We start from the raw sequence: 72089 nt of genomic DNA, 5'->3' as shown, positions 1-72089 counted from the left end.
ACTGAGCTCTCTGACGAGCAAACCCCGGCACCTGCTGAAGCCGGTGATGACCATGGCTACACGTTGGCGAGTATGGAGGCTGCTACAACCTCCTTCTTCACCAACCCATGAGGTACCAAATTCATCCAACCTTTGTAAATAACACTGCATTTAGTTTTATTTCATTTTGTGTGATTCTCCGATTCTTTTTCCAGCTTTTATTTACACAGAGACTATGTAATTTAAGTTTGGGGGAGGGTCCTAGAATGTATTTAACATTGTGTTTTATTTTCTTATTTTCTTATTTCAAATTTTTGCATGCTAGTTTTATTCATTTGAGTCTGCATCTATGTGCATTGAAAAAAACCTAAATTTTTTTTTTTGAAAAATTTACAAAAAAAAAGAGAATGTTCATGTAGTAGCATTTACATATTAGGATTGATTCTAGTTTGTTTCATATAGGACTGTTGCATATACATTTTAGGGGACAATGATTAAAACTACCTTGTTTAGAATCAAAACTTAGGATTGAAGCTACCTTAATCACAGTTCATTGTTGCTAGATCAATCTTTTGAAAAAAATGAAAAATCTTTGCTTAGAACCTTGTGTCTTTTGAATGCTTCCTCCACTTGCTTGAACATAGGAACATTTCTATATTATTGGACTTAATTTGAACTTAAAATTTCTTGCTTATGGAATTTGAATACTTGCTCATGGTAACTCTAAACTCGGGTTAGCACTCTATTTTTATTAATCTTTTCGTTTAACCCGATTTGGTTGTCCTAGCCATGATCCCAAGCCTTTCTTTCAAACCTTGTTGTGAATTGTTGAGTGAGGCCTTTTTCATTGTGCTATAGGTTGTGAAACCTTTAGAGTATTGATAACGACAAAGAACTGCCTCTTGATTTAGCTCAGTTAGAATTTGAACTAGCTGATAGATTTGGTTTTGAAAGATAGGTGGTTAGCATGTTTAATTGGGATTGGGTTAAGGAAAAAAAAAAGAGAAAAGAAGTCCCTAATGTTAGAATCAATTAGCTCTAAGTCTCTAAGTAAAAAAAAAAGGGACAAAAGAGAGAAAAAGATCTTGCTATAGTCTCCTAGAAAGAAAGAAAAAAATATATATATACATATTAGGAGTTTAGCAAAGAAAAAAAAAAAAAAAAAAAGAGAGCTAGATGTTTAAAGTTTAAACCTTAGGGATTACAAAAAAAAAGAGAGCTAAAGTCAAGGTTGTGGATAGTTTAATTCTTGGGGGGTTTTAAAAAAAAAAAAAGTGAATGAGAAAAGGGTAGATCATCAAGAGTTAAGCTTTGTATGCCCAAATTGTTCTCAATCTTAGATAGTTTTTACAACTGTCTAGCATTCCTTCTTTTGAGAGAAAACCACCCAAAGAATTTATTTGAAACCACCTTACCAAAGAACCTTACCAAAGAGCCTTACCCTTGAAACCGATTGAGCTTGATTTACCTTCCATTTGCAAGAATTCTCCAAATACTTAATTGAATGTGAAAGAGATGTTCTTTACTTTTAGTTGGAGGTTGAACTAGATCGATGCATGGTAATAATCATAGAAAAATATTTGTAAGTATGTTGATTGATCTTAGCACCATTAAAGTATCTTTAAGGACTATACCTTGAATCTTTCGCTTAGCAATACAAAGGTTATGAGTCCCCGTTTTTAAGCCGCACCCTCCTACTTCCTTGCTAGAGGACTAGCAAGATTTAAGTTTTGGGGTCTGATAACTCCCTAATTTACATGTTTTTAGCATCCTTTTTGTCCATATTTTGCATTGTTTATACCCTTAACTTAGCATTTTTAGGTCATTAACTGTAGGAATTCACTTTTAGTCCATTTAGGGTGTTGCATTTTTTGATTTGCATACTTTGGATGAAAACAGGTGCTTAAGAGCCTAAAATGGGGGAAAACAAGGACAAACTCGAGCATGTACCCGAAGGAGCCATCGAGCAGCAAGAACAGTCTGAACCCCAACACGATCGAGGAGGATACAAGAGCAGGAAGAACAACCCGAAGATCTACCCGAGGAGTAACCCAATCTTATCCTTGTGTACCCCATCGAGTAGACCCTCGGGCCGGACTGGGAAGCTAGGTCAAAAGGGTTTCCATATATAAACCCCTCCTCTCCTTCCTCGCAAACGAGCACGCCGCAAACACTCCAACCAGAGAGTGAGAGCTTCTGAGAGAGAACTGAGCGACCCAAAACTCTTTTCACTTTTTGTTAGGATTATTTTCATATCTTTTTATCATTTCTTTAGATTTCTATCTTGTATTCTTACTTCTCTACTCTATCGTTTATTATATTGCAATTTTCGTTCATATATGCTTTTATGTTTCTTGCTATGATTTCCGAGTAGTGTAGTAAAGTTTCTAGGGATGGGATAGATGATTTTGTGTTCTTGATCGGTTAGGATATCTTAGTTTGATTGTATATGTTTAATAGATTCCCTTCTAGATTGGTGTTCTTAATGCTGTCAACCAACCGAGAGGATGAGATTAGATCTAAGGTGTTTTACCACTGAGAGGTGTAGATGAGATGCTTGAATCAACCATTGCTAGAGGTTTACTTACTTAGCCTAAGAGATTAGATGAGTAAGGGATTTACTGACAATAATGAATCGGTTCTTATTGCCTGCTTGGTCATGTTTCTCCAACGAGAGTTGGGTAGGGGAGTGATCAAGGTTGATTGTTTCTATCACGAGAGTGTTTTAACGAGATTTTAGAGATTCATTGTCTAGGAAATATTTGCTTGAGGCATGTAAGACATGTATAGTCATGTGTAGTCATTGTCTAGGGAATATTTGCTTGAGGCATGTAAGACATGTGTAGTCATAAATGCTCATCAAGATCTCCTATGCTCTTCCTTTTTAGCGCCCACCTCCCTTTATTCAGTACAGTACATTAGTAGCATTGGAGTATACAGAAATAGTTATAACATGGACCGTTCAATTCTTGTCTATGCTATTAAATATATACACTACTTTAGTATTATAAAGTAGTGTATATGTTGCTAATTTTTTATTAAAACTGCTGTTTTCTCATGTTTTTGTCTAGACAACTCCAAAACATTTTATAATAAATGCTGTATTAGTCATAAATATTTCTAATAAATGCTGTATTAGAAATATTATTAGTATTAATTAAAAAGAATTTCTGGTTTTTGTCTCCTGTCGAAATAAACAAAACAAACGACAGCTTCATATACAAATACTCCAATGTAACTAATGTACTGTACTACATAAAGGGAGGTGGGCGCTAAAAAGGAAGAGCATAGGAGATCTTGATGAGCATTTTCCAAGTTTCATACTGCTGTTTGACCCGAGGTGTAGATGAGATGCTTGAATCAACCATTGCTAGAGGTTTACTTACTTAGCCTAAGAGATTAGATGAGTAAGGGGTTTACTGACAATAATGAATCGTTGAGGATTGTGAGGTTTAAGTATTCCTGATCGTACTGGTAAGGAATACTTAGGATTCGATTACCCCATCCTTAGAAGCTTTTTTATCTTAATTGCTTGCATTTTCATTCATCACTCGATCCTTTACCCAAACAGGTACACGATCACCTGCTTCGAGTAAGCCCTCGACTTGTTCATAGCTCATTTGCTTACTCGATCACCCCACCCGATCCTGTACTCGAATGCTTGCATCGAGTGTTTAGGTCGTGTGGTTCTTTGTTTATATTCTGTTCTTTTATTATTTTAGGACTGTTAGACAAAACCCTTAATTGCTTGGCTTGACTTGCATTGTTCTGATTGCATCCTTCCTGCTAGCATAAACAACCGTTTGGATTGATAACCCTTTGTACTACAACTGCATAGAGAATTGATACTCTGGGGTGAAAATCCGATTATCAGTATACAAGATGTTGTCCACAAAATTCTTCTCGGTATGCATCACATCAATATTATGTCGGAGATTGAGGTCTTTCCAATAAAGTAGCGACCATAATATGCTTTTTTGTGCCAATTATGTTCATTTCCATAGCCCGACATCTTCTTTTCATGACCGTTACCACCGACTTCCCTGGTTTTTGGTGGATTTACACATTTCAAACGCTCATAATAAACTTGCTCACTAGCTAAAGACTGCGGTGGATAGTCGTTAGAAGCGTCTCTTCCCTTCAGAAAATATTTTTTGTTTTTCCTTAATGGATGACCATGAGGCAGGAATCTTTGGTGACAATCAAACCAACATGTCTTCCTTTCTTTGGGTAGATAAAACGACTTTGTACTTTCCATGCAAATTGGATAAGACAATTTATCGTGGGTGGTCCATCACGATAACATGCTATATGCCGGAAAGTCACTTATCGTCCACATCAGCACTGCTTTTAGATTAAAGTTTTCATTCAAGGACACATCGTATGCATTGACTCCAGTAGACCACAACTCTTTTAACTCCTAATTAAGAGGTTGTAGGAAGATATCGAGGCTAGCTCGTCGATGATTTGGCCCAGAATTCAGAATTGTAAGAAACAAGTACTTCGTATTCATGCACATACCAGGGGGTAAATTATATGGAGTCAAGATCACAGGCCACAACGAATGATTACGAGACATGCCAAATGAATTGAACCCATTGGTACATAATCCAAGGTAGGCGTTACGGGGTCCTTCCACAAACCGAGGGTTAAGCTCTTGGAAATATCTCCACTCCGCCGCATCAGAAGGATGATTCATTTCTCCCTCTTTTGATTGGTGCTCCGCATGCCATCTCATTGTCGCTGTAGTCTTTTGGCTCTGATACATTCTCTTCAACCTATCAGCAATAGATAGATACCACATACGACTATATGGTACTCTTGTTCTCCGTATGTCCTCCTTAGGCTTCCATCTTGGTGAACCACATAATAGACATGTCTCTTCCTTTTCGTCTTCTTTCCAGAAAATCATACAATTGTTAATACAAACATCAATTGTATAATATGGGAGGCCTAAATTACGCATCAATTTCTCTGTCTCGTAATGTGAACCGGTAGACTGGTTGCCTTCTGGTAAACAATCCGTCAAAATTCTGCAAACCGAATCTACTAACTTTTCACTCATATTATACTCCGCCTTATTTTGCATGACTCGTCCAGCTAATGACAATTGCGAGTGACCTTCACGACAACCATCATATAAAGGAGTTTTTGCACTATCTAACAAGTCGTAAAAGTTCTGCGAATGGTTTTGTACCGGTTCTTTCACATTCTCATAACTATCATTTTGATGATAATTATCATCAAAACCCACATTATAACGAAATGCCTCATTCACAATATCCACATATGGATCTTTTACTACATTACCCATTTCTTCATGACTCCCATTATACGTCCTATCAGTGTAACTACTTCCTATATCCAAATTGATTTCTTCTCCATGGTTATACCAAACAAAATAATCAGGCATAAATCCATTACAAAACAGATGACTCATAACTCTTCTACCCGAGAGACATTTACTGTTCTTGCAAACACTACATGGACAGAGAAACTTACACCCATTAGTCTGAACTGTATCTTGGCTACTTGCAAATGATAAGAATTAGTTCACCGCCACTTCGAATTCAGATGAAAAATTTCTCGTCACTTCATCGAACCTTTTGTACATCCACTCCAGATAATTACCGCCATTACCACCATAATTGTAATATCCCGCCATTATATATATATATATATATATATATATATATATATATATATATATATTTTGGAAGAAAATATAAGATTATATAAAGCCAAACTTTTTTTTTTGATTTAGATTTTTTTTTTAGGAAAGGAAAGTGACTTGTCTTGGAATGAAGAGAACAAATGAGTGCAACTCGTTTTTATAGACTTTCCTAGGTGACTACCTTAATAAAAGTTGGTACACCAACCCTCACATGGAAAACATATTTTTTTAACTGTATTTTTGCGACTATTTTGCGACTACAAGATGACTATATAATGACTCGCCGTATGAGTCGCCATGCAGTCGCCAAATATACAACTACCTAATGTGGTCGGTACCGTAGTCGTTAATTTAGCAACTATTTTACGACCACGGTACGACTATCATATGACTCGCCGAATGAGTCGCAGATTAATCGCCAAAGTATACGACTATCTGTTGTGGTCGTATTGTAGTCGTTAATTTAGCGACTAAGTTGCGACGACATAATTCCATCAACAAAATAGTCGCCTTGTAGTCGTTAAAATATGACCACCGTACCGACTGTATCAATTAGTCGCTATAGAGTGACTCAATAGCGACTAATTATCTGTAGTCACAAAATAGTCGCTAATTAGTCACTAAGTAGTCGTTATGTTTGACGACTTCATATATAGTCGCTATTTATATTCGCTAATCACCTGTTTTCTTGTAGTGTCCATTAAACAAACATATCCAAAATAGTTGAAAGAAAGAAATCAATAAGAAGATGTTTACAAGCTATGGCTTCCGATAGTTTTATTCATAGTGGTTAAGCTATATCATTTGATCTATCAATGGAGCAATCCAAAGTGTAATGGAAAACTTCCTCCAGGGTCGATGGGTTTTCCAATCATAGGAGAAACTATTGAATTCATGAAGCCTCATAATGCTCTTCAGTGTTCAACGTTCCTAACGAAGAGAATCCTTAGGTTCGCTTTTTTATTTTTAGCATGGATGTTTAGAAAGGTTTTTTCTTACCTAAGTTACATTAGCATAAATTATTTTTTAATGCATATTAAGAAATAGTGTTTCTTAATATTTATTACTTAATTAACTTTAGTATTTCTTTGTTTTGTCATTATTTACGGAAATATAGACATGGACCAGTTTTTCGGACTAGCTTATTTGGAGGCAAAATTATTATCTCAATGGATAATGAATTGAATATGAAAATAGCAAAGACAAGTCGTATTCCTGGTGTCACGAGGAGCATAACACGACTATTTGGAGATAACAACTTTTTTACGCAGAGCACCCAATCCCATAAACATGTTCGGAACTTGACATTTCAATTGTTGGGTTCACAAGGTTTAAAATTGAGAATAATGGAAGACATCGATCTCGTGACTCGAACATACTTGGAGGAAGGATCTCGGAACAGCTGCCTTTGACGTTAAGGAAACAACAAGCAAGGTAACAGAAAAAGGTCATATATTAAATTCTAGAAAGAATATATTATACTCAACCAGATAAATTATTGGTAAAATTAAACGTTACAGATCTTAATTGAATGCCATGCAAAGAAAGTTATGGGTGAGATGGAACCAGAGGCGGCCAAAGAACTCGCATTATGTTGGATATATTTCCCAAGTCGTTGGTTTAAGTTCTCTTTTAACTATCCCGGGATAGGTTTCTATAATTTGATGAATGTAAGAATTTTAATAACCTTTATTAGCACTATATTTGCATAAGCTGTAGTGCAAAATGATGGAGGCTGTAATGGTGATGTTTTGTGGCAGGCGAGAAGTAGGATGATGAAGTTAATAAAGGAGGAAGTGTTGAAGAAGAGAGTATCAGGAGAGGAGTTAGGTGAATTCTCTAAGATCATATTTGGAGAAAAGGAAGAAGGAAAAGAATTGATAGGCATGGAGAACGCAATCAAGTACATAATCACTTTCTTCCTAATTGCTAATGAAACAACGCCGCGACTTCTTGCGGCTACAGTAAAGCTCATAAGCGAAAATCCTAAAGTCATGCAAGAGCTTCATAGAGAGCGTGCACGAATTTTTAGAGATAGGACTAAGGAAGAGTCCGGCCTAACATGGGAAGACTATAAAACCATGACTTTCACCGATATGGTTAGTATGTGCCAAAGTCATGTACAATATATATAATATTCTTTTTATTTTCTTTGATTTAGTTTAAATCCCAAGACTATTTTCATATATATTGTATTAGCTCACAAAAGCAATATTTTGTTTCAGGTGATCAATGAGTCTCTTAGGATTACATCCACAGTACCTGTAGTGCTTAGAAGAACTGATCATGATATCCAGATTGGTGATTATACAATTCCAGCGGGTTGGAATTTCATGGGATATGCTAGTTGTTAGAATTGCAGAATTAACTAAGGAAGAATCGAGAGAAACCGAGAGAATAAGAGATAAAAGAGAATGTGAATCAAAAGACTTAATTAGTATTTTCCTTATGTTGTTACATGACTATATATAGGTAGACATTGAGCATATAGCCGGTGGGGATACAAAAGGAAGGAGAGAGAGCTAATAGTACACAAGTCTTAATCGGCTTTAATGAGAGAAAGCGACATCTCCTTCCCTTGGTTGACTCCCTTACACTCGCTCCCAAGGTAGACATGTGACTTCATAGATATTTTTCTCTCCTCTCTTCTAGATCCTTCTCTCCATGGACTTCAATATTGATCAAGGCCCTTCTCTCTTACTCATCCAACCGAACCATGGCCTAAAGGCCTAATCGTACGGACGCTCGTACGGACACTCGTACGGCCGGTCTTGATCTCAAGCCCTCGATCAATACTAGGGTCCATTTCAATCCAAACACATACGAGGATCCTTTACTATTTAATCCATGGTGTTGGAAGGTCATTTAAAGTTGACACTCATCTTTAACGTATTTGCTCTATATTCTACTAATCATATACAATTTTTTATATATATTAAATCAAACACATACTTGGACGCGATAATATCCAAAAATTATGTTCCCTTTGGCGCTGGTTCAAGACTTTGTGTTGGGGCTTACTTTGCTAAGTTGCTGATGGCCGTTTTTATCCACCATTTGTTTAGATATAGGTTTATTTTTTGTCAGCTAATTGATTACTAATTATGCAATTTATTTATACTACAATCAAATTCTTGATATTGATTATATATATGTGCAGGTGGTCAATGAAGGTAGATGTAACTGTAACTCGAAGTTATATGCTTATGTTTCCTCATGGATGTGATGTGAAAATTTCAAAAGACACCCAATTACATGATTCGCCTTTATACTAGAGTGAATTCCATATATGGTTGTTGGTTCGAATACTACAACATATATAAAATTCCTTGTTGTTGTTGTGCACAAACTATCATGCAAGAAGAATTTGTAGTTATATTTTAGTTTAGTATTGAATAAAGAAATAAGCTAAGAACATATACTTTATATTTATATATATGTTTGAGTTTACATTTATGTTTTTCTATTGAGTATATAGTGTAAATCAGATAAGCAAAACCCGTTCCGTGGACCCTACTAGCCTCCAGCTAACTTGTCCCCATAGACCCTAAGCTGGTCCTGCAGGGTATCGATCCTAACCTCTCACCGTGGAAAGGAAATCACATCCAAATCCACCAGTAGGTTATTGGTGCGTGATAACACTCTAATTTACATGTTTTTAGCATCTTTTTTGTCCATCTTTTGCATTGTTCATACTTCTAACTTAGCATTTTTAGATCATTTACTTTAGGAATCAAGTTTTAGAGCATTTAGGGTGTTGCATTTCTACATTTGCATATATTGGATGAAAACAGGTGCTAAAGAGCCAAAAATGGGGAAAAACAAGGACAACTCGAGCATGTACCGGAAGGAGCCATCGAGCTACAAGAACAAGTCTGAACCCCAACACGATCGAAGAGGATCCAAGAGCGCGAAGAGCAACCCAAAGATCCACCCGAGGAGTTCCCCGACTCAACCCTCGTGTACCCCATCGAGTAGACCATCGGACAGGTCTGGGAAGCTAGGTCAAATGGGTTTCCATATATAAACCCCCTCTTTCCTTAGCTCGCAAACGAGCACGCCGCAGACCCTCAAACCAGAGAGCGAGAGCTTCTGTGAGAGAACTGAGCGACTCAACATTTTCTTCTTGTTTTTGTACTTTTATTTTGAAGTTTTCTTAGATTTTTATCCCATACTCTTTCTACTCTACTCTATCTTTTAATATAATGTCATTTTCGTTTATTTCTATTGCTTTGTCATTCGTTTCTATGTCCGAGTAGTGTAGAAAAGTTTCTAGGGATGGGATAGATGATTAGGTGTTCTTGATCGGTTAGGATGCTTTAGTTGATTGTTATGACTGATAGATTTCCTTCTAGGTTGATGTTCTTAATGCAGTCAACAGACCGACACCGACAGGTTGAGATTAGATCTAGGGCGTTTACAATGCTACAGGCCGAAAGGAGTAGATAAAATGCTTGATTAGGTCAATGCTAGAGGTATACTTAACTTTGAGTGACAAAATCAGATAAGTCTAAGTTTACTGACAAAAAATGAATTGTTGTTAATGCCTGCTTGTTCATATTGCTAGTGCGACAGTGTGGTAGTATGTTCAAGGTTGATTGTTGCTAGTGCGAAAGTGTGGTGACAAGGTTTTAGAGGTTCATTTTCTAGGAAATAATTGCTTGAGGCATGTAAGGCATCCGTACTGGTCTAGAACACTTAGGATTCGATTACCCCCATCCTTAGGAACTTTCGTATTTCATTTCTTGCATTTTCTTTACTTACTCGACCACTTACCCGATCAGGTACACGATAACCTGCATCGAGTAATACCTCGAGCTGTTCATAGTTTACTTGCATACTCGACCACCCCACTCGATCCTGCATTCGATTGCTTGCATCGAGATCTTAGGTCGTGTGGTTCACTTGTTTATAATCTTTTACTTTGTTTATATTAGCACTGTTAGAACCAAAACCTTATTTTCTTGGCTTGACTTGTATTGTGCTGATCATATCCTTCCTGCTAGAAATACACAACCATTTGGATTGATAACCCTTTGTACTACAACTACATAGGGAATTGGTACCCTGGGTGAAAACCTATCTATCAATTTGGCACCGTTGCCATTTGGTTGTTTTAATTTTGCTACGTTTAGGATTTCAGGACTTGCTAGATCAAGTCCGTTTGTTTATATTTGTTTCGGATACTGACTTGTTTGCTTTCGATTTTGTTTGTTTTGAATCTCAGGTACAACCCGAGCACCCACCCGACCCGTCACTCGATCACCTGGATCGAGTTGATCATTGTGTACACACTCGGATACTAGCCTGTACATGCAAACACGATCCAGAGGTAGCCAAAACCTGAGTCCTTTCATCGACAACATCGACAGACCTCGGCTACTCAGACAACAACAAGTTCAACCAAAACTAGAAACCATTGAGGAGACGATGAATAATCAGAACGGTCCACCAGCTCCTCAAGCAAGGACCAACATAGGAGCAGGAGATGCTCCGACTACTCACACTCAGAGGAATGGCATTGTGCCACCAGCTGTGCAGAACAACAATTTTGAGATCAAGAGTAGTCTCATCCAGATGATACAGAGCAACAAGTTTCATGGACTGCCAATGGAGGACCCATTGGATCATCTGGATGAATTTGATAGGCTTTGTAGCCTAACTAAGATAAATGGAGCGAGTGAAGATGGATTCAAGCTCAGGCTTTTCCCATTCTCTTTGGGAGATAAAGCACACATCTGGGAGAAATTGAGGAAAAACTTGAGGAAAAACTTGAAGATCCTGGCTCTTTCACATTGCCGTGTTCGATACGACTTTGGATCTTCAAAAGCTGTTTGTGTGATCTTGGAGCTTTGGTCAGCATTATGCCACTTTCAGTTGCTAACAAGTTGGGATTCACCGATTTCAAACCAAGTAAGCTGTATTTGGTTCTAGCTGATAGAACGGTGAGACATCCGATTGGCATTCTGGAGAATCTGCCTCTAAGGATTGGGAGACTGGAAGTGCGTACCGACTTCATGATCCTGTATATGGATAAGGAACCGGATGATCCACTGATTCTTGGAAGACCATTCTTGGCAACAGTTGGTGCTGTGATCGAAGTGAATAGGCAAGATCAAGATAGAGCATGGTGAGCACTTCAAGATGGAGTTTGATGTGAAGAAAGGGGTTAAGAGGCCAATCATAAATGGTCAAGCTTTCTCCACCAGGACCAAACAAAGGAAAATGCTACATCTTGAAGAGGTCAAAACCACATTTGCCATGGAACCTGGACAAAATCTGGAAGATGTTTTGAACCAGCCTACTATAGTGGAGAGGAACCCAGAACCTCTTCCACATGGATCCCATGCTTAAGGAGCATGAAGAGTCAAGCTTAATGACTTTAAACAAGCTCACTTGGGAGGAAGTCCCAAATGTATCTTTTAATTTTAGTCTATTTGCTTTATTTACTTTTATTTAATTTTTCTCTCTTTGCAATTTTTATAAATAAAAAAAAAATGGAAAATTGGGAAGAGGGAGGTCGATTCTGATGCTGGAGGAGAAGAACAAGGTGAAATCCAAACCTCTCGATCAAGGAGTAGAGCCGCAATTGCAAGGGGGAAAAGACCGGCTTCGGAGAAGGCTGAGAAGGTAGTTGAGAGAGCAGTTGAGGAAGAAGATCAACACGCCGAGGAGGAAGAAAGAGAAAGAGAAGAGGAGCAGAGAGAGAGACCCCACCAAGCCTCGCGGAGGCTGAAGCAAAAGGAAGATGAGCTTTGTTGGTACCCGATACCCTCACCGTGAGACTATGAAGCAGTTGGGAATCGCTAGAGATGTAGAATTTCTGTTCAATATGTGTCACCTAGGCCAGATGATGCGATCCCACCTAGAAGCATATGAGGAGGAGATGGTCCACTTCCTTTCAACCTTGAAGCTGCACTATTTCGAGGACCACCCGACCCTACTACCCGATGGGGGGATTGGGTTCATCACCTTCTCCGTCAGGAACAAAGACTACCAACTCAGTTTCAAGGAGATGGAGAAGCTATATGGCTTCAAAGCTGGTAGTGGAGAAGGTATGGAGGTTAGCAAGGAAGAGATGAGGTCTCCCTATGGCTGACAATAGGAGACATGCACCCCTACAAGTCCACAAGCTCCAAATCCGCTCAAATAAGGAGCCCTGTTTTGAGGTATTTTCACAAGTCCCTAGCATGCACTCTTTTTGCTAGAAAAGAGACCGGGAATGTGAACGACCATGAGCTTCAGTTGTTAGATGTTTCACTGTGTGGAGTTTTAGATAGTGCTATGGATGGAACACCGCTAGTAGGAGACATAGCTGATAATAGTATGTTGTTCGTGCTACTTGATCAATTCCTGTACTTGAAATCGTGGGCTGTGAAAAGGACAGAAGGAGGCGGAGAGATCTCTATTGGGGGACTAGTCACACCAATCTTAGTGGCATGCGATGTGCCCTTGAAGGGAATTGTTCACGAACCAAGGTGGCTGGATACGGACTACCTCGTGCTGGCGAGATTTTTGACCTATGAGAGGTCTAATGACATGACATTGTTCAAGTTTGTCCATCCAACCGCCATAGCTGCTCAAATGATCCTATCCAATGTCACATGCACCAAGGTTCGGCTAGGAGCTCGGAGGAGTTTGATTTTGAGGAGTATGCATGCTCTCAAAAGCAACCAGTTGGAGTGAGGGAAAATCACAAGAGAATTGGCTGGTTGAAGAAGATGAACAAGTTCTTGGTGAAGAAGGGGAAGGATCTTGCCGGTTCGGTGAAGATAATGGGAGGCCAAATCAAGGAGTTGCAAGACAAGGCAAGCTGTGCCTCAGCTCCTACCTCGGCACAAGCACCTACTTAGATGGGGAGAAGCGGACCACTAGGAGGAACTCGTGGACTGCCACCTCCGGAACCTCAAAGAGCATCATCATACGAGCCCCGAGCTGAGGAGGACATCACCCAACCAGAAGCATCGAGGAGAAGCCACTCTGACGCCTACGCGACACCCAATCCGATGGGGTACACGATGCACTATCCGATGCACCCATCGAGCACCCAATCGGGTGATTATGCTGGACTTTTTCCTCCACCGTACCAGATGCCATTCACGATGCCGTACACAATGCACCCTGCGAGTGGATACACGGGTGATCATTCTGGACCTCTTCCGCCATTTCCGTCCTACTACCCGATGCCCTACCTGATGAGCTACGGGATCCCACCCTCGATCAACACCTCGGATGCTGGTCCGAGTAAGTCGTCTGTATGCATATCTGAGCTCACTGACGAGCAAATACCGTCACCTGCTGAAGCCGGAGACGACCCTGGCTACACGTTGGCAAGCATGGAGGCTGCTGCAACCTCCTTCTTCACAGAACCATGAGGTACCAATTTCATCCAACACTTGTATATACAATTGCATTTAGTTTAATTCATTTAGTGTGATTCTTGGATTCTTTTCCAACTTTTATTTACACAGGGACTGTGTAATGTAAGTTTGGGGGAGGGTCCTAGAATGTATTTAACATTGTGTTTTGTTTTCTTATTTTTATTATTTCAAATTTTTGCATGCTAGTTTTATTCATTTGAGTCTGCATTTATGTGCATTAAAAAACCCAAAAAAATTTGAAATAATTTCATAAGAAAAAAATAATAATAAAAAAGAGTGTTCATGTAGTTGCATTTACATATTAGGATTGAGTCTAGTTCGTTTCATATAGGATTGTTGCATATGCATCTTAGGGGACAATGATTAAAACCACCTTGTTTAAAATCAAACTTTAGGACTGAAGCTATAACCCTTAATCACAGTTCATTGTTGCTAGATCAGTCTTTGGAAAAAAATGAAAAATCTTTGCTTAGACCCTTTGTGTCGATTGAATGCTTCCTCCACTTGCTTGAACAATAGAACATCTCTATATTATTGGATTTAATTTGAACTTTAATTGTCTTGCTTATGGAACTTGAATACTTGCTCATGGTAACTCTAAACTCGGGTTAGCACTCCACTTTTTGCCAATCTTTTCGTTTAACCCGATTCACTTGTCCTACCAATGAACCCAAACCTTTCTTTCAAACCTTGTTGTGAATTGTTGACTGAGGCCTTTTTCATTGTGCTATAGGTTGTGAAACCTTGAGAGTATTGAGAATGACAAAGAACTGCCTCTTGATTTAGCTAAGTTAGATTTGAACTAGCTAATAGATTCGGTTTTGAAAGATAGGTGGTTAGAATGTTTATTTGGGGTTGGGTTGTGGAATAATAAAAAAAAAAAAAAGGAAAAAAGTCCCTAAGTTTAGAATTAATTAGCTCTAAGTCTCTAAGTAAAAAAAAAGAGAAAAAATTCTTGCTATAGTTTCCTAGAAAGAAAAAAAAGAATATAGCTATGTTAGGAGGTTAGCAAAGAAAGAAAAAAAAAAAAAAAAGATTAAGAGCTAGAAGTTTAAAGTCTAAAAATCTAAACCTTAGGGAGTAAAAAAAAAAATCAAGGGTGTGGGTGGTTAAAATTCTAGGTGGTTTAAATAAAAAAATATATATGATGAATGTATGAGAAAATGGTAGATCATCAAGAGTTAACCTTTGTATGCCCAAATTCTTCTCAGTCTTACATAGTTTTCACGACTGTCTAGCATTCCGCTTTTTGAGAGAAAACCATCTAAAGAATTTGCTTGAAACCACCTTATCAAAAAAAAGCCTTACCCTTGAAACCGATTGAGCTTGATTCACCTTCCATTTGCAAGAATTCGCCACACACTTAACTGAATGTGAAAGAGATGTTCCTTATCTTTAGTTGGAGGTTGAGCTAGATCGATGCATGGTAATAGGCATGGAAAAATATTTGTAAGTATGCTGATTGATCTTAGCAATATTAAATTATCTTTAAGGACTATAGCTTGCATCCTTCAGCTAGCATCTTAAGGTTTTGAGTCCCCACTTTCAAACCGTACTTTCTTACTTCCTTGCTAGAGAACTAGCAAGATTTAAGTTTGGGGGTCTGATAACACTCTAATTTACATGTTTTTAGCATCTTTTTTTGTCCATATTTTGCATTGTTCATACCTCTAACTTAGCATTTTTAGATCATTTACTGTAGGAATCAAGTTTTAGAGCATTTAGGGTGTTGCATTTCTGCATTTGCATATATTGGATGAAAACAGGTGCTAAAGAGCCAAAAATGGGGGAAAACAAGGATAACTCGAGCATGTACCCGAAGGAGCCATCAAGCTACAAGAACAAGTCCGAACCCCAACACAATCGAAGAGGATCCAAGAGCGCGAAGAGCAACCCGAAGATCCACCCGAGGAGTTCCCCGACTCAACCCTCGTGTACCCCATCGAGTAGACCATCGGGCAGATCTGGGAAGATAGGTCAAATGGGTTTCCATATATAAACCCCCTCTTTCCCTAGCTCGCAAAGAAGCACGCCGCAGACCCTCAAACCAGAGAGCGAGAGCTTCTGTGAGAGAACTGAGCGACTCAACATTTTAGTCTTGTTTTTGTACTTTTATTTTGTAGTTTTCTTAGATCTTTATCCCATACTCTTTCTACTATACTCTATCTTTTAATATAATGTCATTTTCGTTTATTTCTATTGCTTTGTCATTCGTTTCTATGTCCGAGTAGTGTAGCAAAGTTTCTAGGGATGGGATAGATGATTAGGTGTTCCTGATCGGTTAGGATGCTTTAGTTGATTGGTATGATTGATAGATTTCCTTCTAGGTTGATGTTCTTAATGCAGTCAACAAACCGACAGGTTGAGATTAGATATAGGGCGTTTAGAATGCTACAGGCCGAAAGGAGTAGATAAAATGCTTGATTAGGTCAATGCTAGATGTATACTTAACTTTGAGGGACAAAATCAGATAAGTCTAAGTTTACTGACAAAAAATGAATTTTTGTTAATGCTTGCTTGTTCATATTGCTAGTGCGACAGTGTGGTAGTATGTTCAAGGTTGATTGTTGCTAGTGCGAAAGTGTGGTGACAAGGTTTTAGAGGTTCATTGTCTAGTAAATAATTGCTTGAGGCATGTAAGGCATCCGTACTGGTCTAGAACACTTAGGATTCGATTATCCCCATCCTTAGGAACTTTCGTATTTCATTTCTTGCATTTTCTTTACTTACTCGACCACTTACCCGATCAGGTACACGATAACCTGCATCGAGTAATACCTCGAGCTGTTCATAGTTTACTTGCTTACTCGACCACCCCACTCGATCCTGCATTCGATTACTTTTATCGAGTGCTTAGGTCTTGTGGTTCACTTGTTTGTAATCTTTTACTTTGTTTATATTAGGACTGTTAGAACCAAAACCTAATTTGCTTGGCTTGACTTGTATTGTGCTGATCATATCCTTCCTGCTAGCAATACACAACCATTTGGATTGATAACCCTTTGTACTACAACTGCATAGGGAATTGATACCCTGGGTGAAAACCTGTCTATCAGTGCGCCAGGCGTTCCTTGAACCCTGGTCCCCACCCTTTAACAACCTTCTGTAACATCCGCGAACCAAAATTCCGGTTTAGAGATTTCATCGGTCGATGCACTATGTGCATCGGTCGATAAAAGGTTGGTTTTTCTGCGGACGAGTTACGTTAAACACTGCGTTTTGGGTTAGGAAAACCCTTAACTCAAGTTTTGTCTCATTCGACGTGTTTTGGCCGTTTTTGAGAAAAAGAAAGAGAGAGAGAGTTTTGTGAGTGTTCTTGAGCGTTCTTGAGGATTTTGGGAGATTGGAAGATGTTCCTGTAGAGATTTGTAGCTGGGAGCGTTGTAGGAGTGTAACATCTGTGAACCGAAATCCCGGTTTGGGAGTTGCATCGGTTGATGCAGATGGTGCATCGGTCGATGCAGGTTCAAGTTTCTGCGTTTTGACTTAAGTTAAACGCTGCGTTTTGGGCAAAGGGAGAAGGAAACCCTTAAGTCGAGCTTTTGTCTCATTCGACATTTTTTGGCCGTTTTCGAGAAATAGAAAAGAGAAAGAATAGTTTTTGGTGTTCTTGAGTGTTCTTGGTGATTTCTTGGTGTTGGCAGCTGTTTCTGTTGAGATCTGTAGCTGGGATCGTTATAGGAGCGTCCTAGGAACGTTTTCTCCTTGTGTTTGGGTCGGATTTACCCAAGAGTGAAGACGATCAAGTCGTTTAAGCGAGGAAGTGTACTCTTTTTCCTTACTCCGGGTTTTTCCCAATGGGTTTACCGGAGAAGGTTTTAACGAGGCATGGAGCTTCGCGCACAACACCTAAGGCCAAGTTGCTTCCCGCGCAAGGCCAAGGCGGTTATCTCTTTTATTTCTTGTCTTTGGTTTAAAATTTAAACATTGGGGAATATTCTTCTCTTGATACTTTTGCTTATGAACGTTGAGAGAGTTTGTGGCTAGCGTGTTAGTCAAAAGGTGGCGACGTGTTCTAATTGAAAACAGAACACGTCAAGGGACGAGCGGATCAAGATGAATCCGTGTGTCCTTAAACCCTACCTAAACCTAACTATTTAAACTCCTCTTAGCCCTTGTTCCTCCTTTAGACTTGTATGAAAATAAATCTTTTCCTCAAGAGAGATTCTTGAACTCGTCTCCATCCTTTCATTAGTCAATCTGGGATTGTCTAAGGGAAAGAACCCTAGCAAGCTTTGAACCGGCTTCATCGCTTGTTAGCGACCGTATCAAGAGGAGAGCCAAACCTCTTGTGTTATCAATCCATCACACGATCCACTTCTGTTCCCCCATTGATTTCTATCAATCCATCACCACAACCTTGAGTTCTCTACCGCAAGCACTCGAGTTCATCATCGCTCCATCCTCACAGCTCGAGTTCTCTGCCACAAGTCTCGAGTCCACCTTCGCTCTATCTCCACATCCTTGAGTTTTCTACCACAAGTTCTCGAGCCTCCATCGTTCCACCTCTTCTCGCTTCCACCGTCGCCTCCCACCGATCCGTCCGAGCCACCCGACGAGTCCTATCCGTGCATCTTCCATTCCCCTCATACGTTTCCTTTCATCTCACGTCTCCACGAGTCAATCCCTTAGTCGAATCCAACAACTCAGCCTTGACGAGTAAAGTCATCGTCGTCTCGTCCGTCTCGCGAACAGCCATCATTGACCGAGCCGGCGTAACGGAGTGACCGAGTAGTGTCGCGTCTCCAGGTCACATCAGCTTGGTATTAGAGCTTCAAAGCTCCTACGAAGTTGTATTCGTTTCATAACTCATCTATTTCGTTTAAAGTTTCAATCTTTGAGTTTATTAGTAGCAAAGCTTGCATCTTTTGTTCCATAGGATCCGTTTGTTCATTTGGTTTAAATTGGTGCATGTTTGGTCTCGTTCTTTGTTTGTCTAGGGTGTTAGTTTTTGATTTTGTTCTTCGTGCTCATATTATTGTTCATCTGTGTTCTTGCGAGTCCACTTTTAGATCGATAAAGCTAGGAATGTGTTCTTGTTTACGCGTTTTTGTTTCCGGTCATAAAGTAGTCTTTGTCGTTTTGCACTTTCACTTTTGCTTTATTTGATTTAGTCTTAGGTTTGAATATTGCTAGCTGTTTTCAATCATTGGTGACGAAATAAAATATTGTGTGGTCGTCTTGAACGAGTGAAACTCACGCATGTGTGCTTTTTTTTTTTTGTTTATTCTTTTTGAGGTTTAAATTCATGTTTCACCGTGAAGCCGCACCACGTCACCAATGACCGATCTGAACAATGGCCGAAGAAGTCCCTCCAGCGCCACCAGAGATTGGCGTCACCCTCGCCGCATTACGTACTGGTCTAGAGCAGCTTGCCGACCGTCTCACAAGGATTGAGCTTATAAAACCTCCCCGCAACGATCCTTTACTCGCGAGGCGACCACGACGAGAGCCGGCGAGCGACCAGTCTGATGAAGACTTTGAGCCGCGGCCTAGACGACGACACCATTATGATGACCAGTTCGACGAAGCTCCAAGACTTCACGAGCCGAACCACAAGATGATCCCACCCACGTTCGCGGGAAAGTCTAACCCCGAGGCCTACCTTGAATGGGAAAGCCGTATGGAGCATTTATACTCGTGTCATGCCTATCCGAAGCATCAAAAGGTCCAATATGCGGTGGCTCAATTCACCGATCACGCCCTTACCTGGTGGGATCGACTCGAAGCTGAGCAACGACGCAACCGCGACCGACCTATCACTGTTTCAGAGGTCTTGAAAGCGGAAATGCGAAGGCGCTATGCCTACATACTACCAGCGCGAGCTCTAGAAGAAGTTTCGGTGACTCACGCAAGGCGCACGAAACGTGGAGGAATATTATGAGGAGTTTGAACACTTGCGCAACCGATTGCAAGTCGATGACTCTGAAGAGTCACTCATGGCTCAGTTCTTGGACGGATTTCAAGAACGCATTGCACGCAAGGTCGAGCGCCAACCCTATCAAACTTTTGAAGAGTTGTTGCACCTCTCGGTGCAAATCGAGACTCAAATCAAGAAGAAGAGCGCCTCTGTGCCTCGTGGCTGAACTCAAGGAGTTTCAAATTGGACTCCTAACGCGTCTCCATCGAACCGATTGCCAGAGAAGCCAAAGGCGACCAGTGCGGACTCAAGATTTATACCAAGGGAGCCAGCCACCAAGATCCGCGACGTAACACCACCGACGTCCAGAGTCGCGACATTGTGTGTTTTAAGTGTCAAGGGAGAGGACACTACGCTCGTGACTGTCCGAACGCATGGACAATGGTTCTGACCAAGGCTGGCGAGATCGAGTCTGACGATGAGGCCGCCGAGGAGAACGTTCAAGGAGAGACTGAACTGGAGGAAGCAGTTGCTGAGCCCGAAGTCGGAGAGCTGTTGATGATACGCCGCATCCTGAATGCAAGGGTAGCCACCGACGACGCCAATCAGCGCGATAATATGTTCCACACGAGGTGCACTGTAAGTTCCAGTCTTGTCAAGAAACTTTCTCTTGAAACCACAAACCACCCCCATCCTTACCGTTTGAAATGGTTAAATGATAAGACCATGATCCATGTAAAGGAACAGGTCACGGTCCCATTTAGTATCGGTCCGTATAAGGACCAAGTCCTATTCGATGTAGTGCCTATGCAAGTTAGCCACCTCTTATTGGGGCGTCCATGGCAGTTTGATAAGCGCACCATGCATTGTGGCCACACGAACCAATATTTCTTCGTTCATGACAACAAACGTATTTGCTGGAAACCCTTGAGCCCCACGCAAGTACATGAAACGATAAGAAGAACTTATTGGTTCAATATGGTGATGTTAGAAAGTCCATTAGGGACTCTGGCCAAGTGTTATTGATGGTTTTTTGAGATGTGTTGCTTTCAGGTCTTGAAGGGCCGATCAACGCCTTGCCGGAGGTGATCCGCGACGTCCTTGAGCATTTCGCCGATGTGTTTCCCGAAGAACTTCCCGAGGGTCTACCACCGATCAGAGGCATTGAGCACCAGATCGACCTAGTCCCGGGAGCACAACTACCGAACCGGCCAGCCTACCGAGTCAACCCCGAAGAGGCGAGGGAGCTTGAGCGACAAGTCAAAGAACTTATGGCGCAAGGCTACATTCGAGAGAGCTTGAGTCCGTGCGCCGTGCCAGTGCTCCTAGTCCCGAAGAAAGATGGCTCATGGAGGATGTGCGTCGACTGTAGAGCCGTCAACAACATCACCATCCAATATCGCCACCCCATCCCACGTCTCGATGACATGCTAGACGAACTAAGTGGCACCAGCATCTTCTCCAAGATCGACTTGAAGAGTGGCTATCACCAAGTTTGCATGAAGGATGGCGATGAATGGAAGACAGCCTTCAAGACATAACAGGGTTTGTACGAATGGCTGGTAATGCCACTCGAACTTTCTAACGCTCCCTCTACATTCATGCGCCTTATGAACCATGTTTTAAGATTATATATTAACAAGTTCGTAGTAGTTTACTTTGATGACATACTTGTCTATAGCTTGAACTTGACCGATCATGTTAAACACCTAGAGGTTGTCTTGTTTACTCTCTGTGAAGAGCAACTCTACGCAAACTTGAAAAAGTGTGTGTTTGCTGCTGATGAATTGGTCTTTTTAGGGCCTCAAGGTCGATGGAGATAAGATACGCGCAATAGAGGAGTGGCCCACGCCAACAAGCGTCACTCAAGTCCGGTGGTTCCACGGCCTAGCCAGCTTTTACTGGAGATTCGAGCGAGACTTCAGTACGGTTGCCGCGCCTCTCACTTCCGTGATTAAGAAGAACAGCGAGTTTCATTGGGGAGAAGAACAAGACAAGGCGTTTACGGAACTCAAGAAACGCCTCAAGCAAGCCCCCTTACTCACATTGCCTGACTTCAACAAAACCTTTGAGGTTGAGTGCGATGTGTCGGGAGTCGGAGTCGGGGCTGTCTTGACTCAAGGAGGCAAACCCGTGGCGTACTTCAGTGAAAAGCTTAGTGGAGCCGCGCTTAACTACCCGACGTATGACAAGGAGTTATACGCCCTCGTTCGTGCAATGGAGGTTTGGCAAAACAACTTGTTGGCGCGAGAATTCATGATTCACACCGATCATGAGACCTTGAAGCATCTCCGCGGCCAAACCAATCTCAAGAGACGCCACGCGAAGTGGTTGGAGTTCATAGAATCTTTCCCTTACGTCATCAAATACAAGAAGGGCAAAGAAAATGTGGTGGTCGATGCTTTGTCAAGGAGACACGCTCCATTCACTACTATGGATGCGCGAGTGTTGGGTTTTGAAAGCATCAAGGATGCTTATGCTGGGGACGCTGAGTTTGGAGATTGTTTTCAGAACCATGGGAAGGGAATTTACACCGAGTTCTACCTTCATGAAGGGTTCCTATTCAGAGGATGTCGGCGGTGTATACCAAATGGCTCTATCCGGGAGTTACTTGTTCGTGAAGCTCATAGTGGCGGTTTAGCGGGTCATTTCGGTATCACCAAGACCTTGGCCGTGCTCAAAGAGCATTTTCACTGGCCAAAGATGCGTAGTATGGTGGAGAAACACGTTAGTCGATGCATCGTTTGTCGCACTTCCAAGTCGACAACTCACCCGCATGGCTTCTACATGCCTTTGCCCGTGTCAACCGCACCATTGATCAATCTCTCCATGGATTTCATCCTCGGCCTACCCTTTTTGGCGCATAGAGATAGTATCAAGGTGGTTGTTGATAGGTTCTCGAAGATGGCTCACTTCATCCCGTGCCACAAGAACAATGATGCTGTGCAATTGGCGAATCTGTTCTTTAGTCAGGTCATAAGGCTTCATGGCGTGCCTTGCACCATCATATCTGATCGGGATCCTAAGTTTCTTGGCCACTTCTAGCGCACTATTTGGCAAAAGCTCGGGACGAAGCTTCTTTACTCCACCGCGGCTCACCCTCAAACCGATGGCCAAACGGAGGTTGTCAACTGATCAATAGGCGCCTTACTCCGCACAGAAACCGCGAGCAACAAAGGCTCCTGGCTCGAGTGCATTCCGATCATCGAGTTTGCGTACAACCAGGCTGTGCACTCGTCCACGAAGAAGTCACCGTTCGAGGTCGCATACAGATTCAAGCCATTGACGCCACTAGATCTCCTCCCTATACCACCAAATGAAGCCGAGAATCAAGACGGAGCCGCAAGAGCATAAATGGTCAAAGCGTTGCACAAAGAGGTTCGAGCCAACATCGAACGAAGGAACGAGCAGCATGCACGCTTTCTCAATTGAGGCCGTAAACCGATGCTATTCAAGCCCGGCAACTGGGTGTGGCTTCACTAAAGGCCAGAGAGGTTCCAGTAGAAACGAAAGGATAAGTTCAGCCCACGTGGAGACGGCTCTTTCTGAGTCGTTGAAAGGATCAACGACAATGCTTACCGGCTCGAGCTTCCAGGTGAGTTTGGTACGTCTACCTCTTTCAATGTCACTGACCTCGTTCCGTTTGATGTAGGTGAAGACGGAGATGTTTTGGGGACAAGACCTTTTCAAAGGGGAGGGAATGATGTGTTTGTAGGACACGACCTTGGCCAAGAAGACCAAGACACGTCGGACGCGACCGAGACGCCTGACCAAGACGCATCGGACGCGGCCAAGACAACCACTTCGGACGCGGCCAAAGCTCCAGCAATCCTTCCCGGAGCCACCACACGCTCCAGAGCTCAGCAAAGGCGGCCAAACAACGGCTCAACCTATTCGTCCGGTCATTCGTTCAATACCAGCCGTCCCATGAAGACTCCGAAGGGTCAGTCCGCTTAGTCTTCACTCTTATCCAAGAGTGAAGACGATCAAATCGTTTAAGCGAGGAAGTGTACTCTTTTTCCTTACTCCGGGTTTTCCCAATGGGTTTACCGGAGAAATTTTTAACGAGGCATGGAGCTTGGCGCACAATACCTAAGGCCAAGTTGCTTCCCACGCAAGGCCAAGGCGGTTTTATCTTTTAACGAGGCATGAATCTTCCTCTCTTTATACTTTTGCTTATGAACGTTGAGAGAGTTTGTGGCTAGCGTGTTAGTCAACAGGTGGCGATGTGCGGATCAAGATGAATCCGTGTGTCATTAAGCCCCTACCTAAACCTAACTATTTAAACTCCTCTTAGCCCTTGTTCCTCCTTTAGATTTGTATGAAAATAAAACTTTTCCTCAAGAGAGATTCTTGAACTAGACTCCATCTTTCCTTTTTCAATCCGGGATTGTCTAAGGGAAAGAACCCTAGCAAGCTTTGAACCGGGTTCATCGCTTGTTAGCGACTGTAACAAGAGGAGTGCCAAACCTCTTGTGTTGTCACTCGATCCACTTCTATTCCACCATTCATTTCTATCGATCCATCACCACAACCTCGAGTTATCTACCGCAAGCTCTCGAGTTCATCATCGCTCCATCCTCACAGCTCGAGTTCTCTGCCACAAGTATCGAGTCCACCTTTGCTCTATCTCCACAACCTCGAGTTCTCTACCACAAGTTCTCGAGCCTCCATCGTTCCACCTCTTCTCGCTTCCACCGTCGCCTCCCACTGATCCGTCCGAGACACCCGACGAGTCCTATCCGTGCATTTTCCATTCCCCTCATGCATTTCCTTCCATCTCACGTCTCCACGAGTCAATCCCTTAGTCGAATCCAACGACCCAGCCTTGACCGAGTAAAGTCATCGTCGTCTCGTCCGTCTCGCGAACAGCCATTATTGACCAAGCCGGCGTAACGGAGTGACCAAGTCGTGTCGCGTCTCCGGGTCACATCAGTGACGGTCCCATATTTTTAGTGATCCGCTGCGGACAGGTCGGCCACGGGCGGCGGGCGACGTATCACTGCCCATGCCCACTCCGCCTAACGTTGCGGACTCACGGGCATGCCCGCGGGCATCTCTTCTTCTCAAGAGCATCACCGCTCTTGTTGTTACACTTATTCTTCATAAACGGGTTTGTGTCTAGACTCTTTGTAAGAAACCCATCAGAACCATAATCAGGAGGAAGAGGAAGAGCTCCTCCCAAGTTAAAATCTCCCTGAAAACCTCCAAAGCCCATGAATCTTCTTTCTCCAAACATCAGATCAGAAACAGAGTAAAAATTGTGTAGAAACGAAGAAGAAGAGGAGAGAGAGAGAAAAGAGAGTCAGTAAAGCCAAGGAAACAATACGGAGCAGAGAGGTTTTGGTTGGTGAGTGGGGAGAGAGAATGTTGTATGGTGAGTGTACGTACGGAGGGAGAGGAGGGAGAGGCAGAGGCCTTCACGTCCAAGGCTGAGTTTGTCTCCTTTTGTCGTTTTTTTCGCCATTAATATGCAACAGAGCCTCAAAACACTACTATGTAACAACTATGCATTTGAATAATGTGATGTCCTAGAACATTCAGACTCCCTCAACGGATTAACATCAACATAGCAAAACAAGTAGAACCATAAACAACAAATGAAAATGTTTAAACTGAAATTTAAATCAAATAAATATTAAACTGAAAGTGTTAAACCAAAGTATTAATCTGAAAGTATTTAAGAAAAGTATTAAACTGAAACATTAAACCAAAATATTAAAATGAAATGGAAAGCTGAAAACATAAATCTCAAGGTCTAGATGTCTCTTCAACCAAATCAAGCTTCATCATCAACAATGGATTGGAAAGAAGGTAATGTCTCATCTTCATCAAATTCTTCATCCTCCTCTACATATGGCAAAGTAATAGAAGAAGGTCAAGGTAAATTTATATCACTTGAAAGTTACACAATCAATACCAAATTGTGAAAATCGTTTTCTTACCATTTTCATAGGCTTCAAAACCTTTTAACCAATTGCAGCAGCATATTAGTGCTTGAACATTCTTTGGGAGAAGACGGCTTCTGTACTTGTTCCAAACTCGAGCTCCAGAAGATTCAGATGCTATTGTTGTGATTGGTATTCTAAGGAGGTCGCAAGCCATTGACGCCAGTTATCCATACCGCTGAGAGTTATCTTTCCAATATTTTAAAATATCCAAACTCTCATACTCTATCATGTCTATCGGCGGATCATCTAGATACATTTCCAAAGAAGACTTTCCACTAGTAACAACAGCTTGTTTGCGGAAGTTAATAAAATCCTGCAAATATATAAAACTAATCTCAGTATTCAAACAAAAAAAATTAACAAGATGATGATTACGTAAAAATTAACAAAAACTTGTAATGATTAACTAAAGTTTACGTAACTAAATTGTAATGATTAACTAAAGTTTACGTAACTAAAGTTTACAAAAAATTGTTAACAAAAAATTAACAAAAAAAATTAAAAAGGGTCCGTAACTAAAGTATCAAACCGAAACTGAGAATTAGTTTTCATAGCCTACGTAAAAGTTTTCATAGCCTGAGAGAGTGAGAATTTGAATACTTACATTATAGTTGCCAAAACTCCCTTTTTTCCTCCATTCTCATCAGTTTGATGATTAGTTTCACGTGTCTCTGTAGAAGATGATGTGAAAATGGACTTATTCTCATAAGATTCAAAAAGAGTAGCAAGCTTACCACGCAAATGTTTAATCTTTATCTCAGCAGAACCCTTGTCGTTCTTTTCAAAACAATAATTGACCAGTGTTAGCTTCAACCTTGGATCAAACACTGTAGTCATTGCAAAGACATCACTAACCTCTTCCCAATACTTATCAAACATTTCTCTCATTGGAACAATCATACTTTTGATAACTTCATCTTGATTCTGTGAATTCGATATCAACCAATTGTTGATCTTCCAAACTTGCATGAAATACAAGTTTGAAGTTTGGATATGTTGAACATGAGCTCAGATTAGTGATTTCATCAAAAGGCTCCAAAAACTCACAAATCTGCTTCAATCGGTGCCATTCAGCTTCTGTAGGATGATTCTTGTAGTTTCTCCCATCAATGACTTTCAGATCACCAAAGGCAGCTCGATACTTGAGAGCCCTATCAAGCATCTTGTATGTTGAGTTCCATCTAGTTTTCACATCCATAATCAAGCCCGCTTTCAACTGTAGACCAACCGCTTCAACACACTTTGGAAACAATACCTCACGTTTTCTAGAAGCTTGTACATATCTAATACTCTCTTTGATCTTTTCCAATGTATCACCTATATCTTTCAGGTCAATCTGAACAATGATGTTGAGAATATGTGCTGCGCATCGCACATGAAAATACTCTCCTCCACACAACAAATCATTCCGCAACATAAGCTGAGATTTCAGAATATCTTGTGATGTGTCATTGTTAGTAGCATTGTCTAACGTGATGGAAAACACTTTTTTCTCAATTCCTCAATCCTTCCACTTCTCTAGAATTTCCATTGCTATGTTCATACCTGAATGTGGAGGCGGAAAAGCATAGAAAGCAAGACTCTTGCTGTTTAATTTCCAGTTCCTGTCAACATAATGTGTTGTTAGACACATGTAGCCCTCATGAGTGATTGCAGTCCACAAATCAGAAGTGAAGCTAATCCTCCCTGGAAGGTGAGCTAATTCTCTCTTTAAATTCTCTTTCTCGTTCTCATTGAACTTGTAAACATCTGCTGCAGCTGTGTTCCGACTAATAAACTTCACATCTGCGTTCAAATACTTCCAAACTGATCTAACTCTCTCATATTCAACATAGGAAAATGGGAGATCATGCTGAATGATACACTTAGCTACCATTTCGCGAAAAACCATATGATCTATCTTCCTAGCTTGTAACTTTGCTTCAGAGTTGAGCATCACCTTACTAATATCAACTTTACTAAGCCGAACCTTACAAGTTTCCATATGATGATTGTAAGAATGTGTACCGTTCCTGTGTGAATTGTAGGCATAATCCCTCTTGCAGTGATTGCATTCGTCTCTGTCTTGAAGTTTTCCATTAATAGTCTTCTTAACCACTGTAAAATGCTCACAACAATCTGCATACTGCTTTCTCTTTGTCGGTTCTGTTGCTGTAGCTTTCCCTTTTCCTTTATCTCCTACGACATTGTCATGTAGATCATCATCATCATCATCGATATCAATTGCAGCCCTTTTACCAGATTTTCCTCCATCAAAGTTATTCTGCTTTCTCTTCTTCGGTACTGATGATGTTGTCTTTCCTTTGTCCTTTTCAATATCATCTACATCAATATGAATTGCTGCTCTCTTACGACTTGTAGATGGCTCTGCTCCATCAAACATATTATGTTCTTCTTCAGCGTTTGCAGTATCAATTACTCTTTGAGACTCTAAGTCTATTGATCTCAGATCACAAGAATCACTTGAATCCTTTACAAAAAAAAAAAAAACCAACTGAGATATCATATCACAAGAGTTTTTATGATTGAGGTTTTGACAATAGACAAAAAGGAACAATATAGCTTACCATCACGATAGACTTTGAGGACTGGATTCGTGTGTCACAGCTCACAGGGTTTGGTGTGTCTCGGTGAAGTCTCGATGAAGTCGTGTGTTGGCATAAACCATTTAGGGTTTTCAGCTTTTATACAAACTCTCGACGACTAAATCTTCTAATATCTAGTTAGTATTTACTAATTACTAAATATTTTTTTTAATTATCTTTCAAAGCTTCTAGGTGTGTCATAAGGTTTGGTTTAAACTTTAAAACAAGCTAGACAGCGGTTACCTGTAGGCTGCAGCCACACCAGAGTTCATGTCCCATAGAGCCTTGAACTGCATCCTATACGAGGGAACAAAACCAGTAAGAACCAAGGAATTAGTAGAAAGGAACCGACCAAGGTAATCAGTATGAGCTTAACAGATATATATTCCACAAAAACCTTTTTATCCACCTGCAAAAATCATAACACACCGATAGAAAAAACACTATAAGCCAGCTAACCAAAGCTCAATAAATGAGGACTGTTGCCCCACCAATGAGTCCCTCAGTTTTACCACACGAAACATCCCATACCTGATAAAAACAGTAACTTTCTGATTTGTTCCCTCGACTGGTGGACCTATTCTGATTCTAAATAATCTATGGCTACACAGTTTGCAAGGACTAGGAAAATAGAATTAAAATTGCTAATCTCCCAAATCTACTTAGTTTGAAAAAGAGAAAATAAATCTATAAACAATCAATGAGACGCATGACAGAGAAAAAGAAATACACTTACCGGGTGCTCCAAATGCTAACTGAGCAGCATTAATTTCTGCTACAACAGACTGAAGTTCTACAATAGCAGTTCTCCTATCGTCAGGCAAGGTACCATTACTCAGTGCCGGCCCACCCCTAAAGCAGGCAAAGCAGCTGCTTTAGGCCACATCATATAGTAAAATTTTTAGCTAAACATATATGAGAGATTAGGCAGCTCTGTTGGATGTGTATTATGCAATTATGTTGTAAGTCATGGGTTCAAGCCTTCCACTCTGGTGGTTTGTTTACAGTTTTTTTTTTTTTTTTTTTGCTTTTTATTTATAGGTTTTGGTTTTTTTTTTTTTTTTGGTTGGAATAGTCAAACATTTTTAAAATTTTATTTATTACTTTTTGGTTTAATTTCCGTTTTTAACATTAAAATATACCAAAAAAAAATTGAATTACTACAAGATATTATAATATTCAAACAAAACTAAAATTTTATACAAGAAAATCAAAATCACTTCTTCTCCTTAATCTTTATTTTATTATAATAATACATTATTACCAACTACTTTTGATTCACAATGATGTCTACCGAGTATTTGCTATAATAAAAGTTAGAAAAATTAAATTTTAGATTGTTAGTACATTTTTTTCCATGTTTTCAATTATATTTTAGCACTGTAGTGAAAAAATTAATTTTATATAATAAATAAAATTATTTTTCTATGCTTTAGGCCACCAAAATTCAAGGACCGGCCCTGCCATTTTCTATGCGATCCAGCAGGCGTAGAATGTAACTAGAAAAATACACCAAATAAAAAATCCAACCCTCGTTAATAAATTTCTCGAACACTTACAGGCCATAATAGAAATGATGTCCACATTAGATAAAGGAACTTGCTATATCTCTCCACTCGTAGTACATAATAGAGAAGAAACCGTACCTATCTTCATTTGAAGATTGATTGTCGCCAAAAAACCATTCCAACAACCCCCTGCACAATTTTGTAAAACAAGTTAAGAACAAGTCATGAATTACAAATATCTTATGAAGCTCTCTGCCACCTATACACTATCACTGACTCTTTACAACTTTGAGAAACTATTATAAATCATAGCGAAATCGACACCAAGCCAATGCAAAAAACAGACTCCTCTTAAAAATTGCAGCCATTACGATCCAAACCAAAAAAGCTTAACAGCTGAATTAAGCTCACAATTAGAGAAAATATTCACTTTATAACGGGAAGCCAAATCCATATCTCTTTTAGCCAATTCCATAAAAATTACCTGAAACAATAGAAATCGAGAAATTTCAACCAAAACTGAAGCAGCAACAATGCAAAAATTGAGAAGACATGGTAAGTAGGACTGTCAAGAACAGAAGAAGAAGAACATGATTACCCGATGTTCCATCGGTAGAGATGTCAAGATGAAGATGAAATCATCTGACCATAAAAAATCAGTTGTAAATCTCTACCGATGGAACATCCTTCATCTTCTTCTTCTGTTCTTCGTCTTCGTCTCCACTCTCCACATATCGATGGACCATCGGGTAATCCGCAAAACCGAAATCCGCGACGGGCATGCCCGCTTGAATCCGCCGATCAAACAGGTCATGTCCGCTATGCCTGCAAAATTTTGGGCTTCAATGAATAAGCCCATGCCCGCTCTGCTTGGCCTCTTATTGGGCTATGCCCGCGGACATCTGGCCCGTTTCACACCCCTACTTGTGTATAGCCCAGTAGATGGGAGGATTGCCTTAGTGAGTGTTTATAAAATACTCATGCATTGCAATTTGTGTTTCTGGTGCAGGTAAAGGCAAAGTGTGATCGTGAAATCAAGGCGATGAAGAGGAGGATGTTCTAGGGATTCGATTGGATGTTGTCTTGCATGGCTAGGTTGCTAGAGTTGAGTCATTAGAAACATTGCTAGGTTGCTCGTTCCATGTTTTCTGATGATTGGTTATTTGGTTATGTTATGAATATTGGTTATTTATATTTATTGGATATAGATATTGTTATTCCGCTGTTGAATGTGATTGTGGTTAGGTGGCTAGTGGGTATGAGACCACTAGTTGTAGTTTATTTATTATATTATATTTATTATTTATTATTATTAAAAAAAGGGTTGGGTCCTTTCAGATTAGTATCAGAGACCTTACGGTTCTAGGTTTGGGTTCACTAGGCTTTGTGTTGTAGATGTTTGGGATTTGCATGCTTTGATTGATTATGTGATTTAGTCAATTTTGTGTGGCATAGAGTCCTAGAACATCCTCTTCGAGCCTATTGTGTGATTCCACTGTGAGTTTATGTTTTCTGTGTTATAATAGAAATTTGCTTGATTAGTCTTCTGTTCATGGTAGTGCAGATGGCTAGAGATGATGCTGTTGATGGTCGTGGTCGTGGATGCGGACGTGGTCGTGGACGCGGACGTGGTCGTGGTAGGGGCAGAGTCCCAGAGGGTAGTGAGACCGAGGATAAGAGTGTGACAGTTGATGGTGTTGGCGAGTTGCAGGGTATTCCGGGGGATTCTGTGAGTGTGGCCGGAGGGAGCGGTTTTGATGCTCTAGTGGCCGGTGGTGATAAGGTCCCGGGTGTGGGAGTCCCAGTGGGTGGAGTCCCTAGTGCAGACTTTGCGGCTAAGCTAGCACAGTAGTTGGAGCGGTTGCCACTAGTGGTACCGGCTCAGGCTCAGGTAGTGCCACCAGTGGTGGTGGAGGAGCGGCAGCCAGTGGCTGCAGATGCAGGAGCACATGGGTGGTATTTGTCCATGGTCAAGGAGATGAAGGGTCTTTTCACTGAGTGGTTTTCGGGTGGTACAGACCCTACTATTGCGGATGCGTGGAGAACGAGTGTGGAACGTAACTTCCATACTCTGAGATGTTGTGAGGAGTTTTGGATGGACATAGGGGTTCACCATTTGAGTGGTGATGCTGAGGTGTGGTGGAGATCAGTGGCTGCTAGGAGCGTGCGGAGGGAGATGACTTGGGCTGACTTCATCTTGGAGTTCAACCGCAAGTATTTTCCTAGAGATACATTAGATCGGTTGGAGCTGCAGTTCCTTTAATTGTCTCAAGGGACACGGTCAGTGCGGGAGCTGGACTTGGAGTTCAGTTGACTTCTTTGTTTTGGGGGTCAGGCTATGGAGCCTAAGGAGGCCCAGATAAGGAGGTTTATGAGGGCTCTTCGTGATGACTTGAGGGTCCATTGTAGAGGACGTAGTTATGCTACGCGTGCAGAGCTGATTGAGACTGCAGCAGAAATTGAGCAGGATATTTGGGCACAGTCAGTGGCGGTTAGTCCAACAGTTCAGCCTAGTAAGGCTCAGCATCATGGAGGTTCTAGCAGGGGCGGCAAGCCTGTGCAGGGAACCAAGAGGAGGTGGGAGGCTACGCAGACACAGAGTGACGGGGGTTGCTTCAAGTGTGGGAGCAAGGATCACAAGTTTGCTAGCTGTCCCAAGAGGAGTGCTTTGACGGCAGGTGTAGTGACCCTCACCTAGGGGTAAATTTTTGACGTGATTTCGAGTCCAAAAGACCGAGAAAAAGAGACAGCAAGAAGAGCTGGAAGTTAGATGAAGGAAAGTCCGAGAAAAGTGTAACGGACCAGGAGTTGTCCGAGTCGTCCGAGACGTACCGCCCGTACCGTCGGAGACGTATCACCCGGCAATCGCCGAGCAATGCCGAGAGTACCGAGTACTCGAGAAAGTGTCGAATACTCGAGGGAGAGTACCGAGTACCCAAGAAAGTGTCAAGTACTCGAGAGAGTTACCGAGTACTCGAGAAAAGTGTCGAGTACCCGAAGAAAGTTGCCGATGGATGCCGATAGTTGCCGAGAGAGCTGCCGAGGACCGACGATGGTCAACCAAGAGTAGTAAAAGTCTTCCCCACCAAGAATCACTTAAGTCAAGGAAGTTAAGTGGATTAATATATTAATCAAGAAGGCTTAGTGGAGTTAAGTGGGTGAACATTTTATTCAAGAAGACTTAGTGGGGATTAGTGGAGGATTAAAGAATTCCAAAGACTTAAGTGGAATTCAAGGTGTTGAATCAAGGAGCTTCCAAGTGTTGAAGTCCCTCTAATACGGAGAGTGCATGCGACTCCCATTGGCTGTCTCGACCGCGCACTCGTTCTATAAATATGCTCCCATTCCTTTCATTTTCGCAAAGAGAAAGAAGGGGTAAGTTGAGAGAAAATTGGGAGAGAAAGAAGAGAAGGAGAGAGTGTTTGCAAGAGAAGACTATCGACCAAGACCATCAACGTTAGATCGATAAGTAAATCGATTCTAACCAAAGGGGAGATCCGAGTTGCCGCGAGAAGAGCTTCATCAAAGGAGATCATTCGTCGACGGTTTACTGTGAGTTCAGGCACATATTTGCATCGGCTTAGATGGAGAGTTAAAAACATCCATCTAGTGCGCGGTTTTTGCATGTTGTATGTAGATGCATTTACTTGAAGTTCTTTTATGTTTTCTTGTTTAAATGCATGCATGGTGAGGTTATGCCAGTTACTAGGTCGAAATGATCTAGTAACAGAAGGCGATAATTGGTTGAGTTATTGGTAAGAATATGGGTTTAAGTCCCATATAAACTCAAGTAAGATCTTCGGTGAGATCTTAAAACGGTTTAGTCCGCGAGAAATTCCGGCTAAGAGTTGTAAGATTTGGTAGTGCGATCCATCCTGTTCCGTGCCACATGCAGCCGTGACATGCAACCCATGTTCGTGTGTGTGCAGGGTTGGTCACGAAGAGCTCGGAGGTTACTGGGCTCGCTACCCTGGCCGAGGCTATCTACACGACAGTGTAATTTTGGCTGATATCCAAACGCTTGCCTTTGTGGTTGCGATTTGGAGAAATCAGGAGGGGTTGGGGAAGAGGGATGCATACCGGGCCCAATAAAAATTAAACTTGTTAAAAACTGTTGTTTTATTTCAAGTTATTTTATTGCATGTTGTTGCATATGGTTGCATGTAGTTGCGTTTATTGGTAGAGTGATTTCTGTTAGCTTGGTAGCTTCCGCATGTCATCTCTATTGATTGTTGAGACGTTTTGCTTGCTTGCTTGTTAATCGCTTATGCTTGCATGTTGTTTATCAGTGCTTGCTTGTTGCATGTTTATGTTCGCATGTTGTTGTATTTGCATGCATGTTGATTGTTAATGGGGAATTGGGGTTTGGGATTTATTTCTCTGCAGGAACCCTGAGCTCACTAAGTAATCTTAGATTACTTATGATAATATTGTTGTTCTGCAGGTGACCCTAGAGGGAACTAGAGGGCGTGGTGAACGATAGGGCTCCGGAGTAGTTTTCTTTTTGGTGTCTATTGTAAAATAAAAGTATGTTTATTTGCGAACCAAACTTTGGCTCTATGCCTTGTGAACTATTTTGTGTAATCGGTTGTGGAAACTTGGTTAAATTTTAATGTATTCGTATTTTCTCTTAAAACGAGCGGGTCGTACTGGTATAGACTTAGTCCGGGTCGGCCCAACGCACGGCGTATCCGTAGGGTTGCAAAGCCTGAGGGATATGTCGTGTGGTCGGGAACCTCGCCGAGGGACTGGCCGAAGGGCCTGATTCGTTCTCGCACCCGGCCGGACCTTTGACGAACGTTCCCATAGTAGCGCTCTGGGTGCCGTCCGATGGCCTGGGTGGTCATAGTACGGTTCGGGGGCTTTACAATGGTGGTATCAGAGCATGGTTATGATGCTGTTTAGGACTCGCGGTTTCAAATGATTTATCGAGTCAAATGGTCGCAATAGACACTTAGGATAATCCGGATCGTTCATCTCTTAGGGTTAGATGGGATTAAGTAAACCCTTTGTTGATCGTGGATGCAGATGTCTCGTCAAGGATACGAAAGAACTAGATTGACGTATCGTTCGCCGGACACTGGGAGGGGTTCAAGTTAGCAGTTTGGTCCGGAGGGAAGAGTCGTTCCCAGACATCTATGGGCCGGACATGTTTATGCCGGAGTGGTATGTACCTGGCGCGACGCCAAGATACACACCAGCGGGTTCAAATCGTTTTAGTACGGCGGAGAGTATGTACCCGCCAGGGTTCTCACCGTTTGGACCGCACGCCGCCTATCCAACTCAGAACATGCCAAGGGGAGACCAAGCGCATGGAGAAGGACCGAGTGAGCAGAATGTTCCGGAGAGCCAACAAACGCTTAAGATGGTCCAAGACGTCTTGAACCATATGATCCAGCAGCAGCAACAAGACCAAGCAAACTGTGTAGCAGAGGATCCATCGGATCAGTTTCTCAAACGAGTGATGTTGTTACGGAACTTAGGATTTCGTAAGTTCAAAGGAGACCCGAATGTGGTGTTAGCAGACGCATGGATAAAAGACTTGGAGAGTAACTTCGAGATGACCAAGTGTCCAGAAGAATTTAAGAGACCGGTAGCAGTTTCCTTCTTGGAAGAAGATGCTAAGGCATGGTGGGACATCGTGGTTTCCCGTTATCGATACCAGACCATAACGTGGGGAATCTTTAAGCGGGAGTTTGAGTTAAAGTACTTCCCGCCAGAGTTACGTGACCGATTGGAGAGTCAGTTTGCAGTTAGAACAAGGTAAAATGACCATTCGAGCATATGGGAGGATTTTTACAAGACTTCGAAGGTACTTGTACCAAGGAAATGATGACGAGTTAGCAATGGCCCGGAGATTCTTTAATGGACTCAGGCCAGATATTAGAGGAAGGTTACACGCTGTAACCTACCGCAGCGTTGCGGAAGTGGAAGAAAGAGCTGTGAGTGTGGAGGAAGCCATCGAGATAGAAAAGGAGATTGCAGCTCGGGAGAAAAAGAAGGAACCAGTCGAGCAGACTAAGATTGTGAACACCCGAAAGGTGAATCAAGTGGCAGGACGAAATTGGGGCGCAGGTCGCGGGAAGGTTAAGATGAATGTTAGCCAAGGAGGCCGTAATGTGAGCAACATGGATCCGAGGGGATGCTATGTGTGCGGGCAAGTTGGGCATTTCGCTCGTGCTTGTCCAACTGTGGAGGAGACAAAGGGTAACAATCTGTCGACCGTCACATGTTTCTACTATGGCGAGTTATGACATTATGCAAACTCATGTCCATCGAGGCCGGCCAAACCGAACGCCCAAACTGTGAACCGTGCCCAGGCAGCGAATCAAGTGAAGGAACCCCCAGTAAAGAAGCAAGCAACCCCAGCAAATGGTTTTGTTTTAGGAGTAGAGCCACCTAAACCTCCACAGGCCGCGAAGGGCCCTATAACAGGTTTGATTGGGTTCTAACTCTCTTGTGATTGTTAGTGTTTGGTTGTGTGTTTTGTGTGGTGAGTTTAGCATTGCATTTTGTTATGTTTGCTTTGCGTTTACGAACATTACTTGTTGGTGGTAACCCCACACATGTACTGTTCGATTTGGGAGCGTCGAATAGCTTTGTGAATTCCGAAGTAGTTGACAAGTTTGGAGACTTGTGTGAGGAGGAAGAGGTGAATATCAATGTCTACACTGCTGGTAATCAACCACCGCTGAAGACAAGAAGATGGGTCAAGGAAGTGTCGATAGTCTTGCAAGATACGAACCTCCCGGTAAATCCATTGGTGATGCCATTGGATAGGTTTGATGCTATTCTGGGAATGAATTGGTTATCGGAACACCAAGCCCATATAGACTGCAGTAGGGGCAGAATTGTGTGTGAAAATGGAGGGAGGACCCCTCTAGTTTTCAATGGGATCAGCCCAATAAAACGGCATACTTCGCATCGGCAGTAAGGATTGGAAGATCGGTTGAAGAGGATGAAGTCTATTTAGTCACTCTAACCGCCATGGGAGGAGAGGACAGAGAAGGCATGGGAGTTGAGGATATTGCCATAGTCAAGGACTTTGAGGACGTGTTTAGGCCATTGGAAGGATTGCCTCCACCTAGGAGCCATCCTTTTACCATAAATTTGGAGCCCGGAGCTACCCCAATTGCTAAGGCACTGTATCGCATGGCACCAGCCGAGTTGCGGAAGTTGCGGAAGAGAGTTATCTTCCAATCCTTCCAATGAGCCCGCACCAGCCTATGCTTCGCGGCAGTTGCGGAAGCATGAGGGCAACTATCCTACTCATAATTTGGAGATGGCTGCTGTAGTTTTTACCCTGAAGATTTGGAGATCTTATCTTTATGGTGCAAAGGTACAGGTGTTTACAGATCATAAGAGCCTGAAGTATATATTCACTCAGCCTGAGCTGAATTTGAGACAGAGGCGGTGGATGGAGCTTGTGGCGGATTATGATTTGGAGATAGCCTATCATCATGGTAAGGCTAACATAGTTGCAAATGCTCTGAGTCGGAAGACAGTAGCTTCGGCTCAGGAGCAGGAGATGCAGTCTCTGGTAGGAGAGATCAGTGCGTTGAGGTTGTGTGCAGGTTTTCTATTCATCTAGGAGCGACTAAGATGTACCTTGATCCCAACAGGTACTATCACTAGGTCGGGATGAAGAAGGATGTAGCTAGTTGGGTCGCGAGGTGCAATGTGTGTCAGCTAGTGAAGGCTGAGCATCAAGTTCCTGACGGGTCGCTGAAGAGTCTACCCATTCCTCAGTGGAAGTGGGATATGATTACTATGGATTTTGTGGTAGGATTGCCAGTGTCTAGGACGTTTGATGCTATTTGGGTCATTGTGGACCGGTTGACTAAGTCAGCATATTTTTTGGCCATTAATAAGACTGATGGAGCAGCGGTCTTGGCTAAGAAGTATGTGAGGGAGATAGTCAGGTTGCATGGGTGCCAGCGAGTATTGTGTCTGATAGAGATTCTAAGTTCACTTCAATGTTTTAGAAGGCATTTCAGGCAGAGATGGGCACTAAGGTTCATATGAGTACAGCTTATCATCCCTAGACAGATGGACAGTCAGAGAGGACGATCCAGACACTGGAGGATTTGCTGAGGATGTGTGTTTTGGATTGGGGTGGCCATTGGGCAGATCACCTGAACCTGGTAGAGTTTGCTTACAACAACAATTATCAAGTGATGTTCATATAATTTACCTTATTTTCCCTTAATATATTCACATCTTTTGCATCTTTTCCTATCCATTTTGTCCATTACTGTGTCGCTTTAGGACTGTTCATGCATTAGAGTATAGTTGCATTGTATTTGCATATTTTCTTGCATAAACAGGTGATATTGGAGCCTAAGGAGCATGGAAGCAATGCTAAAGAGGAGTGAAGCTATCAAGAGAAGAAAGCAAGGGAGTTAGAGCTGAAGTACCAAGGTCCGGAGTTCCACTCGACCGCCAACTCGACCTGACACTCGACCGTGTGCGGAGAGGGACTCGACTGAGTGGAAGGAGCAGAAGAAAAGCCAACTCGACCGGTCACTCGACCGAGCACCAGGTCGAGTTGACCGAGCCTCCTAGCTGTTTTGTCTTTTAGCATTTTTAGGGCTTCCACTACTTTTCCTATAAAAGGACCTTGTACCCTTCAGCCACCAGGAGTCCAGCTTTTTAGATATTCTCAAACCTAGTATTTTACCCTTTTGGGAATTTATGTTTTTTGCACTTTTATTTTCTTAGATTTCTCTTCTACTTTTGAAGGAAAACAAGAGATTCCTTGAATTTTGTTGGTTTCATAACTTTCAAAATATTAAGAATTCGAGTTTGATTCCTTCTTCAATATTTTAGATCTCTGTTTTCTCTATCTATTTATGCAAGTTTTGTTATTTTCCGGGTTTATGATTTCGTTGTTCATCATGTCTGATTGTGAGTAGTTTGCTTAGGATCTTGAGGATGGGTATGCTGGATTGTGGTTGAGGTTTGTTTAGCTAGGTCAAGCTTGATTGTTATAGATCTCTTCTAGGCTAGATGTACTCTATGCTGATACTATAACCGAGAGGGTAGGGTTTGATTTCAAGCTTCTTAGCATCACACCAACGTCTAGGTTGCAAGATAAGGCTAGATCTAGCGATTATCATTAGGTATGCTAAGAGATTAGATGTCTTGTTTGATTTTTGACATTAATGATCTGTTGCTTAATGCTTGCTTGTATAAGTTCTTTGCTTTGTGAGAACAAATCTAGAAATATATGAGCTTGATTGTTTTTGCCATGAGAGTGGATTAACATGTTCTAGGAAGATCATTGTCTAGAGATTAGCTCAAGTTGTTTGAGATTTGTTAACCAAGTTAGATGACCACAATCATTAGTCCATCCCATGAATCCCTCCTCAAGACCTTCCTTGTCTATTGATTTCTTAGTTTAAATCTTGTTGTTTGGTCGTTGTTTGATTCGTTTTTGTCTTGCTCTGTTTTATTGGGTTTGCTTTGTTTCTCGTATTTGTCCGACTCGACCCTGTACTCGATCTACACTCGATCGAGTGCTTGCTCGAGCTCATCCCCAGAATTCTTGTTTATGCTTTGTGTTTGTTCTGTCTCAATTCCTGTTTCATCTTAGTTGCATTTCTGTTGCATTCATTTAGTTTCCTGTTCATTACTTGCCTTGCATTAGTTCATTACTTGTCTTGCATATCTATAGTTTCTGTTTCATTGCATTGTTGTTTAGATCATCCTGCTCTCTTTACATTTAACATCTATCTTAGTAGCTTTTACTTTCTGCATTTTACATTTCATCAATAGGTTGTTAGTGACAAACATCCTTCATATTTGGCTTGACTTAGACATATATGCACATCCTGATTGCTTGCAAACATTCATTTAGGGTTGACATCTCTTATACTACAGCAGCATAAGGGTTATTGTACTCGCGCCTGTTGATGCAAACAAGGTCCAATGGTCATCACAATCTTCAGAGACTCCTTGATCACATCAACCGACCACCAAGGGACCTGAGACAGCAGAGAACAAGAGTCTATCAGGAACAAGAACAACAAGTGCTAATGGAGCAACAAGATCTACAAGCTCCAAGGGCAAGAAACACTAGTACTGGAGATGCACCAAACACACATAACCAAAGATCTGGTATTGTGCCTCCTACAGTAGCAAACAACAATTATGAGATCAAGAGTGGATTGATCTCTATGATTCAAGCCAACAAGTTCCATGGGTTGCCAATGGAAGATCCCCTAGACCACCTTGATGAGTTTGATAGGATATGTGGCCTCACAAAGATCAATGGTGTGAGTGAAGATGGCTTCAAGCTTAGGCTGTTCCCTTTCTCACTTGGAGACAAAGCTCATCTATGGGAGAAGACACTTCCAACTAGAGCAATCACAACATGGGATGCTTGCAAGAAGGCTTTCTTGGCCAAGTTCTTCTCCAATGCTAGAACTGCTAGATTGAGGAATGAAATTTTTGGGTTTGCTCAAAGGAATAATGAGAGCTTTTGTGAAGCTTGTGAGAGGTTTAAAGGATTCCAGACTCAGTGTCCTCACCATGGCTTCAGCAATGAGTCCCTACTAAGTAGTTTGTATAGAGGAGTTCTCCCCAAAATCAAAATGCTTCTTGATACAGCCTCAAATGGTAACTTCCTTAACAAGAATGTGGAAGAAGGCTGGGAATTGGTTGAAAATGTTGCTCAGTCAGATGGAAACTACAATGAGGACTATGACCGAATAGTAAGGTCCACCTCCACTGATCAAGAGGACAAGTACAAGAAGGATTTGAAGATGTTCAATGAAAAGCTAGACAAAATCCTCCTTAGCCAACAAAAGACTATCAACTTAATTGGTGAGGAAGAGTGTCAAGTTCAAGAGGGGGAGGGAATTTGCTGAGCTCTGTTATATGCAAAACCAGGGAGGATTCAAAGGCTACAAACAAGGAGGAGGGTTCAAGAACAACAACCTCTCCTATAGAAGCACCAATGTAGCAAATCCCCAAGATCAAGTCTATCCACCTCCACAGCCTCAACAGCAAACCAACTATGCTCCCAAGCAGAAACATCAAGTGTTCCAGCCTCAATTGTGTCCCCTCCAGGGTTTCAGACTAACCAAGGCCAGAAACAAGACTTAAGAGCAATGATGAAGCAAATGTTGATTGGGCAAGCCAATGGAAAGATTGAGAAGGCTAAACAATTTTCTGAGCTAAACCAAAGGCTCACATCCCAGTATAATGATCTTAACATGAAGTTTGAAGGTCTCAATTCTAGAGTGAAGTATATGGAGAGCAACCTTGCTTCTACTTCAGCTCCCAAGCCTACTCAACTCCCTGGAAAAGCTGTTCAAAACCCAAGGGAGTTCACTGCAAAAGCCATTCATATCCTTGAAGAAGAAGTCACTGAGGACAGTGAAGTTCAATATGGGGAGGATTGGTCATTTCTTGAAGTTCAGAGTGAAGTTTGTGCAAAGCAGACTGAATCCGGTATTGCACTCGACCAGGAGCTCGATCCAGCACTCGACCGAGTGCCTGATCGAGTGGTCGATCGAGCTGAAGGATCAGAAGCTTTCAAGCCTGCTATGTACATTCCTCCTACTTACAAACCGCCTCTACCATTCCCAGGACGTTTCAAGGCACAGAAGCTTAATGAATTAAGGGAAATCATTGAGAAAAAAGAAATGTTGGCTTTGCAACAAGAGGATGTGAAAGCTTTAAAGTAAGAGGTTGTGATTGAAAAACATGAGGAAGTGATGGCCATACAAGAGGTTATCATTGCTTACCAAGAAGAAGAGAGAGGACCTGCCTTGGAACAATATGATCCATATCCTCTCTATAAGGATTTTTTGCTTGAATTGTCAAAGAAGAAGGCTCATGCTCAAGATGAGAAGGATCTTGAAGACCTTGGAGGAGTTATCATCCCAATTAAACTTAAGGATCCAGGTCCATTCTATCTGTCTTGCTCACTTAGCTATCTTCACTACAACCAGTGCTTATGTGACTAGGGAGCATCTATCAGTGTGATGCCTTACTCTATAGCACAAAAGCTTGGGCACACTGAGTTCAAGTCCACCAACCTTCACATATGTCTAGCTGATGGATCAAACAGAGATGTGGTTGGTAAGTTGGAAAACATTCCAGTCAAGATAGGAAAAGCAAAGATTCATACAGACTTTGTGGTTCTAGAGATTGATAAGGAGCCTGAAGATCCTATCATTCTAGGGAGGCCATTCTTAGCCACTGTTAGAGCTGTTATAGATTTTAAGGATGGTCTTGTGACCTTGAATATTGTTGAGGATATAACCATGAAGTTTGACATCTATAACCCAACCAACCTTCCTACCATTGCTGATCAACCTTTTACTATCAAGGACAAAGGTGGTCATGAAGGCTTAAGTGAAGTGGCAACTGCAAAGGCTAAGCCCTCTCTTCAAGAGGAATTAGTGGAAAAGCTCAAGAGTTCAGTTCAAGAGTTGAATGAATTGGTGAAGGATATCCAAGTTAGGCTAAGCAAGAGGTCTTTGAAGAAGGCAAGACCAAGGCTCAAAATCAAGAAGAAATATGGTTTGTGTGTTAAGGGTGAAGTGATCAAGGGTCAACTTCACAGTGATCAAGAGGTGCCAGGGAGGATTTCATCACCTCCTTGGTATCTAAACCAAGCCTGAAAAGGCAACCAAAGTCAAGCTTAGTGACTTTAAACAAGCTCACTAGGGAGGAAGTCCCTAAGGTATCATTGTAAATAAGCTTTATTTTCCTTGTAGTTTTGATTTGTTTTCTTTTATGTTTGTGTTGGGCAGGCTTTTCAATGAAAGTCTAGATGGGTATGGAGAAATTTGGACTTGGGGAAGTAGATTCGCAAGCCCACTCGACCGGCCCACGAGAGGTACTCGACCGGGTTGTCAAAGAACTAAAGCCCACTCGATTCCCATTTCTCTATAATGATCGAGTGGAGGGAAGAAAAAGAAGAAAATTTTAAATTTTCAAACTTTGGTCAAGGAGCTCAACCACGTGCGGTCGAGTGTGGGGTCGAGTGGCAGCAAAAAGTAGTTCAAAGATTCCCATTTCAAATTTGAATGGTATGGACGCTCCACCCTTGTCTCCTTGTCCCCTTAGCTTCTTTATATAGAGCTTACACGATCCTATACCTCTCACACTCTCTCATCTGCTCAAAACAACTAAATCCAAGTTTAAAATCTCTCTCAAAGTTCATCTTTTTGCTCAAAGCATAGCTCTTTTGTTTTTGGGTCACTAACCTATTAACCTTAAGCTTTGAGTCTATCCCCTTAGCTTCTTTAAATAGAGCTTGATTCGATCATATACCTCTCACACTCTCTCATTTTCTTAAAAACAAGTTAAAATCAAGTTTAAATTCTCTCTCAAGTTCATCTTTTTGCTCAAGCCTAGCTCTTTTAGTTTTTGGGTCACTAACCTATTAACTTTGAGTTTTGAGTTTATTCCTTCCAAGTTCTCTTCAAAAATGTCTTCAAGGATCACAAGAATGTCTCAACAAGTCGCTGATCGCTCTCCAGGCCATCGTGATGCTCACCTTGCATCAAGGAAAGAAGCTGCTAGAAGCACTCGACCCACCACTCGAGCAGGCACACGACCGAGTGCTAGCTCAAGTAGGCGGTCGAGTTAGGTTGCGAGAGAGAAGCATCAGTCAGCTGAGGAAGACCCTGAGCGAACTGAGAGTGAAGAAGAGATGGAGTTCACTCTTAGGGAGCACATTAAGAGGCACAAGGCCAAGGGGAAGAGCTTGATTGTCTAGAAATATATGAGCTTGATTGTTTTTGCAATGAGAGTGGATTAACATGTTTTAGGAAGATCATTGTCTAGAGATTAGCTCAAGTTGTTTGAGATTTGTTGACCAAGTTAGATGACCAGAATCATTAGTCCAGCCCATGAATCCCTCCTCAAGACCTTCCTTGTCTATTGATTTCTTAGTTTAAATCCTGTTGTTTGGTTGTTGTTTGATTCGTTTTTGTCTTGCTCTGTTTTATTGGGTTTGCTCTGTTTCTCGTATTTGTCCGACTCGACCCTGTACTCGATCTACACTCGATCGAGTGCTTGCTCGAGCTCATCCCCAGAATTCTTGTTTATGCTTTGTGTTTGTTCAGTCTCAATTCCTGTTTCATCTTAGTTGCATTTCTGTTGCATTCATTTAGTTTCATGTTCATTACTTGCCTTGCATTAGTTCATTACTTGTCTTGCATATCTATAGTTTCTGTTTCATTGCATTGTTGTTTAGATCATCCTGCTCTCTTTACAATTAGCATCTATCTTAGTAGCTTTTACTTTCTGCATTTTACATTTCATCAATAGGTTGTTAGTGACAAACATCCTTCATATTTGGCTTGACTTAGACATATATGCACATCATGATTGCTTGCAAACACTCATTTTGGATTGACATCTCTTATACTACAACAGCATAAGGGTTATTGAAACACCTTACACCCCATCTGTTCATCATCATTCATTCATATCTCATCCATCCATACCACACAACCATAAAAAATAGTCTTTCATCATACGAGTATTGGGATGGCTCCTTATGAGGCTTTGTATGGGAGGCCATGTCGTACACCGTTATGTTGGACTCAGGTGGGGGAGAGGAGCATGTACGGGGCAAATTTTGTTCAGGAGACCTCAGAGAAGATTCGGGTTCTCGGGCTGAACATGAAGGACGCTCAGGATAGGCAGAGGAGTTATGCTGATAGGAGGAGGAGATATCTTGAGTTTCAGGTAGGAGATAGAGTGTACCTAAAGATGGCCATGTTGCGGGGTCCAAACAGGTCATTGAATACGAATCTCTTTGTTATTCTGCTTATCTTGTTGGCATGTTCGTCTACCGGAAGCTTAAAGAACGGATTTGCTGGTGGGTAAAAATTTGCTGCCGCAAACTCGGGACCAGACACTGATTTGCCTTCTCCACGAGCCAAAGCAGCCCAGGACCGAATAAAAGTCGAGATGGAGGCTGCATCCGCGATTTTGTGGCTGATGCAAATTCCTATGGCCATGCCACCACATGAAAAATAAGTCGCCTTCACAAGCAGCATAGGCCATGTATTTGCCGCCTCATAAGGATTTTCGATAACGTCAAGAGGAAGTAACTGTTGGATTGCTTTAAAATCCGGAGATCTCAGGACATCAGAGAGAGGACAGCTATTGACACGAGCATCGACGAAAATAGCTCCTTCATCATTACAATCGATGGTGACGCCGTTGATTCTGCCGGCAAGAGGGTAGAATTTGGTCAAGGTTTCGGACAGAGAAGCCTTGAGTTTGTTGGAACTGTGTTCTGGAGAAATCAATTCATCTTTGGTGTAGAAGAGAAAGGCCACTGTGTAAACCGGAGGGAGGATGTGATCATAAATAGAGAGTTGGAGGGTTCGGAGATCATTTGGAGTTGTGGAAGATCGTTTTATGATTTCTTTAGCGATTGTTTCAACCTTCATCATCTCCATATCGATTCTTCTTTCTTTTGTTTGTTTACAAATATATGGTTCTCTGCCTCTCTTAACACTTAGAGATGTACTCCTTTTATAGAGGTGGTTTACTAATAGGTAAAATTATTTAAGCATCACTAACTTTTGGAAAAGACTCTTTAACTTATTTTCTTTTTCTTTAGGGATTTCTTTATTAGGACTAAAAATATGGTATGCAACTCTTTTGAGATTGTTTTTTCCTAATTTTTCTTATATTATTTAAGCAAAATACTAATAAAAATAATAATTAAATTATTATGTACTATTTTCCAAAAATGAAAATCTCTGTATTTGAAGTAAAGTCCATATTTAGTTAAGAAATCCAAATTTATATGATTTGATAAACCATTTATTCTAAATTTAATCACCAAGATATCATATACATTAATATGGACTTTACTTCAAATACAGTAATAGGTGAAATTATTACTACGGCCAAATCATCACTGACTTTTGGAAAAGACTCTTAACCTTTTCCTTTTTTCTTTAAGGATTATTTACTAAGACTAAAAATTATGGTATGCAACTCTTTTGAGATTGTTTTGTCTTAATTTTTCTTATGTTGTTTAAGCAAAAATATAATTAAATTATCATGTACTATTTTCCAAAAATTAAAATCTCTGTATTTGAAGTAAAGTCCATATTTAATTAAGAAATCCAACTTTATTTCATTTGATGAATCATTTATTCTCAATTTAATCACCAAGAAATCATATACATAATTCAAATTTGGAAACAAATAAATATTAGTTTATTTTCATAATGACTATTTATTTTTATTAGATTACATGGTATGAGAAGTAAAAGAAATTTGCTAAATGACAAAAAAAGTGGAGTAATAAAACATTAGGCCATTTGTTAAATTTATTAATCTAATATCTTTTAACAGACAAATTTTTTTTTTTTTTCGTTTCATTAATGGCAATTAGTTATGAGTAGATACACTATATAAAATATAGGGAATTTCAAAAATATCCCTTTTGCAATACCATTTTTCAAAAATACCCATTCTTTCAAATTTTACCACAAAAGCCACTAAAAATTTGCAAATTTTCAAAATTTGTGTGTAGCCTTATAAATATATACACTAATTACCTTTATATGTGTGTAATTTTTTATATATATTTTATAAATACAGTATAAATATATTTTAAAAGTTTTTAAAAAACCTTTTATAACTGTTTAAAAACCTTGCAAACATTTTAAAAACCTTGTAAAAACATTTTAAAATATTTTAAAACCTTATAAATATTTGGATCGTGTCTAGAGGTAATAGTTATTATCAAGAAGTACCTTGTGAACCATATAAAACTTTATAATTTTTCATATTTAAAAAGGGGTATTTTTGAAATTGGATAGATGAAATGAGTTTTTTTGAAAAAGGGTACACCAAAAGAGGTATTTCTCAAAAATTCTCTATAATATAAGCATATATTTATTCTAGTTAACTATGTCCACTGTTATTTAATTTAATGAATTATTATTTTAGTTTTAATCAAAAATAATTAGTTTACAGAACTCTAGTTTTGTAACATAGGAAACAAATGGATTTCTTTTCATCAAATGAATATTTACTGTTATCAGATTACATTGTATTAATTATACTAGAATATGACCCGTGCTAGAGAGCACGGGTTGAAATTCTTTCCTTTTGTTTATTTGGTATTTTTTATTTAAAATATCGTATATGTGATTTTTTTTATTTGTTTTATAATGTTTTTTTATGGAATACTATGGCATGAAATCATATACTGAATATGACTTATGAAAGTAACATCTTTTATGTAAGATATATTCTAGTATATCTAGATTTTAACCCGTGGTATAACGCGGATTAAGTTGTGTGATAAAAAAACAATTTTTGTTTGTTACTTTTATTTGATTTGTTTAGTGTTTAAAATTATATATTGTATATTGATTGCTAATTATATTACTTAACCTATAGTATAGCACATATTAATTTTAGGACAAAATATATAATGTATGTTTGTCAAAATCATCGTGACCTAGAAAGCCTACCAAACAACATTATTTCAAACTTAAATTTTGTAACACCCGCAAACCAATTTTTGGTATTTTGGTAAGGGTGTCGATCGACACCCTCTAGTGAGGCATCGATCGACACCAGTTGTGGCCGGTTTGGTCGGTTCAATTTTAATTGTCCGGTTTGCGGAGTTGGTTTAGGAAAAACCCTAGCTCGGGTTTTTAAGGGGGGAGCTCGAGTTTTTCTCCTCTCTTGGCCGCTTTTGTCAAAAACAGAGAGAAAGAGGAGGAAAGCTTTGTTCTTGAGTTCCTGGGAGTTTTTGTGAGATTTTCTTGCTGTTCTTGGGAGATCTAAGGCTGGGAAGGTGTTAAAAGCTTGCTAGGAGTGAGGGAATTCGTCCTTATTGGTCAGAAACTTCCTGCAAAGAGGTGAGTGCATGACCATGGCTTATCTAAGCTAAGATCTTTAGATTCTATGTGATTTGGTGCTTATGTGGTTGTTTTCTTTGAGTTCTCTATGATATTTCGTTGCTGTCTGGGCTGGGTTTGGCTTCTGGGAGTGCAAGGAGCGGATTGGAGAAGCTTGGAGGCGAGATTTGGAGTTTCTGATCGAGGGGAAATCGCTGCTCGGCATCGGTGTCGGTCGACACCAGTTGGGGTGTCGGTCGACACCAACGCGAGGACGGCTCGGGACTTTAGCGAGTGTCGAACGATGCCATGTGGAGGTGTCGGTCGATGCAAACTAGGGTTTCCGGGAGTGTCGGGCAGGGTGTCGGTCGACACCAGTTTGGTGTCGGTCGACACCAGATGTTCAGTATGGATCGACACCATCTGGTGTCGGTCGACACCCCTTGTTCAGTTACGATGGACGTCGCATGCTTTGTATATTGCCTGGTTTGTTTTATTGGTTGTTGTTTGTGGCATGTAGAGATCTTATTGCTTGTGTGTATAGCCCAGTAGATGGGAGGATTGTCTCACTGAGTGTTTATCAAATACTCATGCATCTCAATTTGTGTTTGTGGTGCAGGTAAGGGCAAAGTGTGATCGTGGAATCAAGGCAATGAAGAGGAGGATGTTCTAGGGACTCGATTGGATGTTGTCTGGCATTGCTAGGTTGCTAGAGTTGGGTCATTAGAAACATTGCTAGGTTGCTGGTTCCTTGTTTCTTGTTGTTTGGATTGATTATTGTTGATGATTATGGTTATTGGTTTTTATTGGAGTATTATTGGATATTATGTTGGTGTTGTTATTTCCGCTGATGTTTGTTATCGTGGTTAGGTGGCTAGTGGGTATGGGACCACTAGTTGTAGTTCTAATTATTATATTATATTTATTATTATTATTTATTAAAAAAAAAAAAAGGGTCGGTCGTTTCAAATTTGATCTGAGAAATCATTTTTTTGAAATTTTAACTTGTGCTCTAGCAAGAAATCATATTTCTTGAAATTTTTTCATATTATAGTGACATATCATTGACCCGTGCTATAACAAATCAAATTAGAGTTTTTATAATTTTTAACTTTTTGATCTATCATATATTTATGATATTCTTAAAAATATCAAATTAAACTATTTTTAAAGATTCCAAATTAAATTATTTAAAAGGTTTATTATAGGGGCATTCTCAAAAATGCCCCTTTTTCCATACCCCTTTTTAAAAATACCACTTCATGTTGACCATTTTTAAAACTACCCCTCTTTATATACAAAATGACCAAATTACCCTTTTTTAGTGACACCAAGAATGTACAGTCATCAAAATCGAAAATATTTTCCCGCCAAAAAAATTTCCCGCCAAACTTTTTTTTCCCGCCAAAATCGAAAATTTTTCCCGCCAAAAAAAAAGATTTTCCCGCCAAAAATATTGAAATTTATATCTTTTAAAAATATTGTAAACGCTTTTAAAAAACTTTTAAAAGCGTTTACAAGGTTTTTAAAAAGTTTTTAGACACATTGTAAACGCTTTTAAAAACCTTGTAAATGCTTTTAAAAAGCTTGCAAAGACTTTTGAAAAGCTTGTAAATGCTTTTAAAAGGTTTTTAAACACCTTATAAACGCTTTTAAAAACTTTTTAAAAGCATTTACAAGGTGTTTAAAAACCTTTTAAAAATCTTATAAAAACTTTTACAAGGTTTTTAAAATCATTGTAAAAGCGTTTACAAGGTGTTTAAAAACCTTTTAAAAATCTTTTTAAAAACCATTTGAAAACCTTTTAAAAACCTTTTAAAACCCTTTTAAAACCTTTTAAAAATCTTGTAAAAGCGTTTACAAGTTGTTTAAAAAACCTTTTAAAACTCTTTAAAAAATCTTGTAAAAGCCTTTACAAGGTGTTTATAAGGTAGAAACCTTATAAAACCTTTTAAAAACCTTGTAAATTTTTTTTGGCGGGAAAATTTTTTTGTCGAAATTTTTTAACAAAATTTTTTTGACAAAAAAAATTTTGGCGGGAAATTTTTTTCGAAAAATTTTTGGCGGGAAAATAAGTCGGAAATTTTTTGGCGGGAAAATTTTGTTTTTCTTTTTATTGAATAAAATAATTTTCATCTAAGGGTAAAATGGTCATTAAAAATTAAAAGAGGGCAAAAATAAAAATAGCCAGAAAAGAGGGTATTTTTGAAAAGGGGTATATCAAAAGGGGCATTTTTAACAAATTCTCTTTATTATATTGTATAAAACTATACAATTCAACAAAAGAAATATATGAAATGAATTTAAATATTCAAATTTTTACCTGTTACTCAGTCAAAATTTTCTGATAAAGTTAGGTAAGACTTTTTTTATAGTATAATCGGAAATGATTTGTAATGTATGGAGGAGTAATTAATTTCTATTAATTTCTGAGATTTTTTTGTCTATATATGGTTAGTTAAATATTATTTGAGAGTTTATTTTATTCTTTGGGATATCTTTTTTAAGAGGAACATAATCCTAAATCTATATAAGCTATCAAATAATTAATCCATATAACCTATCAAATAATTAATCTTAATTATAACCTATATTAATATTATACTAGGGTTTAATCCGTGGTACACCGCGAGACAATATTTTTAATTTTAAAATTTTAAAATTTATCTTGTATTTATTTTTTATTTTATTTTAAAAATATAAAATTTTTATAGATATTTGATATAAGTATTCAAAGTCTAGGAATTTTGTAGTGTTTTCAAGGTTTTAATCCGTGTGGTATATGTATAGTCTAGTAATACATTTATCTCATGGTACACATCTAAAAGTGTTTAAAAAAAAAAATTCCACTTAACTCCCTATATGGGATTAATGCCAACCCGTCTCATCAAAATCAAAATAAGTTTTTGTGTAAAAAAATAATAATCAAAATAAGTTTTTTTATCAAGTTTAATTATGTTAATTATTTTACCAAATTAGCATATTTTTTTAGTTTATAATTTTTCCTTGTCTTTTTATGTAGTTTATAATAATTAATAGAATTTTAATTTTTTTGGTAATTTTTCATTAAATAAAAAATAAACCAAATTATATGGGGGGTTTTCAACATATTTAATGTGACATTTTATAATTGGATTTTTGGTTTAGGAAATTTGTTAATGTTACTATAATTATGAGTATTGTAAACTTTTGTTATGGAAAATATGTTGTATATCATTTAAATTTGAGAGATTCTAGCATCCATAAAAAATAGTTTTAGAGATTTAAAGGGTTAAAACTTTAATGGGTAGAGTTGTTTTTGGAAAAATCGGAATGTATAGATGTTGTTAAGATTTTATGGCAATAAATGTAACAAATGTTGGTCAATTTAAGAAAGTTTAGTATTTGAGTTTCTCGGCAATGTTATTTATGGAATTATTTTAGCGGTTAATGTTGTAATAAAAAATTAAATAAGTAAAACTTAAAGGGCATAAACCAAAATGTACTTCAAAAATGTTAATATAGATGGTCTACCAATTTGAAGTTGTGTACTTCCCTTTTATTAAAAAGGAGAATTCTAAATCTATATAAGCTATCAAATAATTAATCCATATAACCTATCAAATAATTAATTTTAGTTATAATCTATGTTAATATTATATGGTCTACCAGTTTGAAGTTGTGTACTTCCTTTTATTAAAATGGGGATTTTTGTAATATGGGAAAATCTACTTAAATTAAAAGAACAGATAAAGTGGACATGGACAGAGCAAAAAGTGGAGTCTTGGTCAGAGCAAGTCGCCTAATCGATTAACAGACATAATTTGGGCATATGGCAACGTAGAGGTCTCTAGTCGTCTAGATTATGCCATATTATGAATGTAAAAGATCAATATTGCCTCAGCAAAAACTGATGGAGAATTTTTTTTTTTTTTTTGTTTTAGTTTACATTTATGAATGATACGTTTTCCACAGACAAAATTTCTTTATATCTATCTTAATATTTTTAAAGTACATTTTTGTGCATTTTTATTGGTTGGGTTTTATAACCCGATTTAATGATTCAGATTTTCATTAGTTATAGTAATTTTTCTATATATGATTATTAATCGATATCTTAATATTTCTAATTTCTATCATTAACGATAAATATGATATTTATTAAATATCTTAATATTCATCAAGATTATAATCATTTAATCATCTAAAATCAAAATTTAATAATATATATTAAAATTTAATAAAATTACTTATTCAGTTATTCTTAATAAATTATAATAACTTCAAATTCAACATCTATTTATTTAATAACTGATACTGTCAATGTTTGTAAATACAATGAAATATATATAAAACTTTAATATTTTATTAAAAAATAATGAGTATCAATTAATTTATAATTGTATATAAAAATAAACAAAATATTATTCTGTGGTATACGACAGGGTCAATCCTAGTTTATACTATTCTTTTTAATCTGTAGGATATTGAAAGCTAATGTAAAATCCAAGTATAGTTTTTTTTTGTTAACTCGGGAAAGGATATTCCACGGGTAAGGTCCCCCATGTTTGCAAATGGGCCGTAAGCAATGGGTCTATACCCATGTGGCCAAAGGGATAAATCTAGCAATTCTGCGCTTGGGGAAAATCGATCCCTGGCCTGGACTGAAACGACCGACATTTTTTTTTTTTTTAAATAATAAATAATAAATATATAACATAATATAATAATAAACTACAACTAGTGGTCCCATATCCACTAGCCACCTAACCACAATCACAATCATCAGCGGAAAACATTATCAATATCCAATAAATATAAATAGCCAATATTAATTCCAATCACAAACTAATGATCCAAACAACATCCAAAGAACCAGCAATCCTAAACAACATTCTAGGACTCCACTCTAGCAACCTAACAGAGGCCAGACAACCAAACGAACCACTAGAACATCCTCCTCTTCATCGCCCTAATTCCACGGTCACACTTTGCCTTTACCTGCACCACAAACACATATTGCAATGCATGAGTTTTTAATAAACACTCAGTAAGGCAATCCTCCCATCTACTGGGATATACACACAAGCAATAGAGACATCTCTAACCATCAACCATCAACCAACAATCATCAATCAACAATCAACAAGCCAAACAACACATAAACAAGCAGATTAGAAAAAATCTCCAGCTTAGATAAGCCATGGTCCTGCACTTACCTTAACAAGTGATTCACAAAACTAAATACAACCAAATGAGAGGCTTTCCAATATCCAAGAACAACCAAACTTGTTCCTACAACCAATCACAACAACAAACAAAGATTGTAAACAAACTGCCAGAAAAAATAGAAAAGAACAACCTCACAAGTGAAACCACGAAATCAAAACGAACCGTTAACTTTCTAATCCCTCCGGTGAAACGCAAGGTATATACGTCCAGAAGCTTCCCACAAAATTTCAGCACGATCGGATTATAGATGAAACCGCAATCGTCCCCGTAACACCCGCTGGTCTCAATCTGCGAATGAGAAGAAATGTGTAACGACCCGGAACCTCGGTAGGAGATAGTCGAGAAATCCGAGTCGAGATAGTCGAGAAATCTGAGTCGAGATAGTCGAGATAGTCGAGAAATCCGAGTCGAGATAGTCGAGAAATCCAAGTCGAGATAGTCGAGAAATCCGAGTCAAGATAGTCGAGAAATCCGAGTCGAGATAGTCGAGAAATCCAAGTCGAGAAAGTCGAGGACTCAGAGTCAAGAAAGTCGAGGACTCAGTATCGAGGATTTTGTCGAGGGTTTGTCGAGGGTTGCCGATACTCATCGACGGTAGAATCCGACAGTTATGGGGATTGGGCGATGGAAATGGAGAGTTCGAAACTACTGAAGTAGTGAACAGACGTTCGAACTGGGGAAATGGAATCCCAAGTTTAAAGTAATCAGATCATTCAGGCTTGCAAGTTTCTGGATGAAAATTGGTTCGGTCGAACAGGTTTGTAAATTGCCGAGAAATGGGATGGGAGGTTTCGGTACTTAGTCCGAGAGACAGTCCGAGTAAAATAGGAATGAAAGTCCTAGTGATAGTGATAGTGATAGTGATAGTATAGTGATAGTAATAGTGAAGTGATAGTAACAGTTAAGTGCACTATCCGGAAATGGTTGCATCGGCGATCGATGGACCGGGCCGATGGACGAGGTGGTATGGTTTGGCCGGTGGGCCGATAATAAACTAAAAGGACTCGATATCTCGCGGAGATTTAAGCCGACTCACGGGAAAGGAAACCCGAGAGAAATGGAAACTCGCGGTAATGGAAAGGTAATCGGATAAGGACAGATGCGAGAATTATGGGAAGTTATGGGCGGTGAGACTTATCGTTCCAAGGAAACTTAGGGCGATTCGTGGATCCTATATAAGGGATAAAACCCTTAGGAATTTCTCTAGTTCCGCATAAGAATCCAAGAGCCGCCGCAAGAGAGAAAGAGGAGAGTTTCTGTCGAGCTTAAACCGAGAGAGATCCTAAGTCTAGAGTCGAGAAGAACGGTAAGTGTTCTTCCACCTTGATCCGTCGATGGTTATGGTTATGGTTATGGGATATATCTTGGATACTAATGGTATCGATCTGTCCGTGTAGAAGCGGGGATCAGATCCAAGCATAGAAACCGAGAGATCAACACCTTAGGTCGATACCGAAGGTGAGTGCGTGACTGTGGCCGAGTTCCATGGTTGATTCTCTTGACCCGTGGTTTATTTAGTCTTGTTAATTGCTTGTCTTATGGTTATGGTTTCTATTGCAATATGAATGATGGTTGGTCTAAGAGATTTAGGCGACTATCCATGGTATTTGATTGACTTGCATGACTTGATTGGAATATTCCCTGTGTTAGATTGAGATCATTGAACTGACCCTAGTGAGATGGTATGACCGCTCCACTAAGTAAACTTTGTTTGCTTACGCCTCCTTTTATGGACGCAGGAAAGGACAGGTTCGATGATCGGGATTATAGTGGCTGACCAGCTCGTGTGACGGAGGCAAGGGAGGAAGGAGGATGGTGGCTTTGGGTAGAAATATTCATGGCTTTATTTTTATTTAGTTTTCGTTATTTCCATGCATGGGACAAGTTGTTATTTCGTTGAATTGAACCTCATAATATTTTTAATAAATTCGCAAGTTTAAGTTAAGTTCACCTGTTATTCATACTTGTTGTTATACTCGTTTAATATGCGCATAGAATTCGTCGGCCTTAGAAAAATTTTTATCGGTCTGTTTAAGTCTGAGTATGGTTTCTAGGGTCGGGGTCTTACAAAACGCCCCACGAAAATGCCAATATCTCCTAGAATATTAATCCAAATTCACTTCTGTAAAGAGGCGAGTGTACGAAAATCTCTTAGCTACAACCCTACCAAAAATCAATACCTTTCAAAACGATTTGACCCGTCGGATCTTCCTTCTCCCAAACCCTGACAGTTCTGTTTCTCTCTTAACACTAAGGAAAAAGCTTGATCTCCTTCTCTTTCTCCTTTACACTCAATAACCAAGAGTTATGTCTCTTTCTCTCCCTCTCTCTGATGAAAATGACGACAAAAGCACCAAAAGGAGAGAGGAGGTGTCGAAAATTAGAAGGAGAAATAAGGGTTTTTGGTTTAATTTGATTAAACCAGGATTTAATTAAACCAAAATTAATTAAACTCCACTCTTTTGGTTTACTCAACATAACCCAAACTCTATTTCCGGAACACGGATGTTACATGGACCAACAGGACGACTCTTCCTTCCAAGCTAGAACCAATAGGTTGAGTAATTAAATAGATAAGAGTGAATATTATTGTGAACATAGAGATTTAGGGGAATGGTTCTCTCTTGTTATTGATCTATTCCATATGATACAATATATATATAGGGATACAATATTAGGGTTTAGGTTTTATACCAATACTAATGGGCCATATAATGGGCATCCACAAAATACATAATATTATTCATAACACTCCCCCTTGGATGACCATTGTAAAAATGTAGTTCCAAATGCGCATGTGAGATACTGCCTCATTAAAAACCTTACTAGGAAAACCGAGTGGGAAAAACCATGGTGAAGGGAAAAAGACTGCAGCGTGCTTTTACTCTCCCTCATAAATACATCACTTGAAATCTTCGAGATGACTGATCCAATATGATGAAGTAGCTTCTTGGAAGTAGTGGTTGGGAACGTGTTGATAAATGGTTCACCAAATCTTCACTTGAACAAATTTGTAAGACACGTACATCACCATTCTTCTACAGGTCATTTGTCTCGCAAGTCACTCTCTTTGATCTTTATCTTCGTTTCTCATGGTCTCATCAGTGTATGTTAGAGACTTTGAAGATGATAGTCTTTCACCATTGGAATCATAATATTTTTCTTTAGGTGTTTATCTTTCGCGTGTTCTTTGTTGTCTCGTTAAAAACCTTTCACGCAAAAACCCAATGGGATAAAAACCATGATAAGGGAAAAAGAGTACAACCACGCACATGATAAGGGAAAAAGAGTACAACCACGCACATGATCCGAAAACCAAATTTGGTGACTTTGGGATGGGTGTCGATCAACACCATGGGGAGTGTCGATCGACACCGGTTTTTCTGGTTCGACCAAATTGTTTTAATTCGTCGTTTTGGTTTGGTCTGGGTCGATTGAAGTGTCAAACCGACGTATTTGTAGAGAAAAATCGACCTAGGTCGTGAAAAGAGATTGTCTTGGCCGTTTTATGAGAAAAGAGAGAAGAGAGAGTGTTCTTGAAGGGATTAGGAGATTCTAAGCTGTTTTGGTGAGATCTGTTCCTGTTGAGTGGAGATCTTGTCCTAGGAACAAAGGAGAAGGCTTCTAAGGGTTAGATTCGTCGTTGTTGAGTCAGAATCTTTCTGCAAAAGAAGTGAGTGCATGACCAAGGCTTATCTAAGCCTGAGAATCCTTTGTATGCTTGATTTGCTGTGTTTTGTGGTGTTGTTCTTGCTTGTGGTGTTTGTGTTATGGTTACTATAGGTTCCTGAAGCTTCTGGGTGAGTTTGGAACGGATTGGAGATGATTGAAAACAGAGATTCGATGATCGGTTTCGAGCAGATCGTGTCTACGGGGTCGGTGTCGATCGACACCAAGTGGGTGTCGGTCGACACCATATTTGGGCCAGTGTCGATCGACACCAACTTGTGTGTTGCGATGTTTCCCGGTTTGTTGTGTTTATTTGTTGTTTGTTAAACATTGGAATCTCAGTTGCTTGTGTGTATAGCCCAGTAGATGGGAAAATTGCCTCACTAAGTATTTGTGATAATACTTATGCATCTCAATTGTTGTTTGTGGTGTGCAGGTTTGTGACGTGGAATCATGGCGATGAGGAGGAGGATGATCTAGGGTCTCAGTGTTGTGTTGTGTTATTGTTGTTGGAACCTTGTTAGAAGCATGTTAGGATGATGATTTTAATTGGTTATAATTGATATGGTATTTATATTTAAATTGGTGTTGGTTTGGTTTGTCTTCCGCTGTGCATGTTGATTTGTTGTTGGTTTATGGTTTGGGTTGTAATTAAATATTATGGGATATTTAATTATATTATTATTATTATTATAAAAAAAAACGGGTCGGATTGTTTCAGTATGTGAAATCTCTACCGGAGATCAGATAATATTTTGCACTTGTTCTTGTAATTTTCTTTTAACAAGAACCACTTGTAATTGCAGAAGAGACAAGAGACAAACACAATATTTTCTTTTAACGAGGTTCAGCAAATGTTTATGTCCTCTAACATTGTTGAAATAACTTCTTGAACAAAATTACAACTATTGTTCAATTTCGGATTTACAGAACTCTAAGATCTTCTCTTAGCTTGTTTCCGATCTATTTTCAACCCACAATGAGATCTCTAAGATCATCAACAATGATCTACACCCAGGATTGTCACCTAGAGATAATCTCTCACCTTTTTCTCCCCAAATGTGTTAAAAGGCTACAAGAAATTTTTCGCTTTTACGACGTTCTTGAGGCTATAAAATATAATCACTGTAAATAATACTTATGACAGTTTGAAAATCTTCTGAATAGACTGAATTAAGTCTTCCATTATAGTCAAACTCATAAGTGATCGAAAATAGTTGCTTCCACCATATGAGAGTACATTTCTCATAATCAATATCAAGTATTTATGAGAATCATTGTACTACTAAACGTACTTTATATCTTATAAAGATCTCCTTATATCACACTCATTTTACATTTTCAAGTGTAAGGACTACAAGTCTAAATATTATCTCTTTAAGAGACTTAGGGGGGTGTATTGAAACAATAATATTGGAGGATTTGATGGAATTTGGGAATTTTGAAATTTTGATAGATTTTAGGGAAGTTAATATGATTTATAGTAAAATTCTTTCAAATCCTACCTAAAACCATGAGATTTGGATTTCTGTATTTTTAACTAAACAAATCCTCTCAAATCCTCCAGAATCTCTAAAACTTATTAAAATCCAAATCCACAATCTGTTTTGAATAACAGTGGATTTTAAATTAGATTTTTAAATCATCAGTTCAATAACAGTAAATTTCACCAGACTTTTTAAAATCCATGATTGAATAACATAGGATTTGTAACTTTTACACAAATCACTTAAAATGTCAAGTTGAATACACCCCTTTAAACTATTTCATAGTTACTTCCTTAAATGATTAACCAATCATTCTTTGTATACACTTTTCAATAAAACTTTTTCTCTTAACCGTGATTTATGATCCTCGATTTTATCCATAACATAATCAACTACAACACTGCATGCAAATATATTTACAACGTCGATTTGCTTTTTGGTTCCTTTTCTTTCTAGACATGACTCAACTTGTTGACATTTCTTTTAATTATGATTCTCAGGTACCTAAATCTCTTTCTTATTCATGTCTACATCTCTTTTAGAGTTTCTTTATAACTCCTTGCTTCCTCGGTGCCATATTAATTCATGCTCCTTTTTTTTCCAAAGATGCTTATACTTGGAACCATAAGTCTATCACACTTCATGCGTGAAACAACCCGACCCATTTTTTTATAATAATAATAATATAACTAAATACCCCATAATATTTAATTAGAATCCAAACAATAAACCAACAACAAATCAACATGCACAACAGAAGACAAACCAAACCAACTCCAACTCAATATAAATACAATATCAATCATAAACAATATAAACCAGCAACCTAGCATACTTCTAACAAGGTTCCAACTAAGACCCTAGATCATCCTCCCCCTCATTGCCATGATTCCACGCTACACATTCATTACCTGCACCACAAACACAATGAGATGCGTGAGTATTACCAGAAATACCCAGTGAGGCGATCCTCCCATCTACGAGCTATACACACAAGCAAATCGAGAGTACAACCACAAATAAAACATAAAAAACTAGTCATTGAACAGGTCACCCAATAACACATTCACCATACCTACATATCATCACACAAAACAAGTCATACAACCCAATCGCTCAGATAAGCTCATGGTCACGCACTCACCTTAACAAGTGATTCACGAAAATAACTACAACCAAAAGAGAAACTCTCCAATATCCAATAACAACCAAACTCGCTCTGTTAACTTTCCAGTTCCTCCAGAGAAAAGCAAGGTCTAGACGTCCATAAGCTTCCCACAAAATTTCAGCACAATCAGATCTCAGATGAAACCGCAATCGATCTCAAAACACCCGCTGGTCTCAATCTGCGACTGAGAAAAAACACCCCACGAAACTGCTGATATCTCCTTTCGAAACGATTTGAGCAGTTGGATCCTCCTTCTCCCAAACCCTAGCGATTCTGTTTTCTCTCTTACTCTAAGGAAAAAGCTTGATCTCCTTCTCTTCCTCCTTTACACCAAATAACCAAGAGTTCTCTCTCTTTCTCTCCCTCTCTCTGATAACAATGTCGACAATAGCAAAAGAAATAGAGAGGAGGCGTGACTTATGTGGGAGATTAGGAGTTTTTGGTTTAATTAGATTAAACCAGGATTTAATTAAACCGATAATTAAACCGAAATTAATTAAAATCCACTCCTTTGGTTTATTCAACACAACCCAAAATATAATTCGGGAACACGGATGTTACAATGCGATCTTTAGACTTACTAGCAGTTGATCTTATCCTTCTCGGACATTAATAATAACTGGAGCACAGCTGGTATATGCGTGACTTTGTCACTATCATGTTCAGCAAATGCTTCTTGCATTTATTGTTTAACTTTGCAAATAAACTATCTTTTCCAATTTCTAGCGCACATTTCTTAGTACGAGGATCAAGATAATTTTTCCAATATATTTATTTTCCAGCTGTTTATTTCCTCCCCCTCATGTGGGAAAGACTGACTCACTGAAACAACAGTCTCTGCATCTCGAGACTCAAATTCTCGAGATATTCAATTTTCAAAAGAGATTCATATCCAACATTCTTTTAAATCCCATTTTATATCATTGTGGTGGAGCAACTCAGCTTGTATAACACATTTTAGATGGTATATATCTGGTTTCTGACCCAAACCATTTGTATTCGGGAGTACTCATGATTATTCGTTGGCCCGATGAATTTCTTGACATGTAGAGTCATTTATTGCAATTACTTAGCATGGTTTCACCACCATTGTCAATTAACCAAATACTCTCGCAAACTCAAGATTGCATATTGATAACAAACATATATAGTGGATGATCAGTCCACAATATCTCTTTGTATACGTACTAGAAAACTGACATTATCCAAATTCATGGGGTCGGTAAAACCCATGTAATCGGCTTGCTTTGTAAAGCAGCACACATAAGAAATAACTAGGAAATCTCTTAAGGTTCTCTAATGAATCTTTTCAAAAATTTCTGATTATTCTTTCGCATCATTACTGAACCGGAATGGCTTAACCGGTCATGCCAAACAGTGAGATTTTCACAAAGTATTTTATCTTCTAGATAATGCATGTAATCTCTAAAATACTTTTATTGTCTTGGGTAATAATACTTATGATTTCAAAGTATTTTCTTCGTTTATTTTCTCAACATGATTACTTTCCAAATCCTCAAGATTTGCTCTAGCATATGAGTGTTTAACTCATTTTGGGTGTGAACATAATCTTATATCTTTTCCATCACTTATGTATGTGGGATTCATTAATTCATCCCCTTGAGATGATGACACTTCATGTCTATCAATCTTTATTTGAATCCCACCCATTTAACTTTGAGACTAATTGGGAGATTATAACACATAATTATGAAATTATGTTCCATAGGCAATAGTATATATATACTCTTAATACTTTTTCTACTACTTATTATTGTAGTAGAATAGTGGAAATTGTCTCAAACTAACTTCTTTCATCATCATATAGAAATTGTCTCACACTAACTTCTTTCATCATCATATATATAGATGAGATAAGTGCTTCATGTACTTATTATTCACTTCTAGTGGAGAAACTAGTCGACGTTGAGCTCTGTATATCATATCCACATCATGGCCTTTTTAATAGCAACTTTCGTATCATTATTGTGGCTTTTTTTTTTTTATTGCTTTAAGTCATATTCACTTCAAGGAATAGACCAAGCCAATAGGATGTAATTCATGATTATTCATGAACATCTCATAATTTTACTAAGTCACAAACAAATTAATAATATTTTTTAAAAATATATTTTTCACTATATCATGTCTACATGACAACAATATATTTTTTGACCAGTAAAATATATATATTTCTAATATCTTTCCATCAGTGATATTATTTTATCTATATAATTTTGGTAATAATTAGAATCAAGTTGGTTTTTATATATTCTTTTAAAGAATTTTAGTCGTTTACTTTCTTTAGATTATTTTAAAGAACTAGAGAATTTTTATGATCATATACTTGGACTTAAACCTTCTCATAGAAGTGATGCAAAAAAAATATAATCAACTAGATAAGACCCGCGTTATTACGTGGGTAAAAATTATTAAAAATATTAAGAATAATTAAGTATTCGTATACATGTTTTTAGATTTTATCTTGTAACATTTTAATATTGAATATGAACCTCTCATATTTCATTTTAATACTCTCTCAGTTCCATTATATAAGAGTTTTAAGGCTTTTTTTGCTTCATTTTATAATATTTTCTCAAATTTCTATGTATAATTTTTATTAATATAAAAATTTATAACTATTTGAACTATGCAGTATATTTTTCTATTAGTTGAAGTTTTATAACTGACATAATATTTATTGTTTATTAATCTTTGCGCTTTTATACAAAAACTCTTATAGGATAGGGAGTACCATTTAAATATCTATACCATCATAATAAACCATATTTTAAGTTTAATTACACATTTCATCTTAATGCATATAACTAAATATTTTATATCAAACACAATTAATACACCATATCAAATCTGTATCTTAGTAAGAATTGAAAATCCAAATAAAAATTAACAAAAATATAATTTGCAAAAAAAACTGAATCAACATTATTTAAGATATATTTGTTATGTTTTTAGAGAATTTCTTACTAATGCCCCTTCTTTGATACTCCTTTTTAATAATACCCCTTCTGATGATCATTTTTAATTATACCCTTCCTTTATTTTTTAAAGACATGTTTGCCCTTGTTTTATAATTATACCTTCTTCGTCTTCGTCTCTTCTTCTCCGGAGACATCTCTCCTTCTCCGGTCGAATCTCTCCTCCGACGTTATCACTGTTTCTCCCATCGTCTTTGTCTTCGTCTCTTCTTCTCCGGAGACATCTCTCCTCTCCTCCGCCGTTATCACTATTTCTCCCGTCGTCTTAGTTCTCTTTTTAGTTCGTCGTCTCTTCTACCCCCTTCGTGTAAGTGTTTCTCCCATCGTATTGAGCAATTGAATTTTTAGGTCTTATAAAGCAAATCTTCTCCTCCGCCGTTATAAATTGAATTTTTTTAGGTCTTAATCACTTGCTCTTTTAGATCTGTTCGTGATAATAAAGTCCTTTTCTCCCATCGTGTAAGCTTGTTTCTGTTTTTTTTGTTTTGATTTCAATTTCAATTTTTTGTTATCTATTAGATTGTTTGTTTCGATTTCAAATTTGATGTCAGAATTTTTTTAGGTCTTAAGCACTTGCTCTTTTAGATCTGTTCGTGATAATAAAGTCCTTTATTAGATCTTTGGACATCTACTGTTATTCTTTGATATAGTTGTTTGGATCTTTCTTCTTTTAATGTAGTTTTATTGGTTTGTTTTCTCAGGATTTGTTTGGGTGTACAAATAATTGAATTGTATTCAGTATGTGGTTTGTGGAAGTTGAAAAACAACATTCATTGGGAATTTGAGATGGATAATGAAAGGGGAGCTTCTTTGATTAACATTGATGAGAATACTAGATTTAGTGAGTTGGTAAAGATTCTATTAGAAGATTTTTACATTGATATTCGGGCACAATGTTTAAAGCTTAGTTATACATTGCCTGCTAAGTCTGCTACTATAGGTAGTATTCCTATCTTTATTAGAAATGATAGGCAGCTTGAAGCTTTTAAACTCAAATATGCACAAAGTGGAGGAGTTCTTCATCTATGTGTTACTGTTGAGGATTTTTGTGAGACTGTAGAGCAGGTATTTTTAGTAAACTCATTTTCTTGTTCTTTCTAATATTGTTTTAGAAAAGTAACTGATTTGAGGAATGTTTCTTTTTCAGGGTCAACCTAGCTCTACTCCTTTTATTGAGAGTGTTACTGCTGTTACTCAGGTAACTTTCTACTTTAGAAATCCTTATAAAATTCTTTGAAAACACTTGTAAAACGTTTTCAATACTTTACAAATCCTTTCAAGATCAAACAAGCTCAAATCTGTTAGTTGGGAATGCTATTGATGTTTATACTCATACTCAGGTAACTTACAATGGTATAAATGTTTTAATTCCCTTTTCAACCCGTTTTAAAAACCTTTGAAAACAGTTGTAAACCTTATTAAATCCTCTGAAATCACTTGTAAAATCTTTTTTAAAAAACATTGATTTGTACTTTCAGGGTCAACCAATACCTAATCCATATGTCGAGAGTGTTCCTCCTGCTGCTTCTTCAAGTCAATATACTGGCACTTCTGATGATTTTACTGCTACTCATACTAAGGTAACTTACATTTAAACACTTTAAAAAAACCTTTTGAAAATGGTTGTAAACCTTATTAAATCCTTTGAAATAACTTGTAAAACCTTTTAAATAACCATTGATTTGTACTTTCAGGGTCAACCAATACCAAATCCATATGTCGAGGGTGTTCCTCGTTTTTATTGTTCTCCTGTTGCTTCTTCAAGTCAATATACTGGCAATTCTGATGATTTTACTTCTACTCATACTCAGGTAACTTACATTTAAACTTTAAAAAACCTTTTGAAAACGTTTACTTCTAAGCATCTGCAAAGACTTTGGCTGGTTTGGTTAGTAACCATTTTGCAGGAGGAAAGCTTCCTCTCAGACCCAAACAGCTCATGGAAATTTTTAGGAATGACCATGGAGTTGGTGTCTCGTACTCAAAAGCATGGAGAGCTCAAGAACATGCATTAGAACTTGCTAGGGGTATACCTGCTGATAGTTATGAGGTTTTACCGAGTTGGTTTCACATGATAGAAAAGAAGAATCCAGGTACTATCACTTACATCAAAGCTGATTCTGATAATAAGTTTAGATATGGTTTTCTGGCTTTTGGTACATCAATTAGAGCTTTTAAGTTGATGAGAAAAGTTATTTCTATTGATGGCGCCTATTTGAAATCAAAATACAAAGGGACTGTGCTTGCTGCATCAGCTCAGGATGGTAATTTTCAGTTGTATCCTATTGCTTTTGCCGTTGTTGATTCTGAGAATGATGCATCATAGGATTGGTTTTTGCGGTGTTTGAAGACTATTATTCCTGATGAAAAAGATCTAGTTTCCGTGTCTGATCGGGCTTCTTCAATTGCAACTGCGCTTTCAGTAAATTATGTACATGCTCATCATGGGATCTGCACTTTCCACTTGCAAAAGAACCTGGAAACACGATTTAGAGCTTCTGCTTCTCTTCTTCCAGTTGTTCATGATGCTTCAAGAGCTTACACTCAGTATGATTTTGATTATTTGTTCAGTCAAATTTCCAATGGTGATCCGGATCTTGGAGATTATCTTTGGCAAGCTGATATTAGGAAATGGTCACGTGCATATTCTCCTTCTAACCGGTACAACATCATGACATCTAATTGTGCTGAGTCCATTAACTCCAGGTTAAAAGAGACTCGTGAGTATCCAATTGTCTGCCTGTTTGATACAATCAGGTCTATTTTGACTAGGTGGTTTCATGAACGACGTGAGGAGAGCTGTCGACATCCATATGCTGTTACTCCAAAAGTTGGGAATAAGATGAATGAATCTTATAATAATACTACCCGCTGGCTTGAAGTTAGTCAAGTAAATGAAAATGTCTTCGAGGTTAAAGCAGCTTTAAAGACATATATGGTGAATTTGGACACAAGGAAATGCGCATGCTGTATGTTTGATATTGACAAATTCCCTTGTGCACATGGAATTGCTGCTGCCAAACATGTCAATCTCAATGAAAACATGTTTGTTGATGATTATCATTCCACTGAAAGGTTATAACTCTCTTCTTTAATAAGGTTTTTAAAAGTTTGCTAAAGTAACGGATCCGACAGGTTTTTACAATGTTTTAAAAGGTTCTAAAAGGTTTTATAAGTTATTTATAAGGTTTATAAACAGTTTAAAAAGGTTTTACAAGGTTTTTCAAAGGTTTATCAAAGTTCTATAAGTCTTATCTTCCTCTTTTTTTATTTTACAGATGACGTTTAGGATATTCAGAGAGCATTCACCCAGTAGGTGATATGGAGTATTGGGAGATTCCAGAGAGTGTTAGTAGTTCTATTCGGCCACCTTCTACTCATATACCTAGTGGCAGGCGAAAGAAAAAGAGAATAGCTAGTTCATGGGAGTATGGAAAGGCTAAGACAAATTCAAAACAATACAAATGCAGTAGGTGCGGTCAGTGTGGACACAACAAATCTAGTTGTGTAGCTGCTATCTAACTCTCTCTCTCTCTCTTTAATTCAACTTGAATTTGTTCTTTTTAATAAAATATTTTCAGTCTGTGGTGTTGTAAACTCCAATTTCTTAGAATTTTTTTCAGATTTATAATGATTTTATAATGATTTATAAATGATTATCTTGTAATGCCTTTTAAAATAGCAAGTCGTACTGTTTTAAAATTATTTACAAACAACTTGTAAAACCTTTTAAAACATGTTAAAAACCATATCTACTCTTGTAAAACCCTCCAACGATTAAAAACCATATATATATACTCTTGTAAAAAGCAAGTTGCCACACTCTCTCTCTCTTCCCCTTCCCCTTCCCCTTCCTCTTACTCTTCTTCATCTCTCTCTCTCTTCTCTCTCACTGCAAAAACCCTAAATTTCCTCTGATTTTAGAACAAGCTCAGACCCTAAATTTGACAAATTCGATCCGTCTCCTTCACTGCAAAACCCCTAAATTTCCTCTGATTTTAGGTCTGGGTATCTTCAGTCTCCTTCACTGCTTTGTAATCAAACACCAAGCAAAACCCTCCAACGATTTTAGATGATTTGAAGAGATAGAGACGATTTCGAATTTTGATTTTGAATCACTTAAGTTTTTTTTTTGGAAGACGATTGAAGGGGTAATATGCGAAGAGTCACTTCGAAACAGCGAAGGGGTAAGTTTTGAGGGGGTAAGATTTTAAGGGATAAGATTTCAAAGGGTTAATATATTGAAGGGGTATAACGCGAAGCGTCGCTTTGGTTCGGTTTTAATTAAGCGTTGAAGGGGTACTTTTTGTAAACCAAAGCGACGCTTCGCCTATTATATATACTTTTTGTCTCACGATAACTCCTTAATCATCTCTCAGATTCGAAAAATAAAACCTTTGTCTCCTAAATCATCTCCCAGATTCGAAAAATCTATTTACCTTCTTCCTTCAATCCGTCAGAAATGGCCCGTCGTTCTCCTTCAAGCCATATAAGGACTGATCTGAAATATCTGAACAGGGATTTTTCGCCAAACATCACAGCAGGTAAACATATACATCTTCAGATTAGATTTGTTTTACTGTTAAGGATAAAAGAGATTGAGTGTTTGCCTTTTTTTTAGTAACTGTTGATGACGACATTTTTCGTTGGGAGGCCACTCTAATCGGACCGGTGAACACCCCTTATGAAGGGGGAGTGTTTAAACTTAGGCTTAGTTTTCCACCTGATTACCCAAGAAGTCCCCCCAAGGTATCTATTTTTGATTATACTCCTTTTTATTTTAGCAAGCCTGTTTATTAGGACTCCTTTTTTTGCAGCAACTCAATAGTTTTTTAAATAAAATTTCTTGATAATGCAGTTTGTTTTCATCACAAGAATTTGCCACCCAAATGTATCAGATAGTGGAGGCATTTACCTAAAAGTTTTGAGGACCGACTGTTGGATCTTCATGCCGATTGTTAAGCTTTTCAAGGGATTAGTGGAGAAGTTGATTGAACCAGAGGTGAATGATGAGCAACAGACCATTGAATATTTGCCAACCTCTACAAATCTGATAGGAGAAGGATTGAAGCCATGGCTAGAGAGATGACTAATCAATACGCTGGGAGAGAAAACTGAAATATGAACTTAAATAGTTCATATCTATTTTTAAGAACTCTTGAATAATTTATCTTGTTTTTGTTGTTTTAAATAAAATATTTCAGTCTCTGCTCTTGTAAACTCCTTTTTAATAAATATTTTATTCAGAGTTTACTGTTTTGAAATATTAGAAACAACTTGTAAAGCTTTTAAAAAAGCAAACCAAATTGATATATATCATTATAAACAATTTGTAAAACCTTTAAAAATTTCTAAAAACAAAATATACTCTTAAAGGTTTAAAGGTTTAAAATGTTTATATGACCGTTTAAAAGGTTTTAAAAGGTTTTTAAAACTTTTAAAGCTCTCTTAAAACCTTTTAAACCCTTAAAACTTAAAAGAATATTAACCCGTTTTTGAAGATTTAACCTTTTTAAAGGTTTTAAAATGGTTTTAAAACCTTTTAAAACCTTCGAAAAGTTGTAAAAGCCCGTTTAAAAAGTTTTAAAACCCTCTAAAAAGGTTTTAAAACTTTTAAAGCTCTCTTAAAACCTTTTAAACCCTTAAAACTTAAAAGAATATTAACCCGTTTTAGAAGATTTAACCTTTTAAAAGGTTTTAAAATCCTTTTAAAAGCTTTTAAAACCCTTTTTTAAAACAGTTTTTTAAGCAATAACCTCGTATATTAGGCAAGTTTGAACAAACTACTCATGTATAACTAAACTGTTTATAAGATTAACAGCATTTAAAAAGTTTTACAAGCGAAAAGAAATAACATAACATTAAAAAGACAATTTTAAAAAATCTACTTGCAAACTAAACATTGGAATACTTTGCCATTCATTATTCTTCTTGATGCGACCAGCAAGATGCCAAATTCCTTAACCTAAGTATTTGTCCTTGTACTCCTGCAAAAGAAAACAAAAATATAAGTTCATATAAAATAACAGTAAAATGTGCATAAAATCTAACAAAAGTCGAGGTTCAGTAACCTTTTAATTTTGAAAACATTCTGGTACTAAGGTATCTCATTTGTGGAGTAACATCTTTAGGAATTTTGTCAGGATGAAGAATTAATATTGCCTTCCTTGTTACTTTTTTTACATCTTCTTTAGTCATCAAATCCATGGCATAGATTTTTTCCCACTTATTCCCTTGCCAAAGATACTACAATGTAGAACATCCAAATTTTATTAATGTTTAACGCCTATGATAACAAGTATATGATTTTTTCAATCTTACTTCATCAATTGACGAAAGCATAGTTTCGATGTCCTCGCTCTTCATCCAAGAAGTTATAACTTCCTCGATTTGTTTCATTTCTTCGTCACTTATATTGTTTTCCTGCGTAGTAGGTGTTTGCACTAATACAAACATAAGAAACAAAATATGATATGTCATTTTCAACAGGGAAAATCATTTATAATAAAGACTTCAACAACTTACAACTGCCCATTTCCTGGCTGGTGTGATATTGTTGTTGGCTTGGGTCTTCTTGTTGAGTGGGAGCTTCTTGTTGGCTTGGGTCTTCTTGTTGAGTGGGAGCTTCTTCTTGGCTTGGGTCTTCTTGTTGAGTGGGAGCTTCTTGTTGGCTTGGGTCTTCATCAGTATCTGAAATATTAATACACTCTTCGTCATTCGATATAATAGTGTACGCTTCTTCTTGGCTCTAGTATACATCATCAGCACTGTTAGGCTTCTCATCCTGCACAAATAATGATATTTTTTTTAACCATATGTAAATTATTTTCAAATATGTTTTTACAAGGTTTTTAAAATTTGTCGATCATATTCAAGTAATACATACCTTATCATTATTTATATCCTCTTCTTGTGGATCATTTTCATTAGTATCCTGGGTATTTTCTTCAGGTATAACACTTGGGTCCCCTCTCAAGTCAGTATGTTTCTCATGTTGATAATCTTGATTATCTTCTTTAGATACCTAGAAATGTTGTAAATTTTGTTTAATACTATTTAAAACACTAGCAAAACCTTTGAAAACGATTATATGATTTTGTTAAAAACTCTTTAAAACACTTTTAAAATGATTTTAAAAGGAATTAAGTTTTTTTTTCACTTACAAATTCACTTGTGAAACAACCCTTCCCGTTTTTTTTTTTTTAATAAATAAATAATAAATAATAATATAATTAAATAACTACAACTAGTGGTCCCATACCCACTAGCCACCTAACCACATTCACAATCCAACAGCGGAACCACATACCAATAAATAACCAAATAAGTAATATCCAGCATTAATCCCATACAGCATAAATCAAACAACCAGCAATCCTAACAATGCTCTAAGACTCAATTCAAGCAACCTAACAATGCAAGATAACCATACAATCAAGTCCCTAGAACATCCTCCTCTTCATTGCCTTTGATTCCACGATCACACTTTGCCTTTACCTGCACCACAAACACAAATTGAGATGCATGAGTATTTGATAAACACTCAGTGAGGCAATCCTCCCATCTACTGGGCTATACACACAAGCAATAAGATCTCTACATGCCACAAACAACAATCAATAAAACAAACCAGGCAATATACATAGCATGCAACAACCATCGTAACTGAACAAGGGGTGTCGACCGACACCATATGGTGTCGATCGACACTGACTATCTGGTGTCGACCGACACCAAACTGGTGTCGACCGACACCCTGCCCGACACTCCCGAAAACCCTAGTTTGCGTCGACCGACACCTCCACATGGCATCGTTCGACACTCGCTAAAGTCCCGAGCCGTCCTCGCGTTGGTGTCGACCGACACCCCAACTGGTGTCGACCGACACCGATGCCGAGCAGCGTTTTCCCTCGATCAGAAACTCCAAATTTCGCCTCCAAGCTTCTCCAATCCGCTCCTTGCACTCCCAGAAGCCAAACCCAGCCCAGACAGCAACGAAATATCATAGAGAACTCAAAGAAACAACCACATAAGCACCAAATCACATAGAATCTAGAGATCTTAGCTTAGATAAGCCATGGTCATGCACTGACCTCAAGAACAAGAAGTTTGGATTGAGAAACGTGGAAAGCAACACCTCCAGAAGCTTCCCCTTCGATTCCAGCAACAGCTAACCCTCCTACAGCCTCAGATCTCTCCAAAATCACCAAGAACAAACCCAGAAAATCTCAGAAACGTTTTCTCTCTGACTCTCTCTTTTTCTCTCTAAGCGGCGACCAACAAAAATGAGACTCTGAAACCCTTGATTCGTCCTTAGACCCTTAACACACGATTTAGGGATTTAATTGACCAAACCGAACCAATCAGCAAATAAATCAAACCCGACCAAACCGGAAAAACATGGTGTCGATCGATGCCACCAAGGGTGTCGATCGACACCCACACCAAAATTACAAAAATTGGTTCGCGGATGTTACAATTCTCCCCCACCAATATGGATTCGTCCCCGAATCCCGCAATACCGTCCATCTGCCAAGGACCTCCGTGCCACCGTCAGCACGGCCCGCACGTCCCCAGACCGGACTAAACACCGTCAGCCAAGGTTTCCCGTGCCACTGTCGCAACAGCCCGCACACCTCCGACTGACCCTCGAGGTCTCCCTCTAGCCAATATACTCGCATCATAAACACTATTTGCTCACAACTCAGTGCTTCCCCCGTCCGTGGTCGCAACCAACGAATCATGCCGGCTCGCTATCAGGCCAACCGCCTTATGCTACGGCATCCAGGAAGTCACTCACACACACACTCCCCCCGCTCTCAGGTCGCAACCCTCGAGACATACCGGCTCACTGCCGAGCCGCGGCTCACAGCTACGGTATCCAGGGAGCCTCACATATCCCGCTCTTGGGTCGTCACCCTCAAGCGCGCTCTCGGATCGTCATCCGGAGCAACATACCACTCCCACTCTCTGGCCACAAAGTCCATCGAGCTATCGGTATCACATGAGTTGGGCCCGCACGGCCTTGAGCAAAAACAAACACTGATGCCAACGAGTATCTCCCGGCTAGATCTACCTCAACATTTCCACAAAACTTTTCCCTTTTTAGAAACTTTCTTTTTATGGAAACCTTCCTTTTGTGGAACTTTTCTATTTATGGAAACTTTCCAAAAATAGAAACCCGAGCTATTTCTCTTTTCCCATGACAACAACAGTCAAACATAAAGAAAAATACTCATCTTATTAATCTCAAAAATGTCATAATCGTTACAATCTCAACGAAATTACATCAGAAAAACCAAAGATACAACAACCGGAGCCAACAACCCGCATCCCGAGCACCACCTCATCTTGATACTTAGTCGCACAACCAACCACCCCTAAGCGACCAAATATCAAGAGAGATGGGGTGGAATACTCCGTACCCGCTCCAGCCACGGACTACAACTCGGACCCGGCTAGACAAGCTCAAGTCGCGGTCTGCTTCTCAAACCACTTCTTAAACCTTGCCTTCATCCTCGCCTCCGGCTCCCAAGTCTGCTCCTCTACTCCGTCACAGTCCCACAGGACTCTCATCAAAGGAATCTTCTTCTTCCGAAGTTCCTTGACTCTCCTCTCGAGCACCCTCACTGGTCTCGCCTCTAAAGTCATGTTAGGCTGAAGATCCTCAGGAATCTTAGCCAACAACTGATCACCCTCGTGAAGACACTTCCTCATCATCGACACATGAAATACCTTGTGGAACGCACGCATAACCTCAGGCAACTC

General features: G+C 38.9%; 2 protein-coding genes, 1 non-coding gene and 3 pseudogenes across 3 annotated transcripts; 3 read left to right on the top strand and 3 right to left on the bottom strand.

Annotated features, from left to right (window-relative positions):
* The first annotated feature begins 5410 nt into the window (after positions 1-5410).
* On the top strand, positions 5411-8928 carry LOC104715169 (cytochrome P450 708A2-like; annotated as a pseudogene).
* Positions 8929-25629: 16701 nt separating this feature from the next.
* LOC104715168 (zinc finger BED domain-containing protein RICESLEEPER 2-like) lies at positions 25630-30720 on the bottom strand (annotated as a pseudogene).
* Positions 30721-40371: 9651 nt separating this feature from the next.
* On the bottom strand, positions 40372-40478 carry LOC147938033 (small nucleolar RNA R71). Its single transcript, XR_015567603.1, has one exon. It is a non-coding gene; the product is annotated as a small nucleolar RNA R71 (small nucleolar RNA).
* A 3812-nt stretch (positions 40479-44290) lies between these two features.
* Positions 44291-45442, bottom strand: LOC147938032 (BAHD acyltransferase At5g47980-like). The gene has a single exon (XM_087467708.1). It carries the CDS (start codon positions 45373-45375, stop codon positions 44650-44652), a length of 726 nt encoding a protein of 241 aa, XP_087323834.1. The 5' UTR covers positions 45376-45442; the 3' UTR covers positions 44291-44649.
* Positions 45443-64230: 18788 nt separating this feature from the next.
* On the top strand, positions 64231-65403 carry LOC147938031 (uncharacterized; annotated as a pseudogene).
* A 1380-nt stretch (positions 65404-66783) lies between these two features.
* On the top strand, positions 66784-67410 carry LOC104715165 (uncharacterized). The gene is made up of 3 exons (XM_010432602.1): positions 66784-66865; positions 66943-67070; positions 67180-67410. The coding sequence occupies exons 1-3, from the start codon at positions 66784-66786 to the stop codon at positions 67408-67410; spliced, it is 441 nt and encodes a 146-aa protein (XP_010430904.1).
* The last annotated feature ends 4679 nt before the right edge of the window (positions 67411-72089 follow it).

The sequence above is a fragment of the Camelina sativa genome, chromosome 9 (genome assembly GCF_030686135.1).
Source record: "Camelina sativa cultivar CO46 ecotype springtype chromosome 9, ASM3068613v1".
NCBI classification, from domain to species: Eukaryota; Viridiplantae; Streptophyta; class Magnoliopsida; order Brassicales; family Brassicaceae; genus Camelina; species Camelina sativa.
The sequence above is the reverse complement of the archived record's forward strand: the minus strand, read 5'-3'. Positions and strand labels throughout refer to the sequence as shown.

Coding starts and splice junctions, on each gene's coding strand:
- LOC104715165 (XM_010432602.1), top strand. CDS start 66,784: ATGGCCCGTCGTTCTCCTTCAAGCCATATAAGGACTGATCTGAAATAT. Junction 66,866..66,942: donor TTCGCCAAACATCACAGCAG/GTAAACATATAC, acceptor CCTTTTTTTTAG/TAACTGTTGATGACGACATT. Junction 67,071..67,179: donor ACCCAAGAAGTCCCCCCAAG/GTATCTATTTTT, acceptor TTGATAATGCAG/TTTGTTTTCATCACAAGAAT.
- LOC147938032 (XM_087467708.1), bottom strand. CDS start 45,375: ATGGAGATGATGAAGGTTGAAACAATCGCTAAAGAAATCATAAAACGA.